The 71,546-nt window shown below is 47.6% G+C and overlaps 3 long non-coding RNA genes and 1 other non-coding gene across 7 annotated transcripts; 2 read left to right on the forward strand and 2 right to left on the reverse strand.

Annotated features, from left to right (window-relative positions):
• Nucleotides 1-3,491: 3,491 nt before the first annotated feature.
• Nucleotides 3,492-3,619, reverse strand: MIR8817 (microRNA mir-8817). Its single transcript, NR_128758.1, is given in 1 exon segment — nucleotides 3,492-3,619. It is a non-coding gene; the product is annotated as a microRNA mir-8817 (primary transcript).
• Nucleotides 3,620-9,387: 5,768 nt separating this feature from the next.
• LOC111093042 lies at nucleotides 9,388-14,594 on the forward strand. 3 transcript variants are annotated; one of them, XR_005380766.1, is made up of 4 exons: nucleotides 9,388-10,287; nucleotides 11,962-12,300; nucleotides 12,426-12,587; nucleotides 13,586-14,592. It is a non-coding gene; the product is annotated as an uncharacterized LOC111093042 (long non-coding RNA). The 3 variants fall into 3 exon arrangements; XR_005380765.1 differs by having other exon boundaries at nucleotides 9,388-12,300; nucleotides 12,404-12,587; nucleotides 13,586-14,594; XR_005380764.1 differs by having other exon boundaries at nucleotides 9,388-12,300; nucleotides 13,586-14,594.
• A 19,987-nt stretch (nucleotides 14,595-34,581) lies between these two features.
• LOC119866620 lies at nucleotides 34,582-47,622 on the reverse strand. The gene is made up of 3 exons (XR_005380770.1): nucleotides 45,734-47,622; nucleotides 45,371-45,512; nucleotides 34,582-35,720 (listed from the first exon to the last, which is right to left on the reverse strand). It is a non-coding gene; the product is annotated as an uncharacterized LOC119866620 (long non-coding RNA).
• LOC106557941 lies at nucleotides 46,051-56,021 on the forward strand. 2 transcript variants are annotated; one of them, XR_005380768.1, is made up of 5 exons: nucleotides 46,051-46,765; nucleotides 47,323-47,561; nucleotides 51,602-51,669; nucleotides 52,277-53,187; nucleotides 53,591-56,021. It is a non-coding gene; the product is annotated as an uncharacterized LOC106557941 (long non-coding RNA). The 2 variants fall into 2 exon arrangements; XR_005380767.1 differs by having other exon boundaries at nucleotides 46,055-46,186.
• Nucleotides 56,022-71,546: the final 15,525 nt, after the last annotated feature.

Consider the following 71,546-nt stretch of genomic DNA (forward strand, 5'->3'; position numbering starts at 1 on the left):
CCGCCACTTGGCACCGGGGCACAGGCCCACACTGGAATCCTCACTGGGTCATTTAAGCTGTTACATAAATGGCCAAGCTCCCACTTTCTCAGCCATAAAATGAAGAGGCGGTGTGGGCTGGATGGGATAACGAGAAAGTGTGGACACGCTTGGCCCTATACGCATAAGAAGGCTATGGGAAGTTACTTGGTCACCGAGCATTTATTTTTTTTAATTTTTTTTTTTTTTAGATTTTATTGTATTTACTCATGAGAGACACACACAGAGAGAGAGACAGAGGCAGAGACACAGGCAGAGGGAGGAGCAGGCTCCATGCAAGGAGCACGATGTGGGACTCTATCCCGGGTCTCCAGGATCAGGGCCTGGGCTGAGGCAGTGCTAAACTGCTAAGCCACCCAGGCTGCCAGTCACCAAGTATTTAGCGGGGTGTGTCACACCTGCACGGCACCCATGGAGGTAGAAGAGCATTGCCCCAGGGAGAGTGGACACAGATCCCCCCACACCCGGGGGTGTGCTTCATGGCAGCACACGTGACGGTGATGCAAGGAGGAGAAGCAGAGCAGGGTGACAAGGAAGGACCCTGTGAACACTGGGCTCCCCGACTCGGCACGAAAGCAAGGAGGACGCATCAGGCAGAGGAAGCCCAAGGGGCCATCCTGCACACGAGCCAAGGACCCCGTCCTGTCCTGGGGCTGGCGACGCAGCAAGGCCTGGCTCTTGGGGGTGAGAACTCCCAGCCGGCTCAACGCCACTGTCTGCTTGGGCAGAGGGGCCTCACGGGCCCCCATTCAGAAGGCACAACCCAGCAGGAAGGGTCAAAACTGGGGAGGAAGACAAAGTTGTGGAAGGGACAGAAACAGGGGCTGCCCAGGGAGGGGGGCTGGGGGATCTGGGTGCAGACACGCCCTTTGGTGTGGCTTGACCTCTTAGCTTGGGCGCATAGTCATCGTTCAACTAAACAGTAAAAGGTTAATATTTATGACGGGTGATGGGATAAGAAACCGAAGAGGGAGGAACTACTTAGGGAATTGCCTCAAAGATCCATGGAGAAGGTGGCCTAGAGCAGGAGATTGGAAGGAGAAGGCTCGATGCAGGGGTTTCAGGGGGACCCTGCACCCCGCTCTCCGCCTGCACTTTGTCCTGTGTCCCGGGATGACTGAGCATCCCCAGGAGTAGCCCCTGACTGAGGGGCAAGGAGGGGTTTCCGCGAGCGGCTCTAGGCTTGGTGGGCACCAGCACGGGGGCGAGCCGAGAGCTCGGGTGTGCACGAGCCGGGGCAAGGCTGCGGGCGGGCCACGTGCAGACGGACGGAAGCAGGACACGGCTCACCGGGGCCTAGAGGTGCCCACCAGCCCTCCTCCTCAGCTTCTCATCAATTTAAAAACTCTTCCGGGGGCACGGCCGTAATCGAGGCCCCGCTGAAGCTCCTCCATGGCAGAGTGAATCCTGCTTCCTAAGTGTCCATTAATTACAGCGCTGGTTCATTAAAATTCCAAGCATCCCCTTCCCCACCCTAAGCCCAGATCTGCCCATTATTTCTAGAGCTGCCACTGGGGCGCCCAAGGACGTCTTCCTTCCTCCCAAGGCCTGGGGTTTCCTATCCCCGGCTCGTCTCTGCTACGCTCTTGCCAGACGATTAACATGACGGTTCACGTGTGCTCAGATGTGAACGTGGCCACAAGCGTGACCTCCCACAAGTGGCTCGGGGGGTGGGGCAGGAGGCAGGTCACGGAACGCGGCGGTCGTGGTGACGGGGGAGCGAAAGTGGAGGCAGCGGGGAGAGCGTTCCAAACACAAGGCCCGGAGGAGGAGGCAAAAAAGAAATCAGTGGACATTTGAAAGACTGAATTGCGTCCTCCCTAAAATTCATGTGTTGAGGACCTAACCTCTAGGACCTCGGAATGCAACTGCATTTGGAGAGAGAGTATATTTGGTTTTGAAGATTTTTTTAGATTTATTTATTTCTTTGTTCGTTTATCTATTTATTTATTTGAGAGAGAGATGGAGGAGGAGAGGGAGAAGGACAAGCAGACTCCCTGCTCAGCACGGAGCCCGACACGGGGCTCGATCTCACCACCCTGGGAGCAGGACCTGAGCCAAAACCAAGAGTCAGACGCTCAACCAGGTGCCCCTGGGGACAAAGCTTTAAAGAGGTACCTGAGGCAAGGCGAGAGGGTTAGGGTGGGCTCTAATGCAATATGATGAGTGGCCTTAGGAGAAGAGGAGTCTAGGACGCAGCCGCACACAGGGGGATGACCACGTGTGGGCACGGGGTGACCATCTACACGCCAAGGAGGAAAGACTCAGAAGGAATCGACCCTGCTGACACCATAGTCTCGGACTTCTAACCTCCAAAGCTGGGGAAACATAAACGTCTGTTGTTAGGATATCGCCTGTGGGGTTCCATATGGCAGCCCTGGTAAGACTAATACCTGGGCCAAGGGAAGCCTGGCCAGGGCAGGAGGAGGCCATCAGGCCTGGCTCTCCTGGACTCACAGATGCCCGAGGACTAAGGGGGACACTGAGAAGAACCCAACAGAAAACTCTTGATGTCCAGCCCCTGCTTCTTTCTGACTCTCTGAGCAGACACCCTGTTGAAACATAAATTGTTAAGAGTTTCAGGCTACAGGGCTCTGGCTGAGGCCACAGGAACAGGACCTTGAGAGGGACGCCCATCTGACCTAAGGCCAGAGTTGAGGGTGAGGGGGGAGAGGGCACCCAGGCCCATGAGGCACCCCGTGGCTGAAGCACCAGGGCCCTCCCATGGCTCACACCTTTGGCCGTGTGAGCAATCCTTTAGGAGCAACTGATGGAGGAAGAGGGAAAGCTACAGGCCTGCTCCCGATTGCTCTGTGGGATCTGGTGCTGGCTGCAGACGGCCTGGGGCATCTGCCCTGTAGGCTCAGGAGGGGCCTTGAAACCCCCCCCCCCATCCGTGGCAACTTAAAACACTCTAGGAGCAGAAGCGCAGGCCTTGCACCTGGTCATCTACTTTGTGTTGGAGGAGACCTGGCCCGAAGCTAGAAAAGAGGTCAGAACGGGGACCAAGAGGAGTGAGGTGCAGACCTGCGGGTGTATGGGTGTGGGGACGGGTGTGAAGCCCTGCATATCCTGTGCCGATGTCATCGGGAAAGGACCGACTGTCCCAGAAGCACTAGACTCAAGGCGCACAGATGGCCTGGCCAGTTGACCGCAGCCACACCAGAGCTGCCACAGGCCGCCCATGAATGAAGTGGCCACAGAGGGAGGGAGGGAGGGAGGGAGGGAGGGAAGCCACGTGAGCCCAGAGCATGCACACTTTTTCTCCAGGGTGATCGAACTACTGCCGCACCTGGATGTCCAGCCTCAGCCCCTGGATAAGGCATTGTTCCTCAAGAAGGAGACCATCACATTCCTTGGTGACAAGTTGGCTTCATTGGGTCGCTTTCATGCAGAAAGGCCAGATGTATTTATTCTGAGAGGAGCAGGACTCAACTCTCGGGGTATGGGTTTCCCTTTCCCCCCACAGGGCCTCAGGCAGCACCACCACCAAGTATCACAAGAGTGGGATCCACTAAATGGATCCCACCTAATATCTCAAGGGACCAGCCACACAGCAAAGGAACTGTGAAGGTGAAGGGCAGCCCCACGAGCTCAGCCGCAGCACCACCCCGAAGCACCCAGCCCGGAGGAAGCCCTGAGCCTCACCGGAGATGATGCTCCATGAGGATGGGCCTGTGTTCCCAGAAGCTGGGTCCCCCATGGGAAGAATTCACGGGTCAGGAAGCAGGGAGTGCGAGGGGGAGTGGCCCCACTGCCAAGACTCCCAGTGACCCCCGAGGACGCTCTGTGTCCAGTCCCCGCACCCCTGTGTCCCATGGTGTTAGAGTCTTGGTCTCCAAGGGAGGCGTACGTTCCCAGCGAGACACAGGAAGGCCCCAGGATCTCTCAGCTGTGGCTGCCACCTGGGGACCTCAGGCTCCTGATGCTCAGAGGTCTGCAGGCAGGGAGAGGGTCATCACCTTGGCAGGAGAGCTGACCCGGGTCTCCAGGAGGATGTCAGTCTAAGGGGGCCCCCACAGGTCCATGTGGCCCCCCTCAGTGCTCCTTTGCCCGATTGTGACGGTAAAACAACAAGGGCCCAGCTGGTCTGAGAAGCGCTCAGGGCCTGGGCCTCGAGCCCATCCTGATATCTGGGGCTCACGGGCGGGCCAGCCCCGAGGCCGGCGGATTTGCGGGCTGAGGACACGGGGCTCCAGGTCGGGCTGTCGAGGAAGTGACAGCGCATACGTGTTGCGGCCCTGGGACAGCTACGGTGGCGGAGGCTGCTGATCCTGGTGGGGTTCAAGGCCTGGCCATGATGGTCCAGCCTGCGCTGGACCCCACACTGTCGGGCCCCACACTCAGAGCTCCCCGGGGGCGGGCTGAAGCCCCGTCCTGCCTCCGCTGCATTCACTTTGCCTCCTTTCCAGACCCGCTTCTTCTCCATCCTTCTAGAGAGGTTGCTCTCTGATAAACGTGCCCCCCATTTGCATCACTGCACGGGCTCCCGGGGAACCCTCCAGGCGGAGGGGGCAGCAGCGGGTCTCCCAGCGGGCCAGATGCCGCGGTGGTCACGCTACACGCTGGACTCAAATATCGAGATGTTCTTAAGAAAACAAAGAGCAAAAGACAAGGAAGGGACGCCCATGCTGGGGGCTGTGTGCCTTCGCACTCTCCATGCACAGGATCCCTGAAGGGGAAGGGGTTTCCGAGGGACCCCCACCCCCTGCCGACCTGTACCTTCCACACCCACCTGCTGGGGAGCCCAGCTTGACTCTAGGGCTTGTGTCCTGGGACCTCAGCACGCCCCCGATGCATCTGCCCAGCCGGGGCTGCCCTTCTCTTCCACGAGGCAAACCTGAAGGGAGAAAACCTAAAAGGTAAAAACTTGCAGCCTTGGGGTCACAGCTTGTGTCGTCTGCGTTTGCACATTCGAGGGAGGGCCTGCTTTCCTAGTCCGCTCCCTCAACTCCCCTTCCGAGAGGTCCTGCTCCTTTTCTGTCTCCTCTCCCATTTCCAGACCTGGAGTCACACACGCACACACACGTGTGCACAGACACGATTTCCTGTGAATCCAAAAAACAAGAAAGAAAACAAAAAGCTGGCAGATGCTGATTTTTCCGCTTAAGTGCACATATTTTATAGTATTTCTCTGTGTTTTTCTCCCAAGACGCCCACCTGACCTCACTCGCTCTCCAAATTCCCTCCATTGTGGCCAAATGTCACAGATCGTGTGAGGCGGTTTCAGCCCATGAAAATATGCCATAAATGAGCGCGGCTGCCCCTTGCTCTTAACCCTTGCCTTCCCTGGGGCAGCGAGCTCCTCTTCCTACACGAGAAGCCCCTTCATCAGCAAGGTCTTTCTGCCGGGAGCAGGGGGGGATCGAGAGCGCACCCCGGGTAGGAAGCTAAATGAAAACAATCAGACTCCTTGGTTTGCATTTGCCTACACAAGTCTTGGCATTTCCACTAGGATTTCCCGAGCCGGGGGAGGAAAAACCACCCAGCTGTGCCTGGCTCAGTCGGCTCGGCTCGGAGACAGAGACCCTGCGGGACATGTCGGAGCCCTCGGTCCCCACCTTAGAACTGAAATTTGTTACGAGGACAAGAAAAAAGAAAAGTAACGCTATCACAAAAATGTAAGCAATTACTTCAGAAGCCGACTTAAAGGAAAGACAAAAAGACAATTCTTGGGCCTCCTCCGTGCAGGCTGAGCTGTGATTTCTGCATAAACATCAAAGTCGACTTCTTAATTTTCTTAGAGGTTTTCAACAGCTTCTGGAAACACGCACCATTTTCAGGCGTATCGGGGGCCAAGCACAACAATAGTCGGAGCTCAAACGTGACTGAACGGCGGTGTATTCCTGAGACATTTCCACCAGACATCTAAAGAGATGTCCCAATTTTCATCTAATTTGCAAAGAATCTTATGTGACAGGAAGCTCCAACTGCAGGGAGCTCTGGGTCTCTGAAGGCCCAGGGCCGTGGCTGGAGGGTCAGGGTGCAGCAGCGCACTGCTCGTGAAACCCTGGAGCTCCCAGGTTCCTCTATCACCTGAACTGTTTACCTGCAGTCTGCTGCATTAGGGCTGCGTTCCGGGGTTCCTAAAGGGGAACGCTGCTGTGAACGTTTTCCTTCAGAAAGCCTCTGCTTTGCTTCTTAGGAGGAGGACCAACTGCTGGTTCTAATCTCAGGCCCCCTGGGACCGTGCAGAGCTCCCTGGAAAATGCAATGTGTACAACTCCTGATTTTCTTTTTTTAGATTTTATTTATTTTAAAGACAGAAAGAGAGAGGATCAGGGAGGAGAGGGAGAAGCAGACTCCAGTGTGGGGCTCGATCCCAGGACCCTGTGACCATGACCTGAGCTGAACTCAAGAGCGGGTCGCTAAACAGATGGAGCCACCCAAGCGCCCCAACTCCTGAAAATTTTTAAGTATGTGAAAAACGAAGTTAGAGTAACATAAAAGCTCTCAGTTGCTGCCAGTTCAAAGATACCTCTGGGAACTTGGGGGCAGAGCGACACCGGGGTATCAGAGGAGCAGATGGGGTATCAGCCCCACCCTCCCAGCCCTCAGCCTCAGCGGCAGGCTGTGTGTCCCCGACCAGGACATTTCCGTCCTCCCTCTCTAGCTCTAAGATGCAGACGAAGACGAGGTAATGTGCAGAGAGCGCGTCTGCACGGCCGCCCAAATGTGCAGCTTATCGTTACGCCTGTTGTCTTGGTCATTTCTGTGCAAACCAACTATAAATTCTTCAGTGGGATTGAAATGGTCTGAAATGTCAGTGTGAATGACTCCCTGGAATATGTGTACATATAATACACACAATGTTTTACTGTCTGGGCGCCTTTTTCTGTTGGAAATATTTTATTGTTTCAGATACAGCACAGCTGTGAGTTCACCATCTCCTTAGCAACAGATGCTAAAGTTCTTTGTGTCAAATTCGACCATTGTGTGGACCGGGCCCCCTCCATGGCTCCGCTTCTCCCTCTGACTGCTGACTTTCCCAGCCTTTCCGGGGCAGACCACCAGGAATGAATCAAATTGATTCTGTTTTTGCTTTTGTTGTGTTTTGTTTTTTTAAACTGTGTAGTAAGATCTACATCGCATAAAATTTAGCACTTTAACCATTTCTAAGGATACAATTCCATGGCATTAAGTACAGCCTCATTGTTCAGTGTCTTATTGTTTTTAATATTGATTTCACACCCATTTGTTGAATCTGGCCCTGGGCCAGGCTGCTAATAGTACAGTGAAGGAATCAAGATCCTTGACCTCTTGTAAGTTGATGGCACTAACAGCCAGGTGCATTGGTTTCTGTAAAGATCTTGATAAGAAGAAAAGCAGAGGGCACATGGCTAAGGGCATGCTTTTAGAGACTACGGTCAGGGAGGTCCCCTCTGAGGAGGTGCCCTAGGTCTGAGACGCCACAAATGTGAAGAGGACCAGCCCTGATGAGGTCTAGAGAGGAATTCTATGATGAAAAGAAACACACAAGAAATGACAATGAATGCTTCGAGTTGATTTAAAAAATAATAATAAACAAAACATACTTGGTATGTGTGAAGGATGAAGATGAGGTCATTGAGCTGGAGCATGATCCACCCTGCGGTGTGCCCCAGAGGAAGTCGGGGGGATTGGGTAGGAGTCCATGATGCTAACAGTACTACCCAACTTCATTGGGAAGCCATAGGGGGTCCAGGGGGGGTGCAAGGCAGGAGCTTCTGTGATATGCATAATGCTGGGAAAGGTCATTCTGAAATGCAGGATGTATGCAAGGTGGATAGTCGGGGGGAAAGAAGGGAAGGAGAGAATGTCCCAGAGGCTCCTCTGGAAGTCCTGGAGAGAATGGGGTGGTGTGAATCAGGCTGATGGTGACACAGATCACAATGTGTGCAGAGGTGGTGTGGGACCAGCTCTTACAATAGGACTGTAGCCACAAAACCAAGAAGCCTTCTGAGTTTTAGGCCTGCACAACAGAATAAAGGTGGTTCATATACTAAGTGGGGGAGAGTGAGAGAGGAGAAATGTTTTGTCGGGAGGGAAATGAGAGTCAAGACTTCTCCTGGGGACAGACTGGGCTGGCAGGGAGATCTAAGAACCCAGTGCTCCATGGAGAAGCCAGGCTGGCCTACGTGCAGGGCACCACTGGAACATAGGGTGTTCAAAACTGGGAGGGGTGGGGATAAGACGCCCTAGGAATAGAATCAGTGTCTATTTGTAAAGGGAACAGAATCTTGGCCTATGACCCTGGATAAGTCCCTACTCTGGTTTCCATCTGAAGAGCAAGAAGGCTGTCCATGGCTAATGCCAAGGCTCCTTTCCAGCTAAATGTTCACAATTCTTTCTCATCTCCTTCCAAGGGCCTTGTTCTTTGCACACAAAGATGCCTCTGAGCCATCCACTGAGTGATGGCCCCTGGATGGAAGGCGGTCATCTAGAAGGCCACCATCACTCTTGAAATTTCCCGCTGACAGAGTTCACCACTGGGTACAAGCAGAAAGCCAGTTTTCTTGGCGGAAAAAGATGCTTCTGTTCAGTTCTTGAAGAATATAGTGGTGGCGATTGGCGGCAGCCGCAAGGGTGGGGGCGAGGGAAGGGGAAGTTGATCAAAGCTGGGTCAGAAAGTATTACTCCTCCAAATGGTCTTCATGGCATGAGGCCCGGGTCGTGGCTGTCTTCCTCTGAAACTCCCCTCTGTCTCCTCCACCACCCACTCTTCTCCAACCTTCCTCGAGTCCTGTGGGACCATTAGCAGTGAACCAATAAGATAAACAGGGGGCACGTTGGAAGCAAATCAATCTCAGAGTTTATTAAAAACCAGCTCTTGCAGAATATTTTTTAAGTCCTCAGGGAAAATACTTCCAACAACCCTATAAATCCCCTTGGCCTTTGGCTTTGAGCAAACATACCGCGGATTCAAAAATTAACTTGGTTTTAAGCTAACCAGGCCTTTCTTGTGTCCGATCCACTGCCATCACCTTAACAAGTGTTCAATCTACAGAAGGTTTAGAAAACTAGAAAAAGAAAAAGTGCTCCCAGAACCTCAGTGGTTTTGAAAAAAAGAACATTTCCTTCAATATTGCCTGATGTGCCTTAAAATGACAAGACGGCTGACAAGATGGTGCTCGGCGGAAGGGCGGGAAGAAGGAGTCACACAGATGTGGCTTCGGGTCCCAGCTCGGACCCTCCCAGCATGTGGCCGTGACCGAGTTCCTTGACCTCCCGAAGCCCGAGTGCTTGTCTATGAAACAGAGGTAAGTTCTCAGGGCTCTTGCGACGATGATTGCTCCCATCCTTCTCAGAGTTATTCTCAATATGATTGTGACTCATGGAAGCTGGAGTCAGAATTCCTATTCAGAACTTCAGAACTTCAGAATTCCTATTCTCCAAGTGGTCACTTTACTCACCAAACGCAATCATTGGTTTTTCAAAAGTTCCCTTACAGTGAACATTTTCCCAAGGACAACATTTGGTAGGGGGAGGGGGCTAACCGTAGCCAGAAAGGGTAGCTGGAATTAGAACCTGACTCCCCCTGGCACAGCAGCGCAGCATTCATTCAGAGGCGAGTGAGAGGTGGCTCCTCATGTTGGAGAAGGAGCTGCAACATCCCACAGAGCTGCAGCTGGAGTTACGTGGTCAACGGACAAGTCTGCAGGAAGACATGGTGGTTGGCATGAGCTCACTGGGCCTAGAGCACAGCCTGGGTCAGGGCTGGGACTGAGCCTTGGCAACCACCAGTCTGTGAAGACAGGACAACCACCTCATCGATGGCACCAAGCAAGCTTTTCCCACTCCTGCAAAAATCATTCAGAGCCCTTCCCCTAGTGTTGCCCTCATCTACCCCACAGAGAGCTGTCGGCCTGGGTTCTGTGTAGCACACCCTGATTCTTACTGTGGAAGGAGTCCCACAGAGGGCTCGCCCAGCAGTAGGCCGAGTGCTGGCCCTATGCAACGTGGCCATTTCAGATGCAGGGAACCGAGATGCTGAGGTTTGGCAATGGTGCCCCCAATGTCTTCGGGTGAGACTACTGAGGAATGCTGAGGGGGAGATGGCATTGGTCTTGAGGGCCCTCACAGGCAGATCGGGGAATGGACTTGGGAAGTGGGATGGAAGGTGATTTCTTCAAAAGGTGAAGCCTGAGCTGGCCAGGACTCCAGCTCCACCGCCCAGGCTGGGAGGCGTGTGAAAATGCCTCACCTATGACGAACCGTGACATCACGTCCTGCAAGCATTCAGTTCTTCCTTCCTATATGCCTTTTCAGGTATCAGGGATGGAGTGGAGAACATGAAAGGCCAGGCTTCCTCAGGGAGCGTTGGGTGGGTGGGGAAAGCCCGGAAGCACACAGTGACTGAGGAAGTGCATCAACAAAGTGTCCCTGGGACCTGAGTGTGGAGATGGCCACGAAGCCAGGAATAAGCTGTAGGCCAGTTGCCGGGGCACTGCTCAGATTGTGCGAGGACCCCCTCTTTGGGCCTGGATGTCTAGCAATAGTCTGGTGCTCTGTGGGACAGGGGACAGGGGCAGTAGGGACAGCTTGACTTTTTGAAGAATAAGAAGAAGACAAGTAAGAAGGGGCTGTCAGGAGTGCAAGATGGGAAGGGTGGGCTGGTGGGTGTTTGATTTTACTCCAGGTAGGATGGGCCATGGCTTGCTTTAAGCACTGACATGGCAAGGCCTGGATCTCTGCCGCCACTGGGGAGGTGGACAGTAGGGGCAGGGTGACAGCAGCTGGGGTCCAGGCAGGAAGCCACTGTGGCTGAGCATGAGAGACACTCAGGAACAGCAGCTTCGAGGAGGCCAACTGGGAGGAGGGAGAGCTCAGGAAGGCAGAGCAAAGGCCCCTCCTGGAGACACATGGAGCCTCCCTGTCCCCACTGCTAGGCTTCTTGCCTACCCTTAGTTAAATAACTGGGGTTGCTTCCTTAGCACTTTGCAAAAGGCTCCTCCAGTAGTGCTGATGGGGTTGTTCAGAGCCTGCTAATTACTGAGCAAGTGGGATGGGAACACCGTGTGGAGGATCTTAATCTAGGACAGTGTTTTTGTGAAGTTCAGGAAGTTCTCTCAGAGGGTCGTTAACTCTGTTGAGCCACAGGGGAACCAATTCAGCATCCTTGGGGAATCATCCCAAAAACCAGGCTCCGGTCGAGGGCATGAACTCGTTTTGGTTCTTGTTTATCCTGGAGAAGTAATCGCTTGATTCCCTGTAGAAATGGTGAATGTTATACTGTAACCTGTTCTAGAATATTCTATCTTGAATTTCACTATCATGCTCTTCTACAAAGAAGTGGAATGACATTCTCAGGAACACAGGTTATTACACATCTTTGAAACGCCACTTGGTATCTCTAAGGATGGTTTCCATTCAACTCTTCAGGCAGACCACTGAGCTAAAAAATAATCATCAATTGAAGGTGCCCTTTGATATTAATACCGAACACTTTCTTATTCCCAATTTAATGGAAGTTGTGTTGAAATATTATGTCTTAACCAAATCTCTATTTCACAAAATTAGTAACCTTCATTTTGTCAGCTCACCTAAGAGGGAAAAAAAAATCACAATTTACTATAAATGAAAAACAAAATCAAGCATAGACATTTCTCTACTTTCCAATGATAAAAAAAAAACTTCTCAAAAATGGAAGATTTTGCAGAAAAATTCAGAAAGATTTATTCCTCAAGTATCATAATTATGCATAAAAGTCTCCATTATGTCATGTCATCTGGGCACTTCCTGAACATTGAGACCTTCAATAATTAATTTTAATACGAAATTTGGCTGCATCTGCACATTGGAAACAACAGCTAGATAGACCACCTGGATTAAAATACATCAGTAACTTGTACGATGTTTATTTCTTATAGGGTGTAGAAATATTGTGTGTGTGTGTGTGTGTGTGTTTCTTGGATTAAGTGACAGGAGGGTTTTTGTTTCCAGATAGAGCAGATTCAGAGAAGTTCATTTTGCCAATCTTACTGGCCTGTAAAAGCTTGGATTTAAAGAAATACAAAAAGACAGATCAAGTAAAAATCCCTCCCCACATCAAAAACCTAAGAACGCCGTTGAAATTCTAACAACAACAAAAAGACTTCCATTGGTGTGCCATGTGCAATCTGCCACTCCAAAAGGTATCTGAAACCTCTAGATAAATTATCACCGACTTGTTGGAAGTTGCATATATTGATTAAAACATCAAGCAGTTACATACAAACCAATAATGAATTACTTCACGCCGGAAGATAAAACTTTGTGATATTTAAAATTACAGACTTGAAAGTAAGTAAAATTACCCCTAATTACGCAGAAGGGAACAACACCTTCGCAGTAAACAAGATAAGCACCTCAAACAGCGCTAATAATTTTAATTAACATTTTCTAGTTTCCTTTCACCTCTTTTCAAGGTCACCTCCTCCCTCTCGGAGGAAATGCACTACAACTGCCACCGCCGCCGCCGCCGCTGCCACCGCTGCGCACACTTCCCTCGAAGTCCTTACCGTCAGGATGAGGACCCGGGACTATTTCAGAGCGCTGATTTTTTAAAAAATAAGTAATTGTGCACCAAGGTAAATATTGAATCACAGCAGCCCGTTAGCGATGATTTAAAAATGAATTGCAAATCTAATTTCCCAACCTTGTTAAGATTGTAACTTGTCTTTACTAAGTCCCTCGATTTAAATTATGAAATATGCCCGAACTGTTGAATATTCAGATTATAATCCAAGTCTAGAAGAGTTTAGCTATCAAGGCTGCAAATGAACCTCATGCATAACACAACCTATCTACATAGTATTTGTATTCTCTGTTGAGTGCCGATTAATACATTCATTTGTTCAAGATTTATGATTTTGCTAAACTGTTTTCTCTCTTTTGTAAATTAAGAAACCAGTAAGAATGGGGCTTTGTTATATCAATGGGTTTGTTCCATGCCACAAATTTAATGTACGGGGTCACTCAGAATATAATGTGTAGTGAAAGAATCTCATTAGGCTAAAATGAATGTAAAATGTGTCAATTTGATCCAAATGAGAACTGTAGTAAAACCATGTTTGATGTTCATGTGCAATAAATCTTTAACATTTGTCTGTAAAGTATTAGAGAACCCACAGGGAAATCTGTGTTTGTGATAGCAGCACATTCCCCATGCTTTTCCTCTATTATTCTTTGTTGGCATTTAGCATATGGAAGTAAAAGTGAAAATCTAAGATGGGGGTTATTAACTATGATTCTAAAGTAAATAGAAAACGAACCACACGGCGCGCGTTAGAAGGCTCTAGGAAAACTAGGAGTCGATTTGGAAAATAAGGAAAACAAACCTTTGAAGACACCTTCATTGTGCATTTTGAGAGATGCTATAAATAGTCCTTCAGTTTCAATCTTGGAAAACAGCGCCCGGTTTGATCTATGTTTGCCTTGAGTGTCTTTTAGCTTTAGATTTGATTTGGGGAAGATTTTAATGTTTTCATTTTATGTTGCATATGTGATGACCATTATCTTTCCAATTCATTTTTATTTTGATATATTCATATTGTTAATTACTGTTGTATTTCAATTTTCTCCCTAGTATTTTTGTTCCTTCATAATGGCTTTATGGTTCACTGGACCGAAATGACTAAAATGAAAGATTTCCAAGATTTCTTCTGGGAGTAATTTACAAAAGACCACCATTTTTAATTGCTCCTGATGTTTAGTTCTGGATATCTGCTTCAGAAAGAAATCAATCTCCGTCTTTTAGGTGCCATACTGAGCACATCATCATCTCTTTTAGAAATCTTGATAATTAAACCTTTTTTCCTCCACAAATGACTCAAACATTTTCCTTCTTGATCTGACTCCTCTAGCAGTTTCGAGCACAATAATGCACGCACTATCTCTGTTTACAATCGTGTCACTCTTTGCTTTTTGCAGAAACTGGTTTTGTTCTTTAATGTCGGGAAAGATAATAATTATCAGGGTGACGTCAAAAATCATTAAGGGAAGTGGCAGGGTCTACCCAATAGGAGAGTTATTCTGGCGCAGGGACGGGAGAGAATTAATTTCCCGATGTTACCATAATTAAAATCATCTGCAGAATCCCAAGTACAAGGAAAAGTTAACAATCGGTACGTCTTCAGTAAGAAACAGCTTCCTTGAAAAAATCGGTGTGTTAAAGATATCATAGCGTCATTGATGAGATTGGCTGGAACATTCTGTCAAGAAGCCATTTCTCACTAAGGCACCTGGCTCAGATTCTCTTAGAAGGCAACGTTCCGTGTTTGCAGGAGCATCGACACGCGTTCCCAGGAAACACGCTGATTTCAATGTCAAATTAGCATGTGGATGGAAAGAGGACTCTCCTTTCATTACCTTTAACTAGATGGCCATTGCCGGTTTGGCACAGAAAACTGTCACCGTGAGACATCTGCTGCAACTGTCTTCTCTACCACGTAGTCGCTCCAGTTGTCAAGGTTGCGGTAACTGATGGCCAGCGTTCTTGTTCGCTTTTGTAAAACTCTATTCTTAACATCCACGTTGATTATAAATGTCTGTGTGGACACAAACACCGGGAGTAAACTATTGTACTTACGTCTGCACAGAGTATTGAGTTAGGGCTCATGCCCAGACGAAGACTCTTTCTTCAGGGCAGGTGTGCGCAGTCTACGCGGCGCTATGATTCTGTAGGTGACAATGCTGTCTTTCCTTTTCACTTGATATCCCAAGGACGCATCTGTATTTTCCACTGGAGTTCGGAATATATTACACGACATTTTTTGAAGCAGATTTATTTTCCTAATTATGCTTGGCTTTGATTAATATTAAAATCAGTTGCCATCTCCTGAGTGTACACCGTGTTGGAAGGCGGCCCAGGAGCACACGAGGAGTCGAAGGGAAGCCAGCCTGGTATTTTCCTGTGGATAATTCAAATACAGGATCAGGAGTGGACCGTAGTGAATTCTGTTACAGACTTGCAGTTCTAGAAACAGGTTCCAGAGGAAGGCTGGCCCACGCTCTCAACCAGAGGCAGCCTCCGTCTGGCCGTGGTACAGGCGCCCGCTGTCCGAGGGAGATTCAAGTGTGAAGCTTCTGGGCTCGCCCTTGTGTGGGCACCTAGCAGGGCGCCGAGAGCTTCCACAGCAGTGGGGCATTTGTAATTTGCAGGACCTCAAAAAGGGTGTACGCTTTTGACCTCTCCACCCCCAAAATGGATTCATCCAGTCCATTGTGATTGGCACAGATTTTGTTTTCTAGTTTTCACTCTATGTTGTGTTTATATCCAGGCTTGAATTAGAAACAAGCAGTTTGAAGACAAGGGGGGAGGGAGGGCACACATTTCCCTTGGTTCCATTTCATTGTCCTGGAAAAGAACGAGATCCCAGGCATAATGTCCTCTGAATGCCCTCCCTGCGTCCCCAATCCATGCCTTCCTTCCAATTTCCCCAGCCAACTGCAGCCCCTAGCCCAGGGCCTCATCCATCTCATTCCCAATGCCCCTTCATCCATCCCCATCACTTATGCAGCCTGGTTAGTCTTTCCACGGAACACTCCACTCATCTGTTTAGACTTGAACTCAGAGCGACAGGGACCTCCATGGCCCAGCACATAGCCTCCTCGGCCAGCTGCCCTTCTGCCTTATGAACACTCTGTACTCTAGGCAATTGGTAGAGGAAGAAAAAAAAAAAAAAAAAGACCAGGAAATGAATTCCCCACCCTCCCCTTAACAGCCTCTTGAATTTGCACAAGTGAAATCCCCTAAACTTCTGTGTGTGCCTCTATAAAATTGTGCTGAAAATAATCCCTACCTCAGAAGGCTTTTGGAGCATTAATAACACAAAATATATGAATCTGAGGCAGTGCTTGGTACACAGTAGGTGCTCAATAAAAGTTGTGTTCTTTTTTTGGTACTGACAATCCCTTGAACGTCCGTACTGCTCTCGTGGCAGTCACTCAGCCTGTGTCAATTTATAGAACACTCTTCCCCCACCCTCGCTTACCTGTCAAAATCCTCAGTGCCCTTCAGGACCTATGTATTAAGTCTCCCACACTCCACCTTGTCACTGTCCGAATGGGGCCCTGTCTCAGCCACCCCTGAGTCTCCAGGGCCAACTGGAACAGAGCGTGCACTCAACAAATTAGCGTTAAATGAATAAATGAGCTGAAATGTGACCTCTTCCAAGGAACCATTCCAACCCCTCCCATCCAAAAGCACTCTTGCCCTCCTCTGAGCTCGGATGGACCATTTTTCTGCACCTTTAAGGTGGTGTCTAATACTTTCGGTCTTATAATTGGGGAGACGAGCTATACACAAACACAGCCATAATATATTGAGCTCCTTGGGGGCAAAGGCTGTCTCAGCTGCTATGATGGAAACATCCATGACATTCATGGCAGACCCTAAAGGATTATTTTGATGGAAGGATGTTCCTTGCTCCATGTAATAGATCCAATTTAGCCAAGTGCTCCATCAAGCAAGTTTCCGATTCTCTCATTGACTTAATTATAGATACATAAAATTTGGCACGGATTACATGAGTGACTATTTAACCCCTAGATCCCCAGATAAATTGTTGACATTGATTTGGAAATAATCCCTAAAACTTGACTTATTTTTTTTCTCCCCCCAGCACAAAGTTTAGAGTGATTTTTTTTTTTACGAGCTCCCCTCCCCCACGTTGTTCCAATCCTTACACTTGCAGGTCTCTCTCCAGACATCTTTGCCCAGTAATAATTACGGTGTGTTCCCAACCTAACTGATGGCTGGTGTCCTCATTAAGGACCATTACCCTGAAAAGGGTGTTTATTGAACCTGGCAGAGTGCTGATATTTGTTAGACCCTGTCATATGGTTGATGGCGTTTAGTCAGAACTCATTCGGAAACAGGAGTGAGCCGTTCAAACTGGCACCGGCAGCAGGGACACGGAGGTGGGCTCAAGATGGCAGCACAACTCTCCATGGCGCCCGCAGGCCAAGGAAGGCTGTTCTACCAGGTGGCTTGACCCCTCCACTCCCCCTGCTCTGAATCCTGTTAAATGGATTTCTGTTGAGTGAGAGGTACTCATACCAAATCGATAGAAATTAGAGAAACCACGGTATGTTTGAATTTCACAACTACTTTTGTCCTACGCACGCCATGCCAGGATTATTTTAAAAGGATTGTGACTAATTAGAGAATGGATACCATTGGGGAAAAGTATGTTTTCAGATAAACCAGTAATTTAATTCTCTATATAATTACAAAGGATTGAGCTCAGTGAGAGATAGGAGAATTCATTATCTTCTGGGAGATATTACAAAGATAGAGATTTTTGTGTAAATCCCTAGAATTGTATGCGTTAGTCATTATATTTCGTAAAATTATGTACACCACACAAACCGGAATGTTGGGGGCATCGATGTGGAAAGACAAGGACCAGAACCTGGATCAATACTCCAGAGTTTCAGTCTGGCTTCCTCACTACTCACCAGCTGTGGGAGGACAAGGCACATCCTTGCTGTAGTCGTCTATCAGGTAAAATTCATCGATTCCAATGACCTTAAAACATGTTTGATGTGTTGGAAATGCTGGTGTAGGACCAAGCAAAAGATAGATGAATTCGTTCCTTAGAGGTATTCACAGCGTGGCGGATGGCGGGGTGGTGTGTTTCTGTAAACGTTTCTTGATGTGCAGACATTCTACAAATAGGTGTAGAGACTGGGACCCAGAGAAACACAAAAGCTGAAAGACCTAATTCTGCCCAGAAAGAATGGACTCAAAGCCAAGACAAAGGCTACCACTGATGGCTGGCCCTTACTGAGGGCTTACCGTCAGACCTCTGCACTGATGCACTCATTTCATTTGTTGAAACACCATCTACTCAATCTCTACATTTTAAAGGATGAGGCATAGATCCTCAGGTGGAGATAGAAATGAAAGGCAAAGGGAACAGCTTCCAGAGAAGAATTAAAGCATTGGTGTATTTGTTCATCTATTTGTACCACAAATATCCGGATATGGGACATTGTGCTAGGTTCTGGGATTCCAGCAGGAAACAAAAACAGTCTTTACTGTCTCACAATGATCAAGCACACGTTTTTCAAGTGATTCAACAGTTATTCAAACAAATAGTCATCAAACACCCTGTCCAAAGGTTCTGTCTCAGGGGGTTGCGAGACCTGGTACAGAGACTATGGGGGGGGACTTAATCTGGCCAAGGCAACGGGCAGTGAAGCTAAGTCTTAAAGGAAGGAGCAGAGAGAGACAGACTTGGTTGAGAGGGAAGGAGAAACCAGAGTAGAGAACAAGTAGGTGTGAGGCCTGGGAAGCAGCCGGGGAGGCTGGGAGCTGAGATTGGAGACCAGGGCAAGGTGAGGGTGGGGGTAGCTGGGCCTACGGGGCCTTGCTGGCCACACTGGGGGCATTCTGTCTTTGTAGTGACAACTCCAGAAAGCACAGAGAGGGATCCGGTCTGCATGCGGACTGCGGTGTCGGCCAGAAATTGCACAAGGTCAGCGTGGACGCTGGCTCAGCAGACAGGAGGCCACTGCCATGGTCTATTGGTAGCGTGGGGAGGGAGACCTGTACATGGGTCTCAGGATACTGCAAGGTTCTCTGCCCGTCCACCTGGGAGCGCTCTAGGCCGCAGGTAATACAAGGCCATAGAGGTCACAGAGAGACTCAACCGAGTGGAGCTGGGCCAGGTTTTTCTCATGAGGCTAGAAGCTAGAGCCAGGGCTGGGGTGGTGATAGGATCCCACAGCGCACGTGTCTGGGCTTCAGCCTTTTGCTCTGCAGTCCCTGCAAAGACTTTCATCCCCTCAGCTGCTCATGGCTACCCAAGGGTGCCCTAGTGTAAGCCTCTTGTTCACATTCCAGAAAGGAAGGCAGAAGCAGCAGAGGGAATGGGAAGGTACCTGCATCTGGAAAGCAGACATTTATTCCTCAGACACCCCAACTCACCAACTCTTGGGTCTCTTTGGTCAGAATTGCATGCCATGACCACGCTGGTGGTGAAGGGTGCTGGAAATGAAGACTACGTTTTCTCTTGTCACTGTTTTATGGCCAGGCACACTGTTGCCGCAAATACAATCAGATTTTTAATTCAAATTAGGAAGGGAGAGTGGACATTGGGTGGGCACTGAGCAGTTTTACCACACACCGCCCTTCCCTTCCCGTCACTATATCGTATGACACTGATAGTATTTATTACTACCTAGCTACGGATCTGCCTGTTGATTGTTTCTCCCTCATGTAAACTCCAGGAGACCGAGGGCTTTCTTGTCTCCTTCACCACCGAATTCCCAAGGCCCAGAGGAGAGCCAAGCTCATAAGTGGTGTCTAATAAATATCTGTTGGATGAATAAATAAGGGGCGAATTCTTGCAGAGTTGGTGACGGATGGGATATGGTGGACGGGGATTTGGAGAAAGGGGCTCAGAATGACTCCTGTTTCTACTGGCTCCCAGGAGCAGGTGGTAGGATGGTTTACGAGGTGGGGAGCCTGCAAGAGGGCAGTTCCGGGGTGAGGCGCGCTGGCTTGTGGGTGCCAGAGGGAACTCCAAACAGGCAGCTGGCTAAACAGATGTGGGAGCTCGGAGGAGAAGTCTGGCTAGAGATGCACCTTTGAGACTCATCCGAGACTAGGTGGGAATCAAAGCCAAGATTGTGGATGAGATTACTGAGGGAGAAAATACAAGAGTGGATGACCACTCTGTTGCTGGCAATGTAGGATAGATATGGGAGAGCTGGAGGAGACGAGCCGAAAATGCTAGAAGAGACCAACTCAGTGTCTTCTTCCCCATAGTACATCTGGGTTGAACTAGGCCCAGAAAATACCCTGAATTCATTCATTTATTCACTCAGTGATTATTTATTGATGTTTACCATATGCCAAGCATGGACTCAGGCCGTGAGAGATGAAAATGATTAAGGCATTGCCCCAGACCCCCTTGCTGCCCCACTGGGGAGACAGGAATGTGAAGAAACTGCCATAATTCACCACAGCAAGGGAAATGAGCCAGGTATGCATACGGCTGTCCAGGTCACAGAGAGGGCTGGGTGGGTGGGGGCGTGCTGGACGTGGCATCGTAACTACCGTAGACGATGCTCAGGGGTGAGCCACCTGGCCAGGTATGTATAAAAGATACACCCACCCTAAAAAAAAAAAAAAGAAAGAAAAGAAAAGAAAAAGAAAAAACTAAGACACTGCAGGGAAGGCACATGGTTTGCTCAAAGCACTGTGAGCCGTGCGGTGTTACTGAAGGTGGCACACAGCGAGGGATGATGATGGAGAATGGGCAGAGAGCGCCAGTGTGGAGGGTGGCCTTGGAGAAAGCTGCATGCAAGGAGGACCTTCACGAAGTCTGACAGTGGTCTGGGCAGCACTAGAGCAGTTCTGGTTCAGAAAATAGATTTTATCAAACAAGAGATAAGTGAGGTTGGGACATAGGGAAGGGTGGAGGTCAAAGGTGATCCTCAGATTCTAGCTTGGAGGACAGGCATGTGGTGCTTCCATCAGCCAAGGGGCAGAATCATGAGGGACAATGAGGAGGCCACCTCTGGATGAATTACCTGCCCGCAGGATTTATGGATCAATAATATATAGGTAGTAAAAAACAAAAGAGAGGCTAGGATGTCTCCCAAGATCCTGCTTCAGGTGAACGGGGGCTGTGGTGCCAGGGGCTGAGAGAAGGGGAGGCACGGATGTGGGGTGGGATGTACAACGTCTGCCCAAGGACCAGAGGACGGAACCTGGAGCTTCAGGCGTAGAGGTGTTTGAGGCTTAAGCCATGGATCTCTGTTGAATCAAGGGAAAAGGTCGGCTCACCCATGGGAGGAGGGCTGGAGTGTCAGGGATCCTAAATCTGGGTCAGGGGAGAGTGGTGTTGGGGTCAGATGACACACAGGCACAAAAGAAATACATGTCATGACACTAAAGGACATTCCAAATATTGTCAGTTGAAAGCCATCAGTCTACAATGACACATAAGCTAAAATGATAAAAAGCTGCATTATTAAAAAATGTAAATTTCAAATATAAGACATAGATGTGTATATATTTCATACTTCTGCATGTTTTAAACATTGACATGTCCATATATTTATGCTGTAACATCCAGCCCCACCCTGATAGGACAGAAAGAAAAGCCAGAAATACTCCAGAAGGGGCACCTGGGTGGCTCAGTCGGTGGAGTGTCGGCCTCTTGGTTTCAACTCAGGTCATGATCTCAGGGATGTGGGATCAAGGCCCGCAGCAGGCTCTGTGCATAGTGGGGAGTCTGCTTGGGATTCTCTCTCTCCCTCTGTCCCTTCCTTTTCTTGCATGCTCTCTCTGTCTCTCTCTCTCTCTAATAACTAAATAAGAAATACACTAGAGGAGCACCTGGGCGGCTCAGTGGTTGAACGTCTGCCTTTGGCTCAGGGTGTGATCCTGGGGTCCTGGGATCGAGTCTCGCTTTGGGTTCCCCGCAGGGAGCCTGCTTCTCCCTCTGCCTGTGTCTTGGTCTCTCTCTGTGTGTCTCTCATGAATAAATAAAATTAAAAGGAAGGAAGGAAGGAAGGAAGGAAGGAAGGAAGGAAGGAAGGAAGGAAGGAAGGAAGGAAGGAAGAAAGAAAGAAAGAAAGAAAGAAAGAAAGAAAGAAAGAAAGAAAGAAAGAAAGAAAGAAAGAAAGAAAGAAATGCTGGCTTCTGACTCACCAAGCAAGGATGTCACCGGGATGTGTGATGGGAGCAAAACAAGGTGGAGAGGGAGAGCATCCTCTTAAAACTCCCACAAGCAGATCTAGCCCTCCGAACACCCAAAGTATAAATTAAATCTATCTGCATGCTTGCGTTTATTCTTAAGAGTCCACCACAGTCATTCTAGCCCAACAAAGGCTGGTTCCCTAAATTGAACACCAATAAAAAATAAATCTATATAAAAAAATTAAATTAAATTAAAAAATAAATAGATAGATAGATAGATAGATAGATAGATAGATAGATAGATAAATTGCCTCAAAACCCAGTCCGGCCTAAACCACAAAGGCAAGGCTTTTGCCTCTCGAACCTGGCTTTCCATTTGAAGTCCAGGTGCTTCGGTAAGATGGGGGTGGGGGGTGGTGTCCTGCTCAAGGAGAATGAGCCCGAGCGGACTGAGAGGTTTTCTCGAGGGCTGCACTCCAAGCTGGTGGGTTCTGGGGCTTGAGGATCCTCCCCAGATGAGCTGGGGGACCCCTTACAAACCCACTAACTACTCTTCCAGCAGTCTCTTTACCTGAAACAGTGATAATGCGGCCAGAGGCCACGCGCGCCCCGCAGGTGCCACCCGAGGCTCTGACCCACGAGTCAGGAGGACGCGTGCCTAGAGCAGGATCCCCGCGAGCCTGCGGCGTGGGCTCTCCAGGACGGAGGGGCCTCGAAAAATCCAATCGAGGAAAGAGAATAAAGGAAAAGACGGGCGCTCGGGGTCAGAAGGCAAACCCAGCCTCTTCTCATCCCTCTGACGCAAAGGAAGCCTTTGCCCCAGAGAACATCGCGGCAACGGCCAAGCGTTTTGCTTCCCGCTGACCTCGGGTGACCTCAGGTGACCCCGGGACTTCCCGGCCCAGGCTTCACGGGGTGAGCCCAGCCAACACGAGTCCTCTTCCCGAGGGGGCGCCCGCGTGCTGGGCTCCGACTGGGTGGGCAGGTACCGAGTGTGCGGGGCCCAGGGCTGCCTCCCCGCGCAGCCGAAGCGCACGGTCTCCTCATTCACATACTTTGTGCTTCTGAGTCGCAGTTCACAGCCCTTTCCGGGCTCCAGCAGGTTCTGTCCCCCCCACCGCACCCCCCCACCGCTCCTGGGCGGGAGGAGGCCAGAGCCCAGGCCCGGCCCGGCGGGCCCCCGGCATGCTCGCTGGCGCTGCTGTCAGCCACCCAGGCTGGGGCCACCGTCATTTCCACCCCGCCACTGATTCAGACTCTTCGTGTCCGTGTCAGGGCTGCCATCAGGATGGCACAGGCCCCGCCGCCTCGCTGCCTGACTTACCTGCGCCGTGTGCCAGGCTCTCCACGGATGCGAGCGGCCCTCTCCCAGCTCTTCCTCTCCACCCACTAACACAAATGGTGTCGCGGAACCATCGCCTGCGCCCCCAGGGGGACGGCCGAGGGCCTTTGAGTGATTTCCCCCGACCTCTGCCTCCGGCACCTGGAAACCCCATGGTCGGGCCCGGCGAGCTCCCCACGGCTTCCCTCTGCCCCGGTGGGTGCACCTGCTGGGCGTGGGGGCCCGTTAGTCCAGGGGCCCTGGGGACCCCGGTTGCAGGACTTGGCTCTGTCTGACACCCCATTTCGCCTTGGCAGACGGGCTTCTGGGAGTCTTTCTCCACTCCGTCCTCCGTCCTCCTCCTCTTCTCCAGGCACCCTGTCTGCTTCCCAAGTTCCGAGCCTGGTTTGTGCTGAAGTGCGGGCCTTTCCCTGCTAAGGTGCGAACCCCCGGGCGTGCACACCCCTCGGCCTGGGCCCCCTGGGGACCCTCCGGCCCTGCGCCCAGCCCTCCCCCCACCGACACCCCGGCCAGCCCGTGCCTCTCGCTCCCCCGCCCAGGTCCCGTGGCATCAAGGGCCCAGGGCTGCAGAGGCCAGGAGGCCAGAGGCCCGGCCCCAATGGCTCATCGGACCATCGCACTCTCACGATCAAATGCGCCTCAACATTTCCCCTTAATCTCAAAACTCCACTGTCCCAAACGGGTCAGCCTCCCACCCACACCGGTTTCTCCCTCCCTGCCTGCTGCCTCCACGGTGCCACCAGCCACGAGCGGAAACCCCGACCTGGTCTCCTCTGCTGACCTCCCGGAGCCCTGGGAAGCCAGGCCTGCTGAGGTCTGCACACTCACCCCTGCCACTGCTCTGCCGCCACCGCCCTGCCACCCACGGTGTCCGCAACACCCCCAGGAGGCTGACAGACCGCCTGCAGCTTCACGCCCCTCCTGCAGCCCCTCCTGCAGCCCCTCCTGCAGCTTCTCCTGCAGCCCCTCCTGCAGCTCCTCTAGTAAATAGGGCGCGTGCATCTCACAACCCAGGCTCCCTCCTCCCCACAGGGCAGGTCCCTTGCCTGTCTTCTGCTTGCCCGGCACCTTTCCACCAGCAGAATTCTCAGCCTGGAACACATGCACGTACACTTACGTGCACTCACACGCAGACACACATGGTCATCCCTCCCAGCTCTGCTCATCTCTTATTGTACAGCTGACAGGTGGCTCCCAGGTGAGGCCAAGTGACTCTCAGGTGAGGCCCCGAGGGCTGCCGGAGCAGGCCAGGCCAGGCTTCTTGTGTCTGCCCCCTGCACCTGTCCTTGCACTGTTCCTGGGCTCCCTGAGGCTGAGGCTGACTTGTCATTGTTTTAGGCTCTGTACCCACCAAAGTCTGAAGAAGGAGCATTCAGTCTGTCAGGTACATGAAGGGACTGATGCCACCCGACAGCGTGGGGCCATGGAGCCCACAAATGTTCCATGAAACGCTTAAAGTTGTCTTAGAACTAGAAGTGGCTAAGTAGCCAAGAACTAGAAAATGAGTAAATTATAATAGACTCATAAGATAGAAAAATAACTTACCATGGGGCATTTTTTTCAGAAAACTTTTAGTGATCTAGGAAAACAATCATGACAGGTTGAAGGAAATAAAGCAAAATAAAGGCCCAAACACATACCACCGAATATTTATTAAATAAATGCAAATATAAAACTTAATTTGATAAATATATATTACTACATATTAATGTGATACATAAAATAGTATAGCATGGATACCACATACATAAATATCGAAGACAAGGATCAAATATGATTTTTATTGCATTATTTTCATGATCAGAAGGAAAAACTAAAAATGGAGAGAAAACAAATATTTAACAAAAGAAAACCCTAGCCCATATTTTTTTTCTTTTTAATTCTGGAGCACTAATGTAGTGCATTATATAGGTCAGCATCCTTCTATATTCATATCTCCAGCCCCACCCACCCCCTACCTCACACACCCACACCTCCATGCACACCCACACTTGCACCCCATACATCCACACCCACACTTGCCATATTTTTGGGGAAAAAAATTCAGTGTACTAAAGATATTTTTTAAATGTTTGTATCTGTTGGCATATTTTTTTCTTCCAAGAAATTTATCCTAGAGTATAGATAAAATTGTATATAGACTATAATCAATATAAAGTTATTTATAATTTAAAAAATTAAATGAAATGCAAGTAATAAATAAGGATTACAATATAACAGAATTTTTGGGCATCCTGGGTGGCTCAGCGGTTTAGCACTACCTTCGGCCCAGAGTGTGATACTGGAGACCCAGGATTGAGTCCCACCCACATCGGGCTCCCTGCATGGAGCCTGCTTCTCCCTCTGCCTGTGTCTGCCTCTCTCTCTCTCTCTCTCTCTCTCTCTCTGTGTGTCTCTCATGAATAAATAGATAAAATCTTAAAAACAAATAAACAACATAACAGAACTTTTTATAGTCATTAGAAATTGTACTACAGGTATATATTTGAGGCCCCTGCCTCGCCCTGTTCCAAGACATAATCACAACATAAAATACAGGAAAAATCACAACATAAAAATAAAATAAAATACAGGAAATCACAACATAAAAAATAAGGAAAAATAATAAAGTCACAGGCACACAGAAACTAGGTCCATGCCTCCTCAGATCCAGGAGAATGGGAACACCAGGCAGTGAAATAGATCCAGGCAGAGAGGGAGCTGCTGGAGGTCTCAGGTAGCCATGCCCATGAGCCACAGACATCCCTGCTGGAAAATGGGCAGAGGAGGAAGCTAAAATCTGGACCTAGTGGACATCTTGAGTGGCTCAGTGGTTGAGCATCTGTCTTTGGCTCAGGGCGTGATCTCAGGGCCCTGGGATTGAGTCTCGCATCGGGCTCCCTGCATGGAGCCTGTTTCTCCCTCTGCCTATGTCTCTCTCTCTCTCTGTGTGTGTGTCTCTCATGAATAAATAAATAAAATCTTTAAAAAAAAAATCCAGACCTAGCCTTGTGCCCAGAACTGAGCTGAGCCCTGGTGGGTGCAGTTACCTGGATGGGACCTCGTGTGGCAGTGAGGTCCAGAGGAGCCAAAGGGTGACAACAGGCAAGCTGCTGGCCTGGGCAGAAAGCAGGGGCAGGAACAGAGAACTCTTCTCTCTTAAGATCCATTAACTCAAAATACCAAGAAACATTTGCATACACTCCTTGCTGTCATAAGCAGGCAATATAGTCATTACTGTGAAGATGCATTTGCTCCAGATGAAATTAGAAAAATGGAATTATATGAAAAAAGATCTTAAAATAAGTATGTTTAGAGTCCTCAAGTAAAGAAAAAAATACCTATTTTTAAAAGACAAAAAAAAAATTGAAACAAAAAGGAAAACTTCAATCAAGACTAAGTAGCCAAGAAAAAACAGAGCTGGTTAGAAACTTTAAAAATGCAACAGATGGAGGAAGAGAAGCCTGAGTCCGCTGGAGGCTGGTCTCCAAAGTGCTGCGAGAAATCATTTGTAAGCTGGAGTTTCGCATCCAACTAAGTAGGATTCAAGAGTGAAGGAAAAATAAATATATTTTCAGATACACAAAGGTGAAAGTTTGCCACTCAAAGACCCTCATTGAAAGAGCTCCTAGAACCTTGCTTCATCAAGAAGAAAGGCGAATCCAGAGGGGAAGACATGCGTGTAAGATATATTGATAAAACACGTTGGTAAATTTAATTAATTATTGACAATGAGAAATAATAATTATTATGTGTGTTTTGTACAGTGAACTCAACCTGAGAAGGCTTTAGTGAGGAAACGGGGCAGGAAGTCGTTGTTGGGTCCTGAAATGTGCTGCAGCCCTGGTCCCATCAGGAGGGAGTTGGAGATGGGGAATAGCTCAGACACCTGTGTGCAGGTAGCAGGGATACAGAATTTAAAGAGATACCACAGAAATAGGAATGCAATCTATAGATGGTTTCCTGCAGAGAAAAATACGAAAGATATAGAAAAAAATTAAAATCCTTCAGGAAAAAAATAGAAAGGAGAACGTGCACAAAGAAATGTTAAAGAGGCCCAAGAAATAAAAGAGTCATGATTTTAAATGTGGCCCTGTTGCAAAGAATACAATAGATCAAACTTAGATGCTGAAATTTAAAAATCAGCCAGATAATATATATGTATGTATATATTTCTTATAAAAGATGTTTCTAAAATAGATAGAACAAAAAATGTTTTCAATGAAAAAAATGGAAAAACATATCTCAAGGACTGAAAGAAAATTCTTTTTCTGATATTACTCCAGAAAATATACAAATTGAAGGTAAAAGCAGAGTCCTTACATTACAAGGCAAGAACAATCAATAAAGAAGATGTCTCAATAAATTTAATAAGAAAACAATAATCAAACACATTTTGAAAAATAAGAGATTTACTGACAAACCTGAGTTTAAAGAGGAAATCGTCATAGAGTAATGCAAATTATAAAATATTTGGAATGACGCAAGTTCATACAAATACTGTGGCATGTATCTAAAATTGCATTTGGAGATAAATTTATATCCTCAAATATATTTATTAAGAGAAAGAAATATTAAAATAAATAAAAAGAAAATCAAAGAAAGGAGTAGTAATATCAAGAGCAAAAGTTACTGAAAGTGAACTCGGAGATCTAAAGATGGTTCTTTAGAAAGACTAGTTAGATAAAAAAAAAAAAAAAAAAAAAAAAAACAGCAAAAACTCCAGTAAGAATGAATAAGAGAAAAGGAAAGAAAAAAATGCCAAAAAAATTAAGGCATTAAGAATGTAAAGGAGGCTGAAGTAGACACAAAATACTCCAAATAAGTTAATGTCAATTAATGCGAAGTTAGATAAAATATATAACTTTCTAGAAAATATCAATACATTAATAAAATATAGAAAATCTGAATAAGCCCCTTAATTAATTGAATCATCAGCAAAAATCTAGGGAAAAAGTAAACAAACAAACAAACAAACAACTAAGTAGAAAGAAGCTTAGTAAAAAAAAAGCCCCCCAGTAGAGACTCTCTCAGATAGTTTAGAGACAAAGACAGCCTTACAAGTGAATTTTTCCAAACCTTTAAGAACAGATAATTCTCACTTTATACAATCATAAAGACTAAAAAAATAATCCAACACCCACCCAACTCAGGGTTTATTTCCAGGAATGAAAGATGGAGCTACATCTAGAAATATCTATATCATATTAACAAAGTCACAAAAAATATTTTAGATGTTATCATTGTAATAGACTCAGAAAGCACTGAATAAAACCACAACTCATGTTAAGCAAATAATTCTTAACAAGAAATGGGAAGAAACGTTCCTCCCTTAACCTAATGACGGAGACCATCCCCAAACAGAGAGCAAGCATGAATCTCGAAGGAGCCATGTTATCAGCACTTCCTGTGTAGTCAGTTATAAGGAGAGGACACCCCAAGTCTTGAGCACTCTGCGGGGGCATCAGTCAATGCAATATGGATAAAACAAAGGCTTAAAAAATCTAAGAAATAGTCAAAAGGCTCTATGTGCAGGTCGTATTAGACCTATGAAATGATAATTCGTAGGAGAAAATAGTGGGCGATAACCATGAAAAATCCTGCATAATCTAATAAATTTAAATCAAAACAAAACGTTTGCCTTGCATGAAAGATTGGAAAGTGTTTTAACAACAGAGATCGGTGCTGATAACTGGACTGGAAGATGGCACCCAAGTACTCCCTCAGTGGGCACTTCAATTGGCTTGGCTCTTCTGAAAAGCAACTTGTAAATAAGTTCTTGTTTTTATTTATTTTGTTTTGTTTTATTTTATTTTATTTATTCATTTATTTATTTATTTAGTTTTCTTGGTTTTTAAAGATTTTTTTCTCTTGTTTTTGTTGATATGAGTTAATGGGAAGATAAGTTTTCTGACACAAGGAATATGCTTTTAACCTCTTAGAGCTTGGATGCTGACATCCTGGCGTATCAGCAGGTGCTTTTCAAGCCCGATTAGAGGAATAAAACAGACCTATACAAACCCTTTACGTGATTAGGCTACATTCGCTGCTTTGTTGCAGATATCCTCCCGGTGTGTGATGGATCGTTCATAATGTCCATTGCAGTTCATTTCTTCCAGGTCAGGCAGCTGGAGGGTGGAAGAGGTGGTTCCAGCCCAGGTTTACCAGAGGGAGGAGCCAGGGCCCTGGACCACAAGGCTTCATTCGACGTGAGGGTGTGAAGGTGAGTGACTGATGAGGCCCGACAGGTAGGCAGGGACGAGGTGGGGCATGAAGATGCATAGCGCCCCCCGCTGAGGACTCGGGCTTCTGGGTAGCAACTCCACCAGGTGAAGGTGGGATGGAGGGGTATGTGTTTTACGCCTGGTGGGGGAAAGTGCTGGAAGGGGGGATTGTTTTGATTTACAGGGGAATGATAGAATCAAGCTTTTAGGGGGAGGGAGGTAGGGACAGGTGGAGTGGAGAGGATTTTTAGGGCAAGCAAAAAATGCCTATGACACCTCCGTGGAGGTGTGTTTTTTTTTTTTCTTTGAAATTCAATTCTTTATTAGAACTCTTTAGATCAGTGTTTGCTAACATTTAACATGGGGGCAGGGACCAAAATCACTCACAACCATTCCTTCCCCAGCTTCTGCCATGCCATGTCGAACTACACCCACAGAGTGCATAGCACCACCAAGGAGCTTCGTTAATCATAACATGTCAATATTGGTTCCTCATTCCTGACAAACACACCACGTTAATGCAGAATGTTCCTTACAGGGAGACTGGGGAGCCTATGGGAACTCAACCTGTTGGTCATTTCTCGTTAAACCTAAAACTTTCCACTAGACATGCGCTCTAGGACCAAGGATCCAAAAGGTTGTCCTGGTGATGAAAGAGAAGCTGATGGGGATGGGGTGGGGGGAGTAGGGGGGTGTCCTCATCTACATGGGCTCGCTCGGCCTACCGCAGACCCCTCTCGGGGAACACTCTCCCCCCAGCTGCTCTGGGGAGCCCATGGGATGGGGGTGCAGGAAGAGCTGCCAGGTTCCCTGCTGCTTTGGCTGGGGCATCAGAGTGGGTTGGTGAGCTGTTGAGGCTGCTCCTCAAGGACAGCTCCCAAAGAGCGGCCCGCTTTACAGGCCCGTACGCTGGGCCAAGGCTTGGGTCTCCCCTAACCTTCATTGCGAGGGCCACCTGGGGTGCCTGGCAGCTCTGATCCTGAGTACAAGGGCCGGAAGCTCCAAAGTGTGCGTGATCTACTCGCCGGGAGAAAGATTGGGACCAAGATGAGTTTTGCAGGGATATGACTTTGGCAAGAGGGAGCAGCCCACATGATGCACTGGGAGCTGTGCCCTAAATGCTTTAAGGGATGTGGTCTATGTATACAGTGGAATATTCCTCAGCCATTAGAAATGACAAATACCCACCATGTGCTTCGACGTGGATGGAACTGGAGGGTATGATGCTGAGCGAAGTAAGTCAATCGGAGAAGGACAAACATTATATGGTCTCACTCCTACGGGGAATATAAAAAATAGTGAAAGGGGTTATAAGGGAAAGGAGAGAAAATGAGTGGGAAATATCAGTGAGGGAGACAGAACATGAGAGACTCCTAACTCTGGGAAACGAACAAGGGGTGGTGGAAGGGGAGGAGGGCGGGGGGTGGGGGTGACTGAGTGATGGGCACTGAGGGGGCACTTGACGGGATGAGCACTGGGTGTTATGCTATAAATTGGCAAATTGAATTATATAAAAAAATATACAAAAAAAAAAATGAACAGCGCTCAAAGCCACTTGATCTGGGCAGTCCCCCACCCCTGCCAGATAGAAAGGCCTATTTTAAGTAGGCATCTGAGGTCTTCTAGAGATTGGGAGGAAAATGAATACTGATTTCTTGAAGGAGTTCACTTTCCCTTTGAATCTCCTTGCTGGTGAGCCATGAGTCACAGGCTTGCCGCAGACCGCCTCATAGGACACGCTGGCCCTGGGTTTCCATCTATAGCTCCAGGTCTCCCCCAAGAATACCTTGGAAGACTTTCCATTAACGTTGTTTATACTTAAAAAAAAAAGTGGAAGTGGGTGAGTATTTGTACATTACATGTCATTCATTATTCTCAATGTAATATTAATCAGTTCGACATGAAAGCATCTTAATATTCTCAATAATGGCACTGGTAACTTTAAATATTAAAACCCACATTAGGAATTCCCCTGCCTATGCAAAAACTGCAGTATTTGCATTATGGATTGTGAGTTTGACCCAGTCTATACTTTCTGAGCTCAATTTTAGATGATCCTAGCGCTGGTTCCCAAGCCCACAGCAAATGCCATGGAGATTACTGGTAAACAAGGCCCTAACGCATCAAAATTAAATGTTCCTAATTATCAACTTTAAACAAATCCTCATCATGCAGCGGGGCTAATTCCTTGCCATGTGTTTGTGGCACTCAGAGAAGGCTTTTAGGACACACAGCATTACCATAATTTTTTCGACTGGAGTTCTCTTAGGACATCAGATGAAGTCCCTACCCTTAATTTTAATTGCATAGGCTGCATTCTTAATTAAAAACTGTACAAATGGATTTTATGCCATGCCAAAAGAAATCCAAGTTCATTAGTTATAAAACCTTTTAAAAATTGATGCAAATATGTGAATTCCTTAAAAGTTTGAACTCAAAGTCTTCATTTTATGTTGAGTTGCTTTTAATCTAGAGAATAATGAAGTCAACATAAATTAAGGATTTCCCCCCCCCCTTTTTTTTTTTTTTTGGTTGGTTCCTGCCTTTCTGATTTTACATTTTTCCTTGTAGAATGCGATTCATTTTAAATTCAAATTCTTTAGAGATTTGTCGGGGGGAATCCTTATTGACCTTTTCTCCCTGGGTTTTGCAAATGAAAGCTCATAAACCCTTTAATAATTTTGCTTATTAAGACACAATTACATCATCTTCAGTGACAATAGGAATCAAACTTGCCAACCTATGGAACTAAGAAGAGCCTGCTCCGAATGCATATGATTTACTTTGTGTTGTAAATTCATAATTTTCTAATTTAAATAATTTGACTCCAAAATGTCAAAGCCAACCTGGATTCAAACTTTACAATGTTAAACAGAGATGCTCAAAGAAGATGCATGTCAAAAAAAAAAAAAAAAAAAAAAAGAAGAAGAAGAAGCAGCATATCCATTTTCCCTTGTTTTCATTGTATTTTGTGAGGTAGGATACTTGCACACAGTGGGCATCTGAAAAGCCCATGCATTGGTTGAACACGTGAGTGCTGGATCTCACTGACCAGGAGGAAGCTTACCTCTTTCAGAGAGGAGAAATTGGGTGATTCTGTGTAGAGAAGTTAGTTGCGACTAAACCACAGCCCAGTGTTTCTCTGGAGAAAAACTCTCTCTGTGATATTTGTTGTAGCAAAAAATAAAATTTAAAAAGTGTGCATCTATACCTTGCACAGTAGCCAGTGGTCTTCTGTGGTTAGTTCAGTTTAACTTGAAATTAGTTCATAGTAAATGAAATTTAAAATTTGATTGCACAGTCATACCAGCCGTATTCCTAATGCTCAGTGGCCACACTGTCCATGAAGAAGGTTCTGTTGGGCAGTGTGGAGGTGGGAGCTTTCACGCATGTGCGCGAGCTCCATTCTTAACAGTCTCTAGAACAGGGCTCATGTCATTCCCACCTTAGTCCTCACAAAACTTAAAACCTTAAAATCACTCAGCTCCTTAGAAGTGTGCCTCTTCTGCGAAGCAACCTTTGATCCCTCCCTCCCCATTTCTCACCCTCTTCACCTAAGCTGTCCCATGGCCCTGCCCCTGCAGCCCATGGCCTCTGCCTCTACCTCCCCAGCCACCCTATGGTGCTTCATGGAGAGAGCCTTTCACAAACCATGCCCTACATGAGGGTCACGGACATTCCTTCCATTTATTCAAGCAGTTTTCTCCCCCATCTCCAAGAATGGGCCATGTCAGACGCACCAGGATGCTGTAGGGGTGACCCGTGTGTGAGAAATAACAGTTGTCCCTGCTGACGTGATGACACTGCCTCCGGCCCTTTCCAGGTTAACGGGCACGGCAGGTGCTGCAGCCAGACCTGCACGTTCCTCTCCAGAAGCCCCTGAAGGTTTAGTGCAACACTTGTGCCATCTGAGAGCAAATGGCTAATGGTCACCAGCTCTTACCAACCAAGGATGAGTTTCATCACCCTGCTAAGGAGATTTAGCAGGAAAAATGAAAGCCCTGATCTGAGCCTTGAAAATATGATTGAAATTATTGGCCTAGTGGGTAACTAGTGTAGCTGTGCACCTATTCCTTCCCCATACTTCTCAAACCTCAGAGAGATTGCCGCTTCTATCAGGCAGGCACTGACCCAATGCCTGTCATAACACAACAGCACTTTTGTATATGGCTCATGAGTCTATGGCTCAGTGCGTGTCCAGCTGCTGTGGGCAGGCCTGCCTAACTCAGCTGGGCTTGCTGGTGTATCTGTGGGCAGCTGGCAGGTGGGCTGACATGGCTTTGGCTGAGGGGATGGAGCTCTGCTAGGCAGATCCCTCACCTTCCAGGGGGCTGGCCTGTGAAGTCTTCATAGTGAAGAGAGCAGAGAAAGAGAGTGAGCAGAAGCTTGCAAAACCTCCACAGAACTAAAGCCCACAACTGGCATTCCATCATTTCCACCAAGTTCCATGGGCTCACCAGCGTCATTAGGTAGCCCAGAGTCAACAGGTGGGAAAACAGACGCCATTCCTTGGTGGGTAGAGCTGCAAAGTCATATTGCAAAGGGCACAGATCCAGAGACAAGTGAAGGATTGCGGTTGTCGTTCTCAATATAACAGCTTTATTGAGATAAAATTCACATACCATACAATTCACCCATTTAAAGGGTACAATTCCATGGTTTTTGGTATATTTACAGAATTGTGCAATCACCACCACAATCAATTTTAGAATATTTTCTTAACCCCAGAAAGAAATCCCATACCCATTAGCAATCACTCCCCATTTCCCTCCAGTTTCCCCTCACCCCCATTGTAGGCAACCACTAATCTACTTTCCATCTCCTTAGATATGAGGGCTGTGGCTACTTTTGTAATCCATCTACCCACACAACCTCTCCATCCACAGGACTGATATGAAATATGCTATTCTGTGAACAGGAGAACTCTGGTCTAGTTGGATAAATAATCTAGCTTCTGTTTCTGTTGCCCCAGGGAGGTTAAGCTAATGGGTACTGAGGCCAGAGCTCACATTCTATCATCAGAGATCCTAGCCTTGATCTGAAATGGCCTCTCCTCTCCTCCATGGAGGAGACACCCATTCATTTCCTAGGCAGAGACAACTGTCCTCAACCAGGAGCATTCTGGCCTGAAATTCCATGTAAAAGCCACAGGAACCTCTAGGTTCAGGAAAGTTCAACCATGTTTTTCTCTCATTTTTTCCCCCTCCATTCTTGTCCATCTGCAAATGGAACCAGGAGTGTTGAAATGCTGCAAGTAAAAAAAAAAAAAAAAGAAAGAAAGAAAGAAAGAAAGAAAGAAAGAAAGAAAGAAAGAAAGAAAAAGAAAGAAGAAAAGAAAAAAGAAAAGAAAAGAAAAGAAAAGAAAGGAAAGGAAAGGAAAGGAAAGGAAAGGAAAGGAAAGGAAAGGAAAGGAAAGGAAAGGAAAGGAAAGAGAGAGAGGTTCTCACTGTATTTCTGATCCAAGCAGAAGCAGAAAGTGCCAAGGGATCTCATGGGAGGACCTCTTCTCAATGATTTTCAGTTGAATTTTTACAGGCCCATGAGGTTAGGATAGTTAAACAAACTTTGGATAAATGCCGCTGGCTTTTTATTCATTTATGAACTAACCCTTCAATTCTTTTGAGGTTCAACCATCAGCACTTTCTACAGAGCCTGAAAACAAAATGTTTCAATATGATTGGAATACACAGTGTTCAGAAAATGTCATAAAATGGAAAATAAAAGCCTGGCATTTCATTTAATAGAATTATTCAGAGACTTCTTCATAAATTTCGTTTACACAGAAATTCATTTGGGTCAAGTTGAGTAAATCAGCAAATTAGCTAAGCCGATCCCTGACTTAATTCAGCAGCATTTCAGAATTCCAAACTTTCTGCCCAGTTGGCTCTGTCTGCCTGCAGATTTCAAATGTCTCCCCATGAAGAACAGCCAGGAGAAAACTGTAAATTTGATCCTCCAAGCGAGAGAATCCATTGAAGACCCGCTATCCTATCGTGGGTTCGACAAAGCTGCTGGAACGAAATGGGGTCTTATGAATAACGTCAAGATCGTCTTCTCAAACTGACCGCCCCCCTTGCTTCCTTTCCGTTTCACAGGAGGACAGCTGGAGCCAGACAAACTCAGAGACATTACATCAGGGAGAAACAGGGAGGGGGGAAGAGAGAGGTGGGGAGAGAGGGGGAGAGATGGAGAAGGAGATAGAGAGGGGGGGAGAGAGAGACAGGGAGAAAGAGGGGGACAGAGAAAAAGGGGGAGACCAAGCACCCAGCAGCACACATGGCATTCGTAAAATGTTCGTTTTTCCAGAAGTATCCAAGAGATGGGGGAGAGAAGCAAGGAGAGAGGAGAGACGAGTGGAGATGCAGCCTCCGTACAGCACCTAGAAGTGCTTTGTTTGCTGAAAGAGAGAAAAGCTCCAGGAACACAGGAAAGTGGGCTGAAGGGGGGAAGCCAGGCTCCTCTGCCAAACCAGCCTTTTCTCTGTAAAGCTTTTGTTTCTTCAAAGGTGCCATAAAGCCTGAAAGGAAAAGAAATGAGGAGCTAGAATGTTATTCTTTTCAGATCTTTCTCTTGCTGTTGACTGTGATTTCAGGCAGCACGACCTGCCCACCTTGGCTTTGCTTTCCTTCCCCACCCCACTTTGGTGCCATGAATGAAGTTTATCAGCCAGTGACGGGCTTGTAGTTAGCACTCCAGGTAATAGCATACACAGGATGCATTTGTATGGATTCCTTTACACCTTGAAAAGTGACATCTTGTCTTGGACTTCCGTGTTTCAAAGACTTACTTGAGACTCTTTTGCAGAATCCTGGAACTGCAAGAGTCCTTGAGGACCCACAGAGTGTAATTGTTAAGCCACGTGCCAGGAAAAAAAAAATGCATGCAATGCCAAACCTTCTTGATTTGTCCTAGAATCTTAAACTTTTGCCTAGGAACTTTAGATGCCTTCTAAATATATTTTGGCTCTTTCCCCAAGGAAGAGGAATAACAGAAAAAGGTGACTAGTTAAGGACCATGTTTTCTTTTCACCCCACACCTCAGGTTTTATGATCAAAAACAAATAAACAAACACCTCCGTGCGAGTTCTGCCCTCATCTGTTCTTGCACTTTCTCTTCCTAACCGCCATCCCCTGTTCTTCCTGCAACTGCCAACTCCACCATCCTTGATCTTTCTAATTCACACTTGAGTTCGATATTTGAGTACCTGTGATTCCAGGCGTTGTGCAAGGCCCTGAGAGTGCCTGGGTGAGCAAGACACAGTCCCAGTCTCCAGGCACCTCCTGGGCCAGTGAGAGAAATTGTGATACTGTGTGATACACTCTCACCGGAGGTATATACTCAAGCTTCCCAACACCTAGAGCAGAAAAGCACTGACTTTATTAGGGAAGTTAGAGATGATTTCATGGGGGAGGGGTGCTATTTTAACAGGATATTAAATATGAGGTCAGAGTTTTCAAGGCAGAAAAATGAGAAGAAAGTGTTGCAGGAACAGGAACAAACCAGTGCAGATGATGGGTCTGGGCAGCTCATACTGTGTTCAGGAGAGAGTTCCTGCAAGACCAAAGCTCAATGCCTGCAGTGCAGGGGAGTAGAGAGAAAAACCCAGTGTGGCCCCTAGCAAAGGGTTGAGTATTCCTGGAGGAATCTGGGCTTTTGAAGTACCTTGGATGGTACTACTAGGTGGCTGAATGGTGGCTGGAGAAGTGGGAGGGTCAGGAAGTCACTGTGATCATCTAAGCACGAAAGGGGCAGATATAAGAGGCTTCAGAGGTAAATGGACATGACTCAGTGACTAGTGGACAATAGAGAAGGACTCAAAGGAAAGACTGAGGATGCCTAAGAGGTCTAGATAAGTTAATGGTGATGACATCACATCGACCGTGGAGCAAAACTGTGGGAAAGCTGTGAAGGGCAGGGGATGAGAAAGTCGGAGAAAGTGACTCAGCTTGTCCATAGTCAAGGAGCCTGTGTGATCCACTTGAGTGGAATTATTCGGGAAGCCAGTGAAGGGCAGAAATGATTCTGAGGAAGGTCTGTGGTCTGGAGCGAAATTTGTGGCATTTATAAGCAGGTCAAGCACAGCCTAAAGTCTTTGAAAGACTGAAATGACTCAGAAACATTCCATAAAAGAAGGAACGAGCATGAAGTATCATGACAAGTTACTGATATAACCTGCAATAAGATACAGGCCTTGTCTTCAATTCCACTCACCCGCCCCCTGCAAAGGGGCAAAGGATGCACACGTACCAGGAGACAATGGACGTCAAACCAATAAATGCAATAAATTGTCATGAGCCACTTAAAAGGGTGAGAGCACTGACTGATTGTATTGGTAGCTCATAGTAGAGTGTTGAGTATAGAAGATGAGAAAGAAAGAGAGGAGGACAGGGAGGGTCTCTCAGGAGAAGAAGGTTAGAACTGGTCTCTGAAGGCAGTAGGAATTCAACAGGCAGATGAAAGGTGGGAGAAGAGCCCAGGGGACAGTAGGAATGGAGCCATGGAGGTGTGAAACCGCCAATTTTTTTTAGCTGGGCCTTAGCTGGGGACATAAGAAGGGCGTGGAGGTCATGGTGAGAGGCTGAGGATATGCCCAGTGACCAGATTATGGGGAGCATTTATTCCAGGAAAAGAAATTTAGACTTCACCTTAAATCAAGGGATAAATATCAGAGAATTAGGCAAGATGGTAACACGGTTAGGTTTGCAGTTTGGAAAGGTCATTTTGGCATTTGATGGAGGGAGATTTGGAGAGGTCTGAGATGTAAGGAAGGCAGATTGATCAGAAGGCTATTCTAGTCATAGATGAGAAGAGTAATGGTTTGAACTACGGGTGGGAGAAGAGAGAGACTACGGATTTTAAGAGGAGAAAAGAGCATCAGTAAAAATTGGTTGCTGGTGCAGCTGTTGAGGAATGAGGTAATTAAGAGAAAAACATATCTCTCAGTTCCAGCTGGGGGCCTGGTGGACATGGGTGTTGTAGATCCAGATGGATAACCAAGGCTGAAAAGCTGTTTAGGGAATGTGGTGAAGCAAGATGTAGGGAGAGAGGAGTTTGAGAAAAGTGACCATCAAGCTCTGCAGGGGTCTCCATGTCATGATCATTGGCATGTCTATATTGGGCCCTCAAATGACAGTTTTTACCATTAAAATGCCAAAATACAAATCATCATATTAATATATATATAATTAATTAATATATATTATATACTCTAATCTTTATTTACAGATATTAACCCATCTTCAACTTCTTTCAAATTTTTAGTAATCACTTTACTGCTAGAAAACCAACTAGACACAGCTAAATTCACTGAACAACAAAGATAATGTTACTACAGGGGTGTCTAGTTGACTACCTCATCAATCCATGCCAGAACCCAAATTCCTTTCTATCTATTCATTCAACTTCCAATTTGAATTTTTATCATTGTATGAAATTAATGTAATGGACAAAAAACACAAAATTTACACAAATAGTAACTACCAGATAGTCCAAATTTTTTCTGAGCATAATAATGTCTTCCAGAGATGGAAATATGGATTATCTGCAAATAATTATCCAACAACTATTGTGTAATGGCATTACTCATCTCTTTCCTGGGATAATATCATCATTGAAAACTACCATGTGTTTGCTAAGCAAACCTGTCACCTCTTTTAGCATATTTACAGAGTAAGTTTTATGACAATTCTCTATTCTTTTCAAACGCCAAGCCAAATATTTGTTCGCCTAGAGTAGCTAACAAAGCAGATACCACCACCACCAAAGGGAAAAAAAAAGATAACTGAGAATAATTTAAAATATAGAACTTGAATTTTTTTAATTAAAATAGGAAACTATTAAAATGAACTCTTCAAAAAAATTTAAAAAAAAATGCACTCTTCATTGGCATCCATTTCCTGATGACCCAAATCTATTAAAAGGACCCCAAGAAGAGAGGACATAATAAAAATAAAGGCAAGAGAGGGATGAGTTTCGAGAAGCACAGGAAAGATGAGACAGAAATCCTCTAAATGCACAACTTCAAGACCCCAAATAGAATCATTTCCCTCCTTTCATTTCAGAGCTTGAGATATGTCTTCACGCGTCACTTTACCAGTTTCCTTTGCCTGGGAGTTCTGCTTCCATTTAGGATATAGAAAGCTTCAATGGTCTTTGCTCCCACACAAACAATGAGGGGGGAAAAAAGGTTAATCTATAAGTCTTACATTTTCTTGAGATGATGTTACAAGGCAACTAGGTAAACTGAAATCTGAATGGTGAGAAGCCTCTCTGAGGAAACATAAGACATACTAATGCCTTTACCTCTGGCAATGCATGGATAAAAGAGGAAGGCACCATAAAAGTAAGTAAAAAGAGGAAAACTGTAATTTTAACAAACTCTCAAAGATCCAGAGTGGGCTGAAATGAGAATTTTAAATCCTTGACAGCCTTGAACACAAAAGACGTCCACAAGCCCTCACCAGTTCTTTCCATAGGCCACTCCTAGGTGCTTGCAAGAAAGCCTGGAGAAGAGAGAAGACCTATATGGGTCCCTCTCATCAGTATATGTGCACTAAACCCTATTTCCTAAAACTTTCTCTCATATTAAGGAAAAGCCTTAAACTGCTGAGGAAGGGACAGGAAACCCCTACCTCACTCAAAGACAGAAGCAAGTATCTACTGTCTCTATAGAGAAGGGAGAGACAAACTTAGTTCTCCCTACACCAAACTGGAGCCTTGAAGTCTGATCCTGGGAGAGTGGCAGGAAACTCCCCTACGAAAGACTCTCTTATACAGCAAAATTTGGTTACCCAGGGAAGAGTGGCAGAACACTAAGGAACCCCTTTTAAAATACACATATACAGCTTGCCTATGACTAAGGCTCGACTAGGAGAGCTAGGAATCATCCCCTAATCTCACCCTGAGACGTATGCCAATAGTAGTCTTCTTGAACTGTGAAGCATAGATATTGCTGAAAGCTCAAGATGTGAAAGGGACACTGAAAAACACTTGGGCATTCAAAGCCATGACAAGGAAAAAGATTGTACCAACCCATCAATGGAGGAATTTCCAGTCTGTGATCCATCAAATATAACTATAACAACAATAAAACCCAAATACAACCCAGTTAGTGACAAGATTGACTCAACAAGCCACAATAATGATGCAGCAGTGGGAGGTGTGTGTGTGGGGAGTGTATGTCCATTTTGAATATAAATATATTTAACCTCAGTATCCACTCTTCTCCTACATTTAACATCCTTCATTCAATTAAAAATTATAAAACACATGTGTACACACATGCACACACACGCAGACACACAAGCTAGATAGCAAAAGAAACCCTTCAAAAGGTCAATAAAACAGTCAATAAAACCAGACCAAGAGATGAACCAAATGTTGAAACTAATAGGGAGCAGCTTCAAAGTAACTATATTCAATACCTTAAGGATCTAATGGAAAAATACACAATTTGCATGAACAAATGAGGGAAGCACAGCTATGTGATGGGGACTAGAAAACAGTCAATGGAAATGGTAGAAATAGAAAATGATATCAGAAGTAAAGAATTCCTTCAATTGATACAATGGCAAACTAGACAGTAGAAATGATAGTAATAGGGATCCCTGGGTGGCGCAGCAGTTTAGCGCCTGCCTTTGGCCCAGGGTGCGATCCTGGAGATCCGGGATCCAATCCCACATCGGGATCCCGGTGCATGGAGCCTGCTACTCCCTCTGCCTGTGTCTCTGCCTCTCTCTCTCTCTCTGTGTGACTATCATAAATAAATAAAAATTAAAAAAAGAAATGATAGTAATAATAATAATAAAATAGTGAATTTTAAGATAAATCAATAGAGAATATCCTGAAAAGAAAGGGAACTAAAAGCAGTAGAGTCAGGGAAGAGAAACAGACGAGAACTACCAAGACCTATAGGACAATATCAAGTGTTCTAAGTCACTTGAACAATCCCAGGTTAAATAGTGAATGGGGTAGGAGAAATATTTTAAGAAATAATGACCAAGCATTTTCCAAAATTCATAAAAGACAATAAGACACAAATGAAGAAGTTCAAAGAACTCTGAGAAAAAATAGTGTCAGTACACACACACACACACCATGATCAAATCGTAAAACAAATGAACAAACAAAAATAGTGAAAATCTTGAATACAAAGAAGTTTTATATAGAAACAAAGATGAGAAATGTCAGAGACTTCACTGCAGAAACTTTGAAAACCAGCAAATAAGAGTGACATTTTTAAAGTGATGAGGAAAAAACATATTAATCAATACTTATATAGCCAGTAAAAATACCTGTTAAACAGAAAGGAAAATGAAGACTATTTCATAGAAACAAAAGCTGAGAAAATTTATTATCTGAACTACACCAAAAATAAGAAAATGAGAGAGAGAGAGAGAGAGAGAGAGAGAGAAAGAGAGAGAGAAGTGAAAGGAAGTTCTTCAGACAGAAGCAATATGATACCAGGCATGCAGACCTCTCAAAAAATGTTTAAAATGTCGGTAAATGTAAATACTTTTTTCAGATTTTTAATTCATTTACTTTTTAAAGATTTTATTTATTTATTCATGAGAGACACACAGAGAGAAACAGAGACATAGGCAGAGGGAGAAGCAAAGTCCTCGAGGGGAGCCAGATGCAAGATTTGATCCCAGGACTCTGGGACTCACCTAAGTGGGAGGCAGATGCTCAACCACTGAGCCATCCAGGCATCCCATATTTTTAATTCATTTAAAGGATACTTGATTGTCTAAGGCAAAGATAACAAAAATATTTTGTGGGTTTACAACACACATAGAATACACGGTATAACAACATAGCACAAAGGAGGGGAAAGAAGAAATGAAAGTTTACTGTTGTAAGATCAGAATGCTCTACTTTAAGTGGTATAGTAGTATTGCAAGATGACTAAAATAAGGTAACGATATATATTGCAAGCCTGTAGAAAATAGAAAAGTGGTATAACTAGCAAACCAATTGTGGAGATTAATTTAAATGATTAAAAATACTCAATTAATCCAAAAGAAGACAGGAGATGAGGAAAGAGAAACAAAAATAGGCAGAATAAATAGAAAACCAGTAGCACCCAACTTCATTAGTACTTTACCCAATCTTATCAGTAATTACATTAAATATAAGTGGTTTATATACCCCCAATTAAAAGGCAGAGATCATCACATTGGACAAAAAAGCAAGACTTAACTTTACACTATTAATAAAAAATCCATTTTAAAAATAAAGAGACAAAAAGTCTAAACGTAATAGAATGGAAAATAAATATCATGAAACACTAGTTAAAAATAATAAAGCTGGAGTAGCTTTGTTAATATTGGGTAAAATAAAGTTTGATCAAGATTATTACCAGAGACAAAGAGAAGTATTAGATAATTATAAGGAGATAATTTGAAAAAGAAGTTACAACTTTATTAATCGTGTATGTGCTTAATAATGGAGGTTCAAGATACATAAAAAATTATAAAACTGAAAAGAGAAATGAAAAAATTCACAATTATAGTTGGAAATTTCAACTCTAAAATATTGTCAGGAAGTATCCACTCATTCTGCACTCTCAAGAGCTTATAGTCCTGTTGAGGGCAGAGATACCCCTTGTATTTTGTATATCTCTTTGGTTCCATGTGTGGAACCCTAATTAATGTCAGAGCAGCAAGGCACAGTGTTCCATGTGGGAAAACATCAGGACCCATGCAGTCACATTGTGAGTGTCCCTGGCTTCTTCAGTATTTTTCTGGGCCACAATAACTTTGGAAGACTTTGGCTCCTATTTTGCCTTCCCATAACTTAAATGGTTATATGGGATGCTGAGAATGAACTATACTTTGTAATGATTAATCACCTACTTTGTAATGATTAATAATAACACATAACAATAACCCAGACAAATTCAGAGTCCACACAGCCCTCAGGCTAAGCTTCATATCTTTAACTCTCTGAGACACGTTGATTTAACCATAATCACACCAATGCAGGTGGACAAGAGAGAATGGGAAATTTGCAAGAAATCTTTTATTAACTCATGATTAAAATATTAGTAATAACAATAATAACAGAAATTGCTAGAAAGTGCCTCCAGATTCCAAGAACAATGCAAATAACTCTGCATTGTCTCCTTCAATCCCGGCCACAGTCCTCTGAGCACAAGTAGCCTCATTTTCAGAATGGAGATCATGAGGCTTGAGGATGTTACACACTGCCTGCCCAGGTCACTCCACGGGTAAGTGGTAAAGTTGAGATTCAAACCCAAGTTTGCCTGAATGAGCAAATCTCACTTGAGTATGGTGGTTAAGAACAATGACTGTGAAGCTGAATATTTACTGACCATTTCCTTTGCTTAAGAAGCCAATTAGGGGGCACCTGGGAGGCTCAGTGGTTAAGCATCTGCCTTTGACCCAGGGTGTGATCCCGGGGTCCTGGGATGGAGTCCCTGTGGGGAGCCTGCTTCTCCCTCTGCCTCTCTCTCTCTCTGTCTCATGAATTTTAAATAAATATTTTTTTAAAAAAAGAAGAAGAAGAAGAAGCCAGTTAGAAACTATGAAGACACGTGGGCTAACAGAGCCTTTACGGATAGTCCGGTGGCAATGCAAACAGCTTCTAACTTAGGAAGCCGACTCCCAGGACCACGATCAGAGGCCACAGGTAATTGGAAGGAGGTTGTTGATGGTCATTTCAAAGGGCAAACAGATTAAAATCTACTCTTTTGCCTTCCCCCAAACAGCACTTGTTCTCAGGGATGGAAAAAAAATATATATAGCCTTTAAATTGACTTCACCATCTGTTTTGAATAATTTTGCATAATGCGAATAAGCCTTTTAATTCATCATCTCAGATTAGAATCAGAATTTTTAAAAGGAGATGCAAAGATTGAATTCAGTCCTCCTGAATCAATCAGAGAAACAGGTGGGGAGACACCATTTTTCCACTATCACTTATTTATTTAGGGGATAAATGAGGCAAAACTGAGTTTGGGGCCTGAGGTATTTTTAGTCACTTTCCAAAGGATTGTGGTTGGAGGGTTATGGGTGCTTCAGAATGTGAGCATCCCAAATGATGCCGGGGATGGGGTGCAGCTGTGCTGTCCACTTCTTCTAGATGTTCTACCAAGGACCAGCCAGGCGCGGGGTTATCCCAGCAGGGAACCTCAGGTGATCCCACAGGGCACACTCTGAATCGCCCCACTGCAAGCCACACACTCCAATTCTGCTCCTGGCTGCGCCAACAGCCTGCATGTGTTTCCTATCGCCAGGCACACCGCCCCTTCCCCCACCACCTCCGCACCCAGCACAGTCAGAGACCTGGCCTCCGGTCCCAGGACTCATGTGAGGCTGTGAACAGTCTGGACTGTCTCTGATATATGACGTGAGAGGGAAGAAGACCGTACAGGGCAGGCTGCAAGGGTTACTGAGCATTCCATCTCCAACTTCCTGCCTCCCTCCTCTGGCAGCAAGGACGGGCCTGGCTTCAGATGGGTCGCCGTGGCGGGTGTATGCGTGCAACAATGGGCAAGAGGGTGTCTCTCGGCTAACCCACTCAGTTAGAATATCAGCCTGAAACAACCCACTCAAAACCTTTAAAACTCTATTAAATTTCTATGTATTTTCCTTTCGTAATTAATACGTACGCTAGCTTTACAAAATGTGTGTTGCTGGTATGGGGACACAACCAGTTAACAGTATCGCATTCCAAGTATAATAAATAATTATTTGAGTATTCAGGTCAGCTGGAACCTACACCTTTAACCAGAATGACACTTTATTTATTTTCTTTCATCCTTCTAGTATTTTGATGAAGAATATATGATGGGGCGGGGGGGGGGGGGGGAAGAACTTGGTTTCCAAAGGGAGCAGAACCCTTATCGTCTCACGCAGCCATAAAAATTGTATTTTGACAAAGCCCACCAGCTGCACAAGGACCAGATTCTAATTAACACTGCCTCAAATCTCTCTTCTTTTGTTTAGCATCTTTTTTTTTTGTCATGGTTCAAATTGGCACAGGCATGGAACGTGCGCTCACAGGAGAATTTTAATTTATTGATGCTTCTTGCCCTACTGTACATTCCGGCTCCTATTTGAGGGTAATGGATGAAGCAGATGTTTGACACCGCAGCACCTCTTCATAACTTCACTCTTCAAAACCAGTTTTACAAGTACTTACTCGCATGGGTTCCCATTGACACAGGAAGCTGAGGTCATCGTGAAACATGAGGCTGGGGCAGGAGCCTGAACTCATGTGCTCTGCAGCTGGGCCCCCATCTTCCGAGCACGTTACCGATTTATGAAACAGCCATAATTTTCAGCTTATGGACAAAGAAATAAAAGTGTTGACACCATTATTGTAACATCTGTGAAGGGAAAAATATGAGCCGATTTCTAAGTGCACAAATGGTACCAGAGTTATAAAGATTCTTTTATGCTTAATTGTATTCATTATCAGCAGTAATTATTTCTAACACAAGCAGTTTCTTCCAATTTAATGTCAACCTAAAAGGTTAAGACCTTATGATAGAGTCATTTCTACCTCATGATTTGTTGGGTCTGCAAAGTTAGGCTAATTGGTAAAGCAAGAATTGCTTCTGAGAGCTCTAGTGCCTGGGTTTCCGCTCGTCTGGATAGAGTAGATCTCTCCGTTAACGTCACCAAATGGTACAACCAGGCAGAGTTCAAAAGAAGTCCCAGGCTTGCGCTCTGTGCCATGTTTTTGTCATCACTGGAGAGTCTCCTGGAGGTTGTCTCTCCAACATCCTTGTAAACCAACTTCTGTAACTGAGGATGCTGATGTTGAGTGATGCATGGGAGTGGGGGAGAAGGCTCCAGAATATTCTGGGGTTCCATTTATGGATGAGGAGCTGGCCTCACTAGCTTAGACAATGAGGGCACATCTTCCTTGTGCCAACAGATAAAAGCCACTGTGATCTGAGTCCTATTCACAACTGGCAGAGGTGACATCTGATCCTCAAGCTTCATCCAACAGGTAACTCCTTTTACCTGGCGGCTCTGTCTCCAAAAGATGGTGCCATGAAGGTAACTAGTAGTGTGAGGGTTGATGAGACCACCATTATGCTGGATAAATACCGAACATCAAGTGTGCATGCCGGAGGAGCTCCGAGGGACACAGAGTGTTTCATCCTAGCTTTCCAAATAGCCTCGGAGAATAGTTCAAACATTCTGCCTACAAGGCCGTTTTGAGGCAAGAGATAGCCCTGGGGATCTTGTCATGGCCACACTGAGACAGCAGCCTCCACCCTCGTAGGACCCAGTTCAGGAGCCTGGAGTGGATTCCTCAGCTCCCCTTGTCACCTCATGGCATCACCCCCTTGCCTGCTGACATCAGATGTCAAAATACTAGAAAGCTGCCAGTCGCTTTTGACTCTTCATGTCTCTTCAGCCATTTGAGATCAGCCATCTCTTTGCATCACCTGTTATAAATTACCAGTTTGTTTTACCTTAAGGAAGTTCTTTGTCAGCCCTGTAAGATGGCAAGTTCTTGAGACGATGACCTTCCTTTCATGTCGACCCAACCACCCCAATGCTTCTGCCAATTCCTGGCACAGTAAGTCTCATGTTAGCTTTGACTTCTTAGAAAACAGTCGAGGCAAGGCTTGAGCGTGTGCCAACATCTTACTGAAAGGCGACTCACCAGGGCAGTGAGAGTGAAGGAAGGAGGGTGGGAAGCAAATGCGAGGTGATGTGTCACCTCCCTGGCCCTGCTTTGCCATAAACTCCAAGCTACCCAACCACAGCTTGGCAGATGCACTCTCTCAGACTAATGAGATGTCACCAGATGGACTGTATAGAAAAACCATGCCCAGAGTAGTGTCTGCTGCAGGGAGTGATGCAGAGGGACTTGCCCTGCCTCCCATTTGTCAAAGTACTCCCAACATGGAGCCAAGCCCCCCTCACACCTGAGTGTCATTACCAGGGGAACCCTTCACAGCATGATCCAAAGCCCATCTGCCTAGGCAGGACTGGAGCTCAGACACCTAAGACTAGGTGCTTAAGCCCACAGTGACCTGTGTTTAAATACTGATTATTGTGGGCTCTTCTATGACTGCACTGATATGACAGGGAAAGAGACCTCATCATCAACATGATCATCATTTCCGCCAGGTTGACCAAAAGACAGTCCCAGAAAACAACTCTGCACCCTCAAGAGCATGAGCCTGAGCCTTTCACCGTGCAAGACGAATGACCCTCACTTTGATACTTGGTGCCACCTCTAACAAAAAAAAATTACAATAATATGACCGTGATTCACTTCCAGGAAGTAATTTGGATATGTGCCGATGAGGAATGTCTGCCAGCCTGCAGTGCATTTGTCTTTCTTCTGCCCACCACAGCAAATTCAGGTCAGATAATTAGCACTTGTCTTTGTGCCTTATGCTTTCTGAATTTCTGCAGCACCATGAGTAGGAGGTAAAAGTTCTGAAACCTTCCATGAGGTTGTTGTTGCTATGGAAACCACTCCCTTGGAATTCTCATACTTATTCCCAGTTGGTGAGCAGGAGATGTTCCAAACCAAATACTGAAAGAGTTCTGAAAGCCAGGCAGAAGACGGGAGGGCACGGGGAGTTTGGGGAAGTCCCCAGAAGGTGACAGTAAGGATAAAGGAGTCAAGGAGGATGAGGATATAACCTTCCATCTGCTCTGTCTGGTGAAGAAACCAGGACCCCACATACCTGTCCTTGTAATGTGCCAGCCCATTGGGAGCCCCTTGCCCAGCCCTACCGTGGCAATATGAGCCTGCGTCTGTATAATGCTCACAGAGCTGGACTGACCCCTTACTATCACCTTCCTTCTCAACTAACCAGCGGCTTGACCTTGGGTGAGCCGTGCCCTCTTTCTGGGCCTCCTTGCCTGCATCTCTATAAACGAAGGCTTCCAGCTGGCTATGACCCAAGGCCTCTCCCTCTGCTCTAGGGAATTATGATGCTTTTAACTGGGGTCTTCTGGGCTACGGTCTTCTCCTAGAGTGAACCAAACTAAGATCTCTAATTAATTTAGGCTTGAAGGTGCCTCATCTGTAGAAAGGTCCTTGTAGGAGTGACAGCACCAGATCTTTCTGCCCAGGGAGTTGGTCATCATGACCGACTTCAGTTAGCTTCAATAGAAATCTTTATCAGTAAATTTTCTGTTTGTTTTCAAGTCATTTCCAATAATATTGTGAAGAAAAAGCACAGTGGACGGAGATGAGACTATTTCAGTTTTTATAACTAGCTTGAGAGGGGAGGTCTGATGAGTATGAGTACTCACTCCTTCAGATGAGGAGACAGAGGGTCAGAGACGTCAAATGGTCGGGAGCCATAAGGATAGGACATGTTTGAGGCATTCCATCCTCTCATTCTGCCCGGTGCCAGCCTCTGGTGCAACATTCTCTCAAGAGGAAAAAATGCTTACCCAGTTGTTAGGCACCCGAACTCACTGCTAGGGGAAGCTTATGGATTTGAACTTGAACCTTGGCCCTTCTTGGCTTGTGGGTAATATTTTGTAGCAATGGATTGTTGCCCCAAGGAGACATGAATGTGTGTTAAATGTTGAAGATACATTCTTGCTAGGTTAAACTTAAAAAGAAAGTCTTTATTTTTTTTTCTTTTTTTTTTCTTTTTTTTTTTTTTTAAAAAGTCTTTAAATCCCAGGGTGAGGGAATCCCTGGGTGGCTCAGTGGTTTAGTGCCTGCCTTTGGCCCAGGGCATGACCCTGGAGTCCCAGGATCGAGTCCCACATCGGGGTCCCAGCATGGAGCCTGCTTCTCCCTCTGCCTGTGTCTCTGCCTCTCTCTCTGTCTCTGTCTCTCATGAATAAATAAATAAAATCTTAAACAAAGAAAAGAAAAAAGAAATGAATCCCAGGGTGAATGGCAGTCTATGGTAAAGAATAAAGATGGAAGATGACAAGGAGTGGGAACAGAGGAGGCTGGCCCAGTTGCTTCACCCACCTGCAAATCCTCTAGGAGGAAAGGGAGATCTAGGAGGAGATGTTGACTTAGAGCCCCTTTGACTCTGGGGGTGTGGGTGAGGGTCATGGGGGGGGTCCTGAGTCCTCCCTCAAAGGAGTGCGGGTGGCCTTTTGCATCCCTTCTTTCACTCAGGTGCACCCAAAAATTTTTAAGAGGGAAAAGGATGATGGTTTGTACATGAAAAGCTATTTCTCCTTGAGCAGTTAAAAGTCGAATTTCCAAAATTTCAATGTATGCATGTGTGGGAGGCGCCGGGATGGGAGAGAAGGGACGGAGTTGGCTGCAGGGTTTACAGGAAAGCAGAGGGGCCCTAAAATATGCATATGCTGAGTACTAATTTGGGCGCATTTTCCCTGAATTTAAGGGAACTTATACTATGGTTGTGCCAGACTATATACAACAAATGTCTCAGGCTATTTGGTTTTTGTTTCTGATTTTTTGAGTTCTAACTGGTTCAAACATATTAGGGAACAAAGCATCCATATTTTAAGACTGATTTATGAATATATCCTGCTACAAACCAATTTAGAATTCAGTTGCCTCCATTCCACGCTGAATTAAAATACTGACATCTGCCAGGAGCAATCGGTCGAGATGAGTTTGAGGTTTGGTTGTTTTGTTTTGCTTTGTTTTAAAATACAGTACAAAATGATTTTAAGTGAAATTCCCAGGAATATAATTCGGGGCAAAGACAATCGAATGCTTAATGAACTCTATTCCCGAGCCTGCTATTTTTATTCCCGTTCGGCTTCTCTGCTTCCACGTCCCCGCGCAGCCCGCGGTGGTGGGGCGGCGGCGACAGAGGCTGAGCCCGGGCCCGGGCCTTGCAGCTTCAGGAGGAGGGCGGCTTCCAGAGAGAGGGCTGCAGCTCGAGGGGCACCCCCCACCCCCACCGCCCGGAGGCTCTGCTGGGCTGGCACGGGGACCTAGGCGGAGACAACTGCCACCTCCTTGGCAGGTTGCTAATAAACATTCACAGCAGGAAGGAGGCCCTATCTGGAGCCTGGAAGCCTGTTTATAAGAAACTCTCATGAAGTCATCAGGGTCAAAGTTGATCTTCCTGTTATTAAACTTGGCTGAGAAGGTTCCTGTGGACTTTGGCAGCAAGTCAACATTCTTCATTTAAATGGAGTCGGAGGAAAACAAGGTAAGGGAGCACCTTCGTGAAGCCCCAGGCAGCAAGGATGCTCAGATGCCGGGGTTGGGGGGCAGGGCCCCCCCACTCCCTGGGAGGTGCTCTCTCCCGAGATGTCTTCACCAGGTCAGCTTCCACACAGCGGTCGGGCACCTGGACCCTGAGGTCACTGGGAGGCTGCCCGGCGGGTCACCGGGCGCGTGTCCCTGAGCTGACGGTGACACAGCCTTGGCCCCAGTCTCGGGGACCGCGGGTGCAGGGTGGTCGGCAGCATCTTGTCCTCGTCTCCGGGCTGTGCCGCCCACCAGCCGGCAGCCCCGGGACTGAGGGGTCATAAATCCCCCTTCCCCCCCTGCTGGCTTCTTTCCCAGGAGAGTCTCCGGGTGCCTCGCTTGGCACCGGTGGGCCGCGCGACTGCCAGAGGCCTGGTCCTGGGAGCACGCACCAGCCCCACGGCTCTGCTCTCCAGGCCAAGGGGGCTGTGTGGGTTCTAGCGAACCCCCCGCCGTGAAACCCCAGAGACATTTACCATCCGGCCTTCGGGGGAGGCTTTCGATGACACGATCGCCACGGGAAGCACCGGGCTGGTGTGCGCGTCGCCGGAGGCGCTGCCCTGGGCCCTTCTCCTGGGCCCTCCTTCCCTTCACCATGCTGAAAAGGCATTTCTTAAATTCTTAATGTTTTATTTTATTTTTTAAAATTTTTATTTATTTATTCATGAGAGACAGAGAGAGAGAAAGAGGCAGAGGGAGAAGCAGGCTCCATGCAGGGAGCCCGACGTGAGACTCGATCCCGGGTCTCCAGGATCAGAACCTGGGCTGAAGGCGGCACTAAACCGCTGAGCCACCCGGGCTGCCCTCTTAATGTTTGAGACACACTGTGGTCCCAGGGCTGGATTGTAGCGTCTGCGAGGAGGAGGGTCTGGCCCGGCCCTCACCTCTGGCTGCACCTCCTCCAGGATCTGTGAGCGCACACACCCCGCTCCCGTGTTTGTACAGCTGCCGGGCTTCCCCATTTGTTCTTATAAGTCCCGGCAGTAAGTAGAGGCTGACTAGTCCCATTTCTCAGGTGAGGAAGTGGAGGTTAAGGCCACTGTATGCAGCTCTGCAGCTTGGCAGCAGGGGCCAGAGCTCGGGAGCCCGACTGCTCCACCGTGGGGCTGCCTGCCAGCCCGAGGTCACAGTCGCCAATGCACTATCAGGGGATGCCCTGGGACAGGGCATCGCTGACTGGGGAGCCCAGGGCACGGAGATCTTCTATGCAATCTAAAGTCTTTCTTTATTCCCTTTTCCTTTCAGGATCATCTTGCCTTTAAGTCCTCAAGAAACCTCCAGCCAAGTAGGCCGAACACTGTGTCCTCACGCTGGTGCGTCTCCAGGGCTGGTGCACGCATATCGGCACCTGCATCCGTAGGAAGTGCAATGGTGGGAGGTCTGGGGTTGGGGGGAGAAGGATGGGAGGTGTCGGCACGCCGGGACCCCTGGAAATCCTGAGGGAGGGAGCCAGACGGCACGGAATTTGGGGTGGACAGCTGGCGACCCTTGGGTGACCTTGGTCCGACTTGGCAGTTAGAACTTCACGCTCTGGACCCCCCTCTGGGCAGCGGGGAACCACCGGTGATGCGGTAGTTGCACTTTCAGATTTGCGCCTGGGGACCCTCGCTCTGGCAGAGGGAGGGGAGAAACCAGGTGCAGCAGCAGGGAAAGGCCCAGAAGGAAGAGAAAACCCAGTAAGAAAATGGCAAGTCACTGAAGCAAGGGCCGCAGGCTTGGGCAGGAGGCCCGATCCAAGAAGTCTCAGAGGAAGAGCCCTGGAGAGATCTCTGGCTTGGGGGACGTGGGGCCCACGCTCTCCGCAGCCTGGAGAGCAGAGTCTGGGAGGACTGGGCTCTCCCAGGATACACTGGGGCTAGTGGGAAAGAGTCACAGGCGGGGCCTTTGGTCCTGACGGTGGCCCCCGCACATCTGAGGCAGGTGGTGGCGGACACCTGCACCCGGAGGCCGGGACCGGACAGGGTCTCACTCAAGACGAGGCAGCGGCGGCTCCCGTGGAGGGGGGTGAAGAAGGGGAGAAGGGGGAACCCCGGGGCGTGTGTGAGGCCGAGGTGAGCAGAGCCCGGGGAGGGGGCGCTGGTGCGGGCAGGGGTCAGAGGAGCCACGGAAGCGCCTACGTCTTCCTTTCTCCCGAAGGGCGGGCAAGCCACGCACCCCAGCATCACTCTGCAGCCTGCAGCGGCCTGGGGCTCACACGGCCGTGAGGGGGGCGCCCTGGGGCTGCTGGTCACCCCCGCCTCGCCTTCTGTGTCGCAGCCCCCAGGTGGCCCTGTGAGCGAGGCACCGAGCAGGAACGCTTCCCGGGGCGCAGCCTGGGGCCCGTGGGCTCCCCGGGAGGAGGGAGGACGGCCGGGGGCTGCGTCCTGCGTGACACCTGCCCCTGGGCCTGCAAGAGGGGCCTCCCGCCGGCCAGCACATGTCAGAGGAGTCTTCCGGGCACCCCCCCACGACCACGGACGTGCTGCCAGGAAAATGTCAGTGGGCGACAGCGCTCCTGGCAACCGGCGCTCCGCTTCTGAAGCCGCTGCCAGCCCAGGCGGTTTGCCTCCTGGACGAAGGCGCCGTCCGGGGGGTATGCGGGTGGCCAGGGCCGCAGTGTGATGACAGGACGCACCTGTGGGGAAGGGGAAGGCACGCGAGTGACTCGCAAGGACACCACGGGAGAGGAGGCCGGGCGTCGAAGGAATAGGCGGTGGCACAGGTTTGGATTCGTCCAAGTGCACTGTGATGCCAGCAGCCTAGGCCACCTGCTCCTGGGAGCGCTGTATCCTCCCCAACACCTGCACCAGCCAACCACCCCCGCTGCACCACTTCCAGCCCCTCCCCTGCAGGTTAGAGACCAGGCCCTCCCTGACCACATCCTCCCTCCAGGGCAAGGGTAGCAGGGCTTCCTCCAGCCTGGCCCTTCCCTGAGTCCTCTGTTCCTCCACCGCTCGGACCCCGGTTGTCCTGCCCGGGGTGGAGCCCAGAGGGCTGCAGAGGGCACGTGGCTTCCCGCAAGTGCTGAGGATACAGGTTGGGTTTATTTTTCTTTATTTTTTTAAAATTTTTATTTATCTATGATAGTCATACAGAGAGAGAGAGGCAGAGACATAGGCAGAGGGAGAAGCAGGCTCCATGCACCGGGAGCCCGACTTGGGATTTGATCCCGGGTCTCCAGGATCGCGCCCTGGGCCAAAGGCAGGCGCCAAACCTGCTGCGTCACCCAGGGATCCCGGGTTTATTTTTCTTTAGGCAGTGGAAAAGCAAAAACCAAGACCCACTGTCCAGTCTGAACAGTCAAACCATCTTCTGGAGTATTTGGCAGAAATTATTTTCTCAGGCATCAGATAAGAAATAAGCAGGAGAGACCAATACTTCATTCAGTTCATGATGATTCTTACGGCAGAAAGAAATCAACACGAAATAAAAGTGACAGTGGCTAAAACGTGTATGGTGAAGCTGTCAGAAATATTGAAATCTTTTGGCAGACCCAAGTCTGTAAAAGCGATCTAGAAAATACTGAAACTGAAAAATATGATGACGGCAAATAGAAAGTGTACACTGGCAAAAGCTAAAGTTAGTAATATATATATGTATATATATATATAAATTTGCACAAAAATACTGATCTGTGAACCCTCACTGCAAATTTGACTTGAGAGAGAATTCATCTTGGTGAAAATAATTTTGCTGAATAATTCCTTGCCCAACTTTCCGTACAACAGCTAAATATTTCCGTTGTTCCTATTTTTGTTTTAAACGGATCTAACCAGCTTTGTTCCCAGAAGTACTTTCTCCTCCAAAACTCAATGTTGATATGATTCTGTGTCAAATATTTGCATTTATAAAATGTCATCCGAGTGTTTAGAGAATGGAAAGTACGAGGACACAACAACAGAATCAAAGTACGGTAAACTAACTTCTAGTTCCAGTCAAGATGGAATAGACAGGCTTCCCCCACCCCCCGCCCCGACCCCTCCAGTAAGTACAGCTAAAATCCACAGACATGACATGTAAAATAAGCATATGACTCAATGGTGTAAAGAGCAACGAGACTGGCTGGAACTGCGCCTGGAGAGGCAGCACAGTGGTGTGGGTCCCGGGTCCTTCCTTTATTTCCTGTCCGTACTGAGTGAGGCACTGGACAGCTGTGCAGCCCTGACATCCTCACAGACACACACCAAAAATAAAACAAAACCCAAAGGCCGAAGAAAAGCTTTTCTTCTCCAGCCAAAGGACCAGGAAAGGAGTAACCTTTGACATTACGGTCAATCATGGATGACCGTGATAAAAAAATTTTGTTAAATTCGACCTCATCAAAATTTAAAATTCTAAACCCACGGCAGACTCTCTTAAGGGGACCAAAAATCAAGATGCAGACAGGGAGAAAGTCTTTGCGAAACGTACCTGGCCAAGCTCTCAAAGAAAGAATGCTCCAAACTCAACCGTCAAAAGCGCAGATAATTCAATCAGAAAATGGACAAAAGGCCGATAGTTCAGGACAGAGGATGTGTATGTGTGGGTGGCAAATAAGCACATTAAAATATGTTCAACATCATCACACATTTGGGCAACGCAAATTACACCCACGGCGAGGAATTCCCGCACGTCTCCGGGAATGGCGAAAAGTAAAAATTTCGCCGATTACCCGATGCGCTCGTGGCTGCCGAGAAACTAGATCTCTTATTCGTTCCTGTGGGAAATGCAGACGTACACAGGTTCTGGAAAACAGTGAGGCAGTTTTTTAAAAATCTGAGCCTACTGGATGACCCAGTAATCACATTCCTGACCATGTAGCCCAGACAAATGAGCACTCTGTCCACACACGAGTCTGGACGTGGAGGGTTCACAGCCAGATACTGAGACAACCCAAACGTCCCCCAGGGGGTGAGCGGTCAGACTCACTGGCGTCCACCCATATCCACGCACGCAGGAACTTCCACGGCTCTCCCGGGCGGAGCGCAGGGTGAGAGAAGCCAACCTCCCCAGGTTATGTGCGTTAGGATCCCACTCCTAACGGAGGGATGGAGAACACACTAGGGTGCGGGGAAGGGAGCGGGGCGTGCACCTCCCTACAAAGTGACGGCGCAGAGGAGATCTTGCTAGACGTGGAGCAGTTCAGTGCTTGACTGCGGCAGTCACACCAACCCGCACATGTGGAAGATTGCCCAGACCTACACACACATAAGTGCACATAAGACAAAAATCTAAATAAGGTCTGAGGCCTGTACCCAAGTTCACTTCCCGGTTTTGCTGTCATTACCCCGTAAGCTGTTGCCTTTGGCGAAAACTGGGTGAAGCGAACACGGCATCGCTTGCATGATCTTTGCAACTTTTGGAGAATGGATCATCGGGTCAGAATGGATAGCTAAATGCAATGCTGTGGACCCGTACATGCCGGGTCTTGAGCCGTCATGCTTGCTCCTGGCTCAAAATTTCTCTGACCTGACCCCATCCTGGCTCATGCCCCAACCCAACCTTGATCATTAGTAAGGAGTGGACTTACATTGATAATATTTGCTGTTTCCCAATCTTTGCAAATGCTTCAAATCCCTGTGGTTTTGAATATGCCATTTTCTTCGTTTGAAGAGCACTGATGGCCCTTCTCAGGTAGGATGTCAGCTTCATTCTTTGGAAATTCAGTTCCAAACTCATTCTTCTGGTGCACCCATTTTAATGAGAATTAAACACATCAATTAAATATCATTAACATATGAATCAAGTATTAATAAGGATTCAGTGACTATATATTTGGGTCTATTACAATCTACAGCTGTCCCGTGTCACATGGCATAGGCTACAACCGAATCACAATTCCCCTCGTAGAACCATATTTTTGACGGTGAAGGGGAGAACGTGTCACCCCTAAATATGCCTCTTTGGTCCAAGGATTATTTTGAACTGATTATTTTGAGAAACTGTAGGTACAGGAGGAGCTCTGAAATGGAGCCCTTTTTATTTTTTTTTAAAGATTTTATTTATTCATGAGAGACACAGAGAGAGAGAGAGAGAGAGAGAGAGAGATCGAGAGGCAGAGACACAGGCAGAGGGAGAAGCAGGCCCCATGCAGGGAGCCCGATGTGGGACTTGATCCCGGGTCTCCAGGATCAGGCCCTGGGCCGAAGGTGGTGCTAAACCGCTGAGCCACCGGGGCTGCCCTGGAGCCCTTTTTATAAGGGAAATTCATATTAAAAATCTCCATGTGTTTCTTCCTCTCCACACGCAAAAGAGGAAGATGACTTAATCACAAGAAACCCTTGTCCAAGGAGAGGGTGCCAGGCTTGAATCTGCATCACGGCTCTCCGCTGTCAGGGCCCCACCCACGTCCCCCCACCCCACTCCCACCATCCCCCTATTGTCATCAACTGGGGGTGGTGTGCCAGGTGGAGGTGTGAGCCACCTTGGAGAGGTCCACTCCGGTTCCTGGCACCTCCCGTGTCTCCATAGACGTAGATGCATTAATGAAGCTCTCCTTGTTTTTCTCTTGTTGCCTGTCTTTGTGGCAAATGTCCTCAGCTGAAACCTCAGAAGGGTAGAGGGAAAATATGGGCAATTGGTTCAGAGGAGAGAGAAATGTCCAAGAATCTCAGTACTTTTGGTCATGTGACCAACCTGAGAGCTCATGAGTGTGTGTACGTACATGTGTGCACACACACACCCACACGCATATATGCCCTATTGGCTGTATATTTTTGTGTGTATCGTAACATGACGCAGGTGTACATGATCCATATTTGTGTATTGCGTACCTACATATGTACGCGCACACGCACACGCAGAAGCCATCATTTGGCCACAGCACCTGAAATGCTGATGGAGCATCTTCCGGCGACACAGCCTCTGTCTCTCTCCTGGTGATTGTCACAGCTTCCTCGGGAACCACTCTTCTGCCCCAGAGTCAGAGGTGGGGGTGAGTGTGCCGTGCCAGGGCCACCTGCTCCCGATGTCCCTCAGCCAAGGCCTTGCTGGCAGTCCACCCCAAGCAGACTCGTGCTGCCTGTCAGGGCAGAACTACCCGCAAAGGACACTGTTGGACCCCAGGCCCAAATTCCTTCCTTCTTTCTGTGGATTTTGCATCTGCTGCCCCGATTCCCAGCCTCTCACCACAGCTGAGGGGAGGCAGTTTGTCCCCTCAGCATGGCACCAGCTCATGCTCTCTGCCCAACCCTCTCCAGCCCGGTGGCTTGGCCACCCTTGAGCTTCCCCAGGGACACCAATGGTGGGCCACCACCCACAGCACCGGGGTCTGCGCAGCTCCACAGGGGCCTCACCTCAGTGGGCAGCAATCCCCACCTTGGAGAAGCAGAGGGGAGAGGACCCACAGAACAGCAACAGCTCTTTCCGGGGCAACTCTTCTCCCAGAGCCGAATCTCTGAATTCCAACCCGATATCCTTAATCTGGCTGGAGTATCCCAGATGGGTGGGCTCTGCTCTTAGCCACATCCTTCATGAGTTCTGTACATGGTGATCGGTCACATACTCACTTGTATATTTTAAGTCTATGAGATTGAAGCTAAAGGGAGAAAGTGTCCATTTAATATCTTATTAATAACCTTTAGCAAATCAATATTTACCAAGTGACCTTTATAAGTAAACTCCCATGTTTCTGAGGCCTCAAAGTCCCTTCCACCTTGGGCATCTAGAACATTCTACACCAACCACTGGCCATATGGTCCCTGAACCAGGTTCAAAGCAGCCACTGTCAGCCTAGAGCACTAGCTCACATGCCCTGTGACCAGCCCTGTGACCACATGAAGCTTTGCTGGCCTGCGACGCCTGGTCTTGCAGAGGATTTTGACGGGCAGACAGTCCTTAGGCCCCTTCTCTTTCTAGATAGGATGTAGAGGTTCATGCAGGTAGAGGGGGTTGGCAGATTGCTCTCTTGACAGAACCTGAAGTAAGCTTTTGGACTGGGGCTCCTCGGCGGGTCCTCTGTTCTGAGTAAGCATGTGTTCCCAGCTCGCAGTTGGATGGCCTGTTCCATGATCACTCTGCTCCCGAGGTATAGTTGGTGCATGTGTGGTGTTTGGACTTCATCTTCCTTTGACCTTGGTGCTCCTTTCCAACTGTTTCAATAGCTTCGGTAGGCTTGGTTATAGAATTAGAACTTTTTAAAGACAGGGCAGCAAAATTTTATAAACCGGCAATGTCTAAAATGTCAAGTGTAATCACAAGAATTCCATTATTTCCGCTGTAGAGCTGAAGGGAAAGTTGAATATTACATCCAATCATTTTCATCCTCTGTGTTGATTTGCTTATTTCGCAAAAGGTGCTCTGGAGGCTCCAAGTTGTGAGGAGAGGTATGACCCAGCCTGTAGTACCCTGGGCCAGCACTGGCCTCGGATGCCTGGGGGTGGTACCACTGGGTGGCGGCAGCTTGGGAGCATGGCTCTGGAATGGCCCACGTGGACGCATACTTCAGACTCAACCTACAGGGAGTCAGGCCATTCCAAATGTTTCATAACTGACCTGCTCCCGGTGAGATATTTTAAAACTTGGATTTCAGGCAGTTGTCAAAACCTGGCAGAGCAGTGACCCTCCACAGCCCCAAGCAAACCCTGGAATCCCACTCTGCCCAGAATGGATGGATTCTGATTCTATCATGGAGTGGTGGAAGGGGCCAAGGACTCAGAGTTGAACTGGACCAGACTTTGCTCTGAGAAGCTGATGGTGATCTGGAAGGAGAAACAAAGACCAGCAGAAAACGGAAGCCTGGCCTGAAGTTATCATCACACGACAACATAGTGATTAATTAGCTAGGAGTGCACAGCCCCCTGGACGGGCATGTGCAGTGAGAGGGAGACTGGAGAGATCTCTTGGCAGGTCTTGAGAGATCTGGGCAGCCGTAGGGATATCGTCTAACCCCATGGAAGCTCTCTTTCCTTGGCTGTAAAATGGATACATGGTGATTCCACCATCACCTCCCACGCCTTAGGTGAGGATTGACTGTGATTCTGTGTACGTGCCCAGACCACAGCTTGGTGCCCTGCAGCAGGTCCCTGAGTGTCTGTGACACCGCAGAGGAACTGCATGGGATTGGAAAAGCCGATCCCCTTGGCTGGTCTCAGTCACGGACCTCCAGCCTGAGGAAAGGCAAACCAATGGGTAAACAGTGTCCAGGGGCCTGGTGGTCTCAGACAGCAGAGGATGTAGGAACAGGGTCATTAATGAGGATGACTGTCAGTCCCGTGTGGAACCAGATACATCCTCATTCCTAAAAATGCCAAGTTATGTGTTAAATCATTTGGGGACATCTTGATTTCTGTATTTCTATATTTGTCTCTATCTATCTATCTATCTATCTATCTATCTATCCATCCATCCAACTATTATCATCTCTCTACCCATCTGTTCATCTATCTATCCATTTATCTATCTTTCATCTATCCATCCATCATCTCTGCCTTCCTCCTCTTTTTCTCCCTGTTGGCCAGTTCCTCTCTATCTCCTCCATCTCCAGGCCCCAACACCAGACTGACTGAATCAGAATTTCTGGAGTGGAGCCTGGAAATGTGCATTTCTTCAATGTCCTTTGGTAGACACTTAGGGGATTATCTGTCTTATGGGAAAGGCCCCTCCCACATCCACTTGAATGGCTACCATAGAACCATGGCCACAGCAGGTTGGTCCAGGCTGTGTGTCTCTCCGCAGCCAATCAGACCCCTTCTGGGAACTTGTCATCCAGGAAAGAGAAGCCAATCCCTTAACACTGTGCGAAGCTGTTAGCCAGCTGTTGGAAGCCATGTTTCCTCTCCATCGACAGAGACAAAGGAGGCTGACACACTCACAGCATGAAGGATGAGCATAGATGACAGACGGAGACAGTCTCCGGGGTTCCAGGTATGCAAGAGTCCCAGCCACATCTCTGCTCTGGGGTCCCCAGAGCTCTCACAACCAGCACCCCTGCTGGCTTCAGCTGCCTGGGTGGGGTTTTGCCAATTGCAGATGAAGAGCTTCTAGTCAGTTCCAATCCTGAGCCTCCTTTGGGAATCACCTCCAGGGAGAATTTTTCCAGATATCCTCCATCAGATCCTTGAAAAACACTCTTTGCAATTAGTCGTATTACCTTCAAAATCCTTGAGATGGTTTAGTCTTGTGATCTGTAAACTAATTTCTTCTCTGTAGCTGACTGTAGTTTAGAAAGAGATTTTCATGGGTTCCATGGGTAGATGTTAGAGAAGGAGGGGGGAAGGAGGGAAGGAAGGAAGGAAGGAAGGAAGGATGGAAGGAAGGAAGGAAGGAAGGAAGGAAGGAAGGAAGGAAGGAAGGAAGGAAGGAAGGAAGGAAGGAAGGAAGAAGAAAAAAGGAAGAAAGCAAGCAAGTAAACGAATAGCAGATAGTCTAATGTAGGCCGGTCTAGTTCAAGCCCTGGCTCTATCCTCCACCCCGACCACATCAATTTGTAGATGAGGAAACAGAGGCCTCACGGGGCAGACACACCAGCAGCTTGACAACATCAGACTGGATGTAGTGGTGTGAAAAAACCAGAGCTCAGACTTCTTTGTTCTAGAATAGCCGCCTCCACGTCAAGGGTCAAGATTTTTCAATGGGCTACAGGAAGAAAATATTAGAAATTCTATTTATAAGTTTTGAATCTTAGACTTTCTGAGTCTTTATCTTATGTTCTAAAATATATATCATACAGAAAAAATATATATATATACACTCATGCACCCATCCTGGGAACAGTATCTCACTGACAGAAGTGTGATCAAAGAGTTAGGTGACCAATACCACCTCCTCATCCTAACTGGGTGAGTTTGAAAGCACTCTTACACCTGCCCCACGTTTATCACACCTGTGCTGGGCCTCACGCACGCCCATCTGCAGATGGTTCTGTCTGCAAGCGTCCTGTCTGGCCCAGCCCAAAATTGGACTGATTACCACCCGGCCAAAGAGCCCTGTTAGCAGAGCCAGCTTGTCACTACTTAAGGAAAGCTAAAAAACTAAGGCATTGGGGGCGCCTGGGGGGCTCAGTGGTTGAGCATCTGCCTTCAGCTCAGGCCGTGATCCCGGGGTCCTGGGATTGAGTCCTGCATCGGGGTCCCCGCAGGGAGCCTGATTTTCCCTCTGCCTGTGTCTCTGCCTCTCTCTGTGTGTGTCTCTCATGAATAAATAAATAAAATCTGAAAAAAAAGAAAAAAAGAGGAAAGCATTGAAGTCCACAAAGTAAAGATGTTTGGGTTCTGAGAGATTTGCTTTTATGTTTCAGAACAAAAACGAGGGTGCTCGGGAACCCTTCTTTATTCCAAGCCTGGAAGTCAGAAGCGGCAGTCCGGCGGGGTGCCTGGCTGTGCTTGGGCGGCTGTGACCGCCGGACCTCAGGGTGCATCCCATCCGTGGAGGGGACCGGACACCTAGAACTCCGGGCCCTGGCACCAGCCTGCACCGTGCCCTGTGTACTTCCCCAGCCGGGGCACCAGGACTCAGCTTCCCAAGTTCACAGGACAAGGCCTAGTTAGCATTTCAGTGTTGATTTTAACTGGGCATTTTAAGTGCCCCCGTGGGGGTTCCTGTTTGCATCTCAGACCCAGCCCCTTGCTGCTGTGGTTCTGGGGGTGGCCTGGTCTGTGGCATGTGGCTTCGTTTAGAGCCTGGGTCTTCCTGACCGGCACAGCGTTGGCCCTGGGTCCTTGCACCGAGTTTCATATTGTTAATAAACATGTTTCCCGTGACCCTGCTCCCTGATATCTGGCATATTAACAAGTAAGTGCTGCTAGGGGAATAGAAACCAGAATTATACCATCAGAAATCATATCGGGGGGGGGGGGATCCTTTGCCTCTTGCAATTGCAGGCTGGCTTTTTTTACTGTAATAAAAAACAGAAGCCATGAGGAGTTCCTCCCTCCCTGGCACTGAGGAAGGGGGGGCGTCTCCTCAGCCACAGGAGCTCACCTCTGGAGTGAAAACGTTCAGGATCGGGGAAGCTTTTGTTTGTTTGAATTCTGGAAGCAAATTCAAACTGTATTTTCTGACGAGGAAGAAAGAAAGGATCATAGGACATGAAAGACTGAAAAAGAACTTGTATTCCAGGCACAGATTAGAACAACGACAACGACAACAATACAGACACAAAGCCCAAAATGACACCTTGTACAAAGTCAGAGGTTTTGGATTTTGCATGTGATAAAGAGAGTGCAAGCCCCCCTCCCCCCCCCCCCCCCCCCCCCCCCCCCCCGCCGGCCCCTTTGTGTGAGAGACTTCCCTTGTCAGACTTTCCACTGGTGTCATTTTAAAGCCTGGGTCCGTGTGCACGTTTTAGGAGGATCATCCAGGTCTTAAAGACATGGCATCTACTAACTCAGTCGCATTCATTGCATTATGCACGTGAGATGGCTCAACCTGGCAAGGTCACGTCATCTCTCCTGAACAAAGGCCAATTTTTCACTAACCAGAGCCACCGGAGGCCAGACTTCAGATCTTCTGGTTTAAACTCCTGTTTATTTGGGTATGGCACCAAACGAAGCAATCTCTTTATGTTCCAGCATTTCTGGAAAACCAGCTGTTCTAAATTTGGTTTAAAACATTTGTTAAAGTCACCAATAAATGAGGGAGAAGGAACCAGGCTGGCTTTGCAATAGGAAAAAGCTCTCAAGTTTCCTTAAACAAGACAGGCCTTCCCTCTAGATCGGTTTTATATTTGAGGTTGTCTTTGGGGGATTGTTTCCATCCAGGCATGGGGGGGGAGGGTTTTTCCAGCCTGCATCCTCCTCGAGCAAGCCCAGCTAACCTGATGCTTAGGAGCCAGGGCTGTTTGCAGCAGGCCTGGGGACCCAGGTTGGCTGAGCCCTCGGAGGGAGGCACCAGAGGAGCTCAGGGGCCCCCGGCCAGCTGGGTGGCACAAATGGAACTGTCAGGGACCCGACTCGTGGGCACAGGTCCTGAGGTTCGAGAGCATTCCCACAGAGAGCGTGACCAAGCAGGTCCTCAATGGGCAGCAGTGGGAACAGAAATTTTCAAACGAGGAACACTTCCAACACTGTAGTGAGATCCTTTGTCCAGATAAAAACTCTGGCCTCTGCCTGGACTCAGCAGGCCCCTCTCCCTCAGAGACCCCGAGGCCCCGCCGATGACTCTCAGAGAGGCCGGGCCCACGGCTCCATCCACGGGGAGCCTGGCCCTGAACACCCCAACCAGGAAATGGGGCGTCAACAAGCGAATGTACCCTGTGCACGATCCTTGCATTCCTGGACCCTCCTTCATCTCAGAATAGGGAGAGAATCACAGCATTTCTGCAAACAGTAGAGAATAGGATCGAAACAGGGCCCCAGAAATAAAGTTTCCGAGTGATGGCACCTTCTTTTTCCTGCAAGCAGAATACACATCCTAAGGACTCAGGACTCCCTGTGAGAAACCGCCTGTAATTCTTCATGGACGCGTTGCCCAGAGCCCCCACTCCTCCCCACGTCTCGCCCGGGGTTGCCCTTGCTCCCCCTGCAGCCTGCCACTCCCTCCCTCGGATAGAGCCCAGATGGGTCCAATGTTTCAGACGTTCTGATCTGCTTTGACCCCAGCACCCTGGTCTGACAGATGGCACTGACCTCCCCCAGGACAGCCCTCGTCTCTCCACCTGGACCGTGAGCCCCAGGGCCCCGGTGCGTCCTGCTGGAACCGGGCCAGGAGGTCTGCCCGTGTGCCAATCACAAGTGGGTGTGGATTAGTGGACACTACCGGGAAATGCTTTGCCAAACCTCACATCAGAAGTCACAGGAGTGAAAATTTTTCACAGGGCATTATACTCTGTCACGGTGAAATGACGTTTTCCAACATCCAGAGAGGTGTGTAAAGTGAATGCTGAACGCAAACCAGAACCATATTGTAGCCCTCTTGACATTTCCAAAATAGTGACCAATAAAAGTTGCTATTTATGCGTGCCCTACTGGTGACACTATTAAATCTTTTGGCTGCACTGTTCGGGGAAGGTTACAGGCTGAAAGCAGTGTGAATTGGAACCGTGTCTAAGTTGGAATTTTATCTGGCACCATTTGGCTTAGACTTGGACTGCTAACCTTCAGGTTTAGCCATACTGCAATGATTCAATAGAGGGCTCACTGCTGTGTGGCATTTTTAAAAAGTGTGCACAAAAAAAAAAAAAAAAAAAAAAAGCCAGAGAGAGAGGAAGAAAAGCTTGGGCACGCTGCCCACACATATATTTTGTTTGGAAAGAACCATTCTCCCAACTTGGAGGATAAAAAGAGATCTAATTTATTAGCATTTCAAAAATCGTCGTGGCCACAGAATGGGTAAACAGGGCGATCATGATTAATCTAAATTGAAAAGGCACATTTTGTTTATTAGAGCCCTCAACTATCCAAGCTACATTTTTTGTAATAGTTCTGATCTTTTTTTTCCTCCTTACCCTTCAGAAGTGACAGAGAAAAATCTATTTCTTGGCTGAAGTAATCTCAGATAAATTAATATCATTTTTCATATAAATTTGTTTGGGGAAACTTGAAACTATAGCATAACCTACTGATTTCATTATTTGAATTAAGTTTAAGAAATCCTACAGCTGTCTGCTGTCAACATTTAAACCTAGTGTCCACTTTCAGCTGGGCACTTAATATACATTTCACCTGGTGGCTCAATAATGTTTTAATGCAAAAGTACATACGCGTGAAACAGGCCCGGAGCTCCTCTGAAGCTTAATAGCAGCAGAAGAGCTAACAATTAGCAGTTTTGTTTTCCGGGGCTTGAAAGTTTTTCCTGGGCTGTTTCCAAAAATTGTGTTCCCCATTTTTGACCTTTTTGGAGTTTGGAATCAATGAACCACATTGCCTTCCCTAGGAGTGTCAAGCGCGGAATAAAAAATTGCATCACATCATTTTTCATCGTGGCCAGATGAGGTCTGAGTGGAGGAACAAGGAACAGGATAGAGAGAACATCTGAAAAATTGGCTCTGCGAGCTGGAATGTGATTCTGCTCAAAGGGGCCACTTTTTTTTCCCCTTTCTTTCCAGAACAGGCAGGTTGTAGACAGATCTGGGTCTTAGCCTGCCACCCCAAGGGCCCCAATGTCAAGAAATAGTGATAGAACACCACTCATTTATGCAACATCTGTAACACATATAGCAAATTATTAATAGCTCAATATGCCAATCTGCCACTGTGCATTTTTGACATCGTAGGGGCCAGGAGCACGGAAGTTTTGCAGCTCAGAAATGAAAACGGTGCTCTGGATAAAAATTAAACACAGGTGCTTTGAGTCTGCGTCCGTGAAAGGGAACATCACTGACTGTGTTGGACACATCGTGCCCGCGCTTCTAGCTCAACGCAAAGGTTAATAGAGCTAATCTGCTGTGGACACGGGCATCGGCATTATTTATACCATGTTGTGTCACTTAATGCTAATGTCTATGATGCTGACAGTGCTGTGAAGAGCCAATTATGCCTCTTGCAGCAACGGAGGGTACTGCAGAGGACCAGGGAGTAGAGGCCTTTTGCTTACAAAGAAAACAAAACCGAAGCCACGGCACAGATCAAAGCCCATGGCAAGTGGGAGCTGCTTGACATTCACCACATGCCACGTCCCCCCTCCTTATTAGCCACCACTCTGAGTTTTGGCGATAGAAACCCCCTCCTTCCACCACAAACCTTCACCCTGTTTTTTTTTTTTTTATTTTCCTTTCCTTTCTTTCTTTCTTTTTAATTCTTTTTAATTTTTATTTATTTATGATAGTCACAGAGAGAGAGAGAGAGGCAGAGACACAGGCAGAGGGAGAAGCAGGCTCCATGCACCGGGAGCCGGACGTGGGATTCAATCCCGGGTCTCCAGGATCGCGCCCTGGGCCAAAGGCAGGCGCTAAACCGCTGCGCCACCCAGGGATCCCTCCTTTCTTTCTTTTTTGAACCGACAACAGAATCTTGTGTTCATTGCTTACAAATTAACACACAGCAAGTATCCTTGTTGTTGTTGAGGTTTTTTTTGTTTTTTTTTTTTTTTTCCCTAGAATATCACCATTTGAAATTCTCAACTGTCTGCGTCCCGAATCCCTGCAGCGGAATGCAGGCAGCCCTTGTTTAGAGAATGTGTTGCTCGGCGTCCGCAGTCGTGCATCCTGAGCTCTCTGCCGCGATATGAAAGCTATTTACCCCCAGTTTCAAGTCAACCTCTGAGGCACTGCTCCCAGGAACTCGGGGCCCGGAAAGTGAGGACGGTGGAATTAACCCAGGACAGCCTCAGCCCGGCCCCCAGCCTCCACTCGCCGACGGGGATACGCCCAACACCTGCCCGCAAACCGTTACTGGGCGAGGCAGAAAGCGATGTCAGGGGAGGCCACGTGCCTCCAAACCCAGCTGTAAGAGGGCAGATGGCAACTAGTCACATCTGTTTCTTTTATGTCTTTTGTCCTTGTTGCCTAGTGTACCCTCCTGCCTGGTGGTCATTGCAATCTGTCATGGGGGCGAGGGGTGGTGGAGAAGCAGAGCTGGTCATTTCCAGGTCCGGGCATGCAGGTGAGGATGAGGCCTCCAGGCAAGAGCTCTGCCCGCAGGACAACCGTGGGGTCAGGGTGTCCACCAGAGCTTTCCGCTACCCCCTAGCAGCCTATCCAAACTGAGCGTGAGGGACTGCGCCTGAGTGGAGGGCGGTGGCCACCTGCACCTGTCGGTGTCGCCCATCTCCGGTGGGAGGCGATGCATCAAAAGGAGAGCAGAAGGAAACCTTGCCTCTTGCCAGTCCTGAGGGTCAGATGGGAGACGAGGCAGCAAAAGCGCCTCGGGAACGTCTCTGTCTTAATCACTGAGAAGCTCAGGGGCCTCACTGGAGGGAGGGATCTTGCTTGGTTTAGGCTACTAGAGCAAAAATAGCACAGACTGGGTGGCTTATCAAACAGAAATGCATGTCTCACGGTTCTAGAGCTGGAAAGTCCAAGGTCTAGATGCCGGCAGATTTGGTGTCTGGTGAGGACCCCTTCCGGGTTCACGGGCACCTGTCCTCTCACTGTGTCCTTACATGGTGGAAGTCACTGGAGCCTTTCTCTTTGATAAGGGCACTAATCCCATTCATGAGACCTCCACCCTCACGACCGTATCGCCTCCCAAGGATCTCAACTACTCATGCCAACCCACTGGGGATGGAGTCTCCACGTTTGAACTGGGGGGAATAAATAAGGATCAGTCTGTTGCAGAAAGGGCTCCTGTTCTGGGACAAAGCAGGGCAAGCCCTGGGGCCAGGACCTGCTCAGCACCAGCAGGAGCCAAGTGAGGCCACACCAGCAGACTCAGGCGAGTCACGGGGACGGCCATGGTGTTCCGCAGGCCACACGGGCCTCTGGGTGGTGGTGACGGCCGCGAATCCTCTGCATCACACCCCCCTGCAGACCCTGAGTGGAGGGGAGAGGAGGACGGAGGACGGGAGGGCAGCCTCTGGGAGATTGACCCTTCTTCTCCAGGGCCCGGTGAACTCCCCTAAGGAGCTCCTTTAAACCACTGGGACTGAATTAGCTTAAAACTGGCCGAGTAATTTAGCTACTAATCAATGCGTGAGGGGTGGTGAGCGGAACCGCATTACTTACAAAGAAAAGGAATTTTGTTTCTTCTCACAGGATTTGTAATGCGTCAGATTCCAGGAAAGCCTCATAGTCGAGCAAACTCTGTTGCAAACTCTTGTTCATCTACTTCCTTCCTGACCATATAGAAACACCGGTCTCGAGAGGATTCTCTTTGGAAAAGTGCCAGAATTCGTAAAATGTGTGTGTGTGTGGGGGGGTACCCGAGTTCTCTGCGCTGATGACCGGAGGTCGGGGGGCTCCTCTCTGCAGCCGGAGCTGCAAGGAGATGGGCATTTCATCCAAATGCACCTTCAAAACAGCCGTGTGCCGGGCTCTGTGATAGTTTTGGCAAAAAGTGAAAGCACTCTTGAGAAGACCACAGGCTGGGGGAGACAGAAGCACCAAAGCGGAGGCTCGGCGGCAGCGGGCTGACCCCGTAAGACAGGGCTTTTCGTACATTCAGGGGAGAGAATTCCATTTATTGGCATCTTCTGTAGCATGACTTGGATTTATTGCATATGTAAATAAATGTATATTTATAGAAATACATTATTACTTTATTTCGAGATTATTACTGGAATTTCCTTTGCACTATTTCTTCCGTTTCAAGACATATATACATACCCATATATATGCATGTATATAAGCATGTGCAAATGCACATTTACATTGTTGTTTCTTTTTCTTCCTTTATTTGTGCTGCTTTGATCAAGTTACTGGCCATCCCTGGTCCAGCTGATAATTTGGACATTGCTCTGCATTTGTATCTCACTACTGGTCACCTTCTGTGCCGGGCATCTTGCACTTGCCCCCAGCCTGTCTCCATCCCTGTGTCCTGCGTCCGGGGGCTGAGCTGGCTGGACCACAGCTGCACCCCACTTCTTTGCTCCGGGGCTCCTGGTGAGCTCTGGGCAAGGAGGGCAATGGCTGGAAACTGGAAATCGGAGAGGAGAGTGTGTATCCTCAGCGCATGGGCTCCACACTTTCCACCTGCAGCTGCCCAAAGGCAGTTTGAGTCCTTTGAGGAAAGACCTCAGCTCCGGCCAGGAAGCTCCCTCCATACGTTGGAGACTCTGTTCTCCCAGGTCCGTGTTTGGCTCTGTGTCCTGCTAACCCGGTTCCCTCGTCCCTCACGTCCGGACCCGGTTGCTGCTTGGGAGTTACCGCTCCCTGGGGCACCGCAATATCCCTGCTTGTCCCTTATCGGACATTTCTCAAAGTTCCCCTTTTGAGTATGCCCTCTGCTTCCTGCTGAGACTGGCTGAGAATCCTCCCCTTCTTTGGAAACCATCGCCAGACAAATATTTCTCTAAAACGATGTGAAAACAAATTCTACATCCTTCCCCCAAAGATATTCTATTCCTCCATTTCTTCTGTGACCCTTCGATTGCTTCCTCTACCCTCTCCTCCCCAGATGAGGCCCTGGGAAAGACTTATTTCCCCCTTTCACAGCTCCCACTGGCTCCTAGGTTTGCTGGGTAATTTATTACTTTATTTCGAGATTATTATTAGAATTTTCTTTGCACTATGTCTCTTCTGTTTCAAGAAGCTCATGCGTCTCCAGACAATCCCCCATCACTCATTTAGATTTAACCACATGGTACAAGATGCGTCTGGCAGCTTCCTCTCTTTCTTCATCATTTCCCACCTTCCAATCTCTGTTCTGATACATTCATTTGAACATAGCATTTAAAGACATTAACAGTTAAAATAATTGTTTTGGATCAGTAAGAGTAATCCTCGCGTCCGTAATCCTTTATGAAGACACTCCTCACTCAGCGTGGAGAGTGTAAGCCTAAAGCAGGATATTTCTCACTCTCTTTTGTTTCCCCCAACCCCAGAACTGCCAAGTTAGAATATCCTAATTGTACACCATGTATTATTGTGATTATCAGATTTGGGGGTCTGGACATTTGGTCTGAATGTGGCCCAGAATTTTTGAAGAGATTTCTCACTCAAGACCAGAGTTGCTTTGCCAGTTAGTTGCCTTCGATGTGGCTGTTTTACTCCACGGTTGGAAGGTGAAGTTATCTTTCAGTTTGGGAGATAATAGTGAACGGATTCTTAATCTATTATTTGGTAGCATTTGGCTCTGGAAAAAAAAAAAAACTCACAAACTATACTCTGTTTCGGATTTGGATGTAGTTTTGGATGATTCTTGATACCATAGAACCATTTCTTTTGCCTGGTTCAGAAGGCCAGGTTCAGGCGATTCAAGAAACCTAATATTTTGCTGACACATGCTCCTGGATCCTGCTTCTCCAAATGGCTCTGCAGGCATTGTCAAGTTCACGCAGGCATGCTGTGATCTCATCCTATAGCCCTTTACCCTCACCCTTCAGAGTATTTCGTGTGAAAAAGCTTCACTTTGTGTGGTCTCCCCTCGAAGCATGAGTGAGTGCACGTGGCACCAGTGACTCGCCCCTTGGGTGAGTGCAGACTGTCGCCACCTCTCGTGACGAAGCGGGGTCTGAATTGGCATCAGGGGCAAGGTGTTCAGAAGTCTCACCCCAGAGCATGCTTTTCAACTCGATCACGATTTACCAAATAAATACTGGCCAAATTAAAAATCTCCTCTCCAGTAGCATCGATTTGCCAGGATAAACAGTCTTGAATATCGTGCCGGCCATGCACACGTCTCTTGCATATTCTGCTCGAGGTGGCTCCAACCACCTGGAGAGCAGGGTCACTGCTCCTGTGCATGCGTTCTGGAAGCATCCTTTTCACACAGGCTGCCTTTTGGACCACGCAGCGTGCGGCAAAGCCACGTAGGAGCAAACGGTGGCGGGGGCACATCCCTCTTCCTTTGCTGTTACTTTTGTGGCCGGAGGTACAAGCGCTCCAGCAGAACTGCCGCTGGAATCCTCTCCTGCTTCCTTCAGCTTGGAAGCTGAGGTTCTGAAGAGTGTTTTTTTAATCACAAAGTTTGGGATTTCAGTGGGATGCTTGAACCGTTGATTCACTCCTTCAAGATGATTAGACTACAACACAATCGTACAACACGAGTGCGAGTGAGACCAAGAGAAGCGATACCATGTGACATAAAATGACACGGGGGGACCGAAGTACCCAAAGGGAATAGTATCTAGACGAACGCTATCCTTGTGACATGTGCAAACTTTCAGAATGCCAGGGGGGCTGCTGTAAGTTCCTAATCATTCTTGCAGCTCAGGTTTGTGGGATGGACACAAATAAAACTGCAGGGTTATTTTTCTTCGGAACCCGCATTCTTAAAACCAGCAGGAACTCTCTGGGATCGGCGGACCACAGGTACGGGTGCAAGAGACTGTGCTGCCTCCCCCCCAGCACCCCTTCAGCTCCCAGCCTTCAGACGAGCCTCCCTGTGGGGCTGTGGAGGGTCGGCCGCTGGCACTGCCACCTGCTGGGCCTGGTCCTGGTCCTGGAAGCCACGCTGGCTCTGGGCTTCCCAAGGCCCGCTCTGCTGCTTGTGGGCTGTGGGGCCAGCTCCGTCTCTACACATCGGGAAGCCAGATAAGCTTACTTATCTCTTCCCAGCCATCAAATGTGACTCATCTCCGGTCGTTTCCCCCTTGAAAATCCCTCTTGATATAATATCACTTTTCCAGCAGAGTTTTCGGCGGCCACTCGGGGTTCTTACAACCGACCTTGGAGGCTTTCGTGGCTCTTAATTGACTTTCCCTAGTCGAATCCAGGGCAAAAACTACAAAAGGTTTGTACTTTAATAAGTACGAGCAC

Source organism: Canis lupus, chromosome 28, assembly GCF_011100685.1.
Source record: "Canis lupus familiaris isolate Mischka breed German Shepherd chromosome 28, alternate assembly UU_Cfam_GSD_1.0, whole genome shotgun sequence".
Lineage (NCBI taxonomy): Eukaryota > Metazoa > Chordata > Mammalia > Carnivora > Canidae > Canis > Canis lupus.